Genomic DNA, 72,089 nt, shown 5'->3' with positions numbered 1-72,089 from the left:
TGGACATCAGAACAGCAAGCTCTCTGGGTGTTTTTAAAAGTAAACTTAAGACTTACCTTTTTAATCTAGCTTTTAATTTGGAGTAATTTATTTTAGCCCTGGACTGCATTATTATTATTATCATTATCATTATTATTATTATTATTATTATTATTATTATTATTATTATTATTATTTTATATTATTTTGTATTATTATTTTTATAATTTTTATCATTATTATCTGAAGCATTTTTTTAACATGTATTTATTTCTCTTATTTATTTATTGTGTTCATCTGATCTCGTTAACTCTACCTTATTTTTAACTTTTATTTCCACTCTTACTTATTTTATTAATTTTACTGTGTTGATTTTCTTTTCTTTTTTAAGTATTTCTTTTTTTTAAATCATGCCTTCTATAATTTTACCATTGCTGTTGTTTTCTTTCTGTCTGTTACTCTGTGAAGCACTTTGGGCTACATGTTATGATATATACATGTATGAAAGGTGCTATATAAATAAAGTTGAGTTGAGATGAGATGAGTACTGTAATGCACTACAGTATAATGTTCACCTTAATGAACTGAATGCAAAAAAAAAGTTTCTGGTGGGCCCACAAACATTTTTTTTTTTACCTGAGGCCTCTTTTGAACAGCTGAGAGGGGAACGAGACAGATTCGTCATTACCGTTGGTGTCATGCCTCAGACTGTTCAGTTCATGTAGTTTTGTTATTAGCACCTCCCAGTGGTGGCTTTGTTCTTACAGGAGGTAGTGCATGAAGCAGCCATTTTCTCCTCATGCAGAGCCAGGTGCAGACCTGTGTCTCGTATGCTGCCATCCTTCTGTTTAGGCTTGTGAAAGCATAATCTGTAAGTGTTTCTTTTATCTAATTTTAATATTCTAATGGTATTTGTTAATATTTGCGAGGAAAATGTTATGTAAAGATTGTTAAAGATATATTGTGATAATGTAATTGGATGCATCTTCCATCTTTGAAAAAATCCTCCTTCTATTTGAAGGTTTGTTAGAGGGTAAGTATTTGTCTTTGTCACTTTTTATCTTTCCTGATATAGTTTTTCAGACTATTAGATGCAACATACTGAATGCACCACGTTTTAATGAATGTTTTTGTCAGGTAAAATTTAAAAACATTTTAAATACATCTTATATGTTCATTGTTTTGTAAATTATCTTATGGTAGATAACAAAGAGTATTCCCCAGATGTTTTAATTTGCTTTATTGAAAGCTTGGAATCCTGAGAGGGAACAAAGGCAGGAGAGGGCAGAGCAGAACAATCAGGCAGTGGCAGGAGGAGAAGAGGAAGCAGAAGTATAAGACGTAGAAGAAGAGAATGAACAGGAAGAAAGAGAGCACAGGATGGAGCTGGAGATAGAGCCTGAAGTCCCTGGACAGGGAGAGGGAGGAGAAAGTGAGACAAGAAAGATGGAAGAAGTGGAGGCAGGGCAGGCATTCCAGGAAGCAATAGGTCAGATCGAGGGAGGTTTGGTGGACACTGAACAGAACATGGAGCAGAAGGCAAGAGAGTGCACAGAAGAAACTGAGGCAAAGATGGTTGTTGACAAAGAGAGAGGATGGGATGAAGTTGTGATGAACAAGTAAATGTGACAGTAGAGCAAGAAATAAGAAGCCACAAATAATGGTGTAGAGCATGAACAAGATAGTGGTAGGTGGAGGTGGACTGTTAAACACAAAAAGTTGAGTTTAGGTATGTAAATACAGACATTTTTCTTCAGGTTTTGGAGGAGCCCACCACTATGACTTGCATATTGAACTGATAGTACAGTGGTTTGCCAGAAATCACTACTAGTAAACAAACTACTAGTTAACTATTACATTAAAGGAAGTTTTTCCTTGCCGCTGTAACTAGCTAAATACTGCGATGTACGATGCTCATGGTGGATTAAGGTGGAGTCAGACTGAGTCTTAGCCTGTCTTGGTGTTGGGTCTCTGTTCATAATTTGACATAGAGTGGTCTAGACCTGCTCTGTTTGTAAAAGAGTTTTGAGATAATGTTTGTTGTGATTTGGCGCTATACAAATAAAGATTGATTGATTAAGATTGATATGCAGCCTTGTCTGGCTGGTCATTTTATCTGCGGACAAGATGAAGCTAACACTGAAGCTTAAGGAGGCTCTTGCTGCTGTCATGCAGTCATCTGAGGAGGATGAGAGGGATAGCACGAGTGTGGAGGATGTGTCTGATAACGAGGAGGGAGCAGAGACAGATTACCTGCCAGGTACAGAGGGTTCCTGCAGAATGGAGGAGGAGGAAGAGAGAATGGAGGCTGACAGCTCTCCATGGGTCTCTAAGAATTTAAAAGTTCTGTGGTCTCCAACCCATGAAACATGAAGTCATGTTCAAATCTAAGCACAAAAATTAATCTGGCCCTGCGATTTGATGACCGACTGTACTGGCCAGACCACAGCAGGATGGACAAGTTGGCCCTGATAAGGGATCTGTGGAGTAGATGGAGCGCCTACATCCTGAAGATGTTCAACCCACTGAGGGATATCTGCATTGACAAACAGCTGGTCTCCTTAAGGGGCAGCTGCTCATTCCGTCAGTACATCTCCTCAAAATCAGCAAAATACGGGCTAAAGATTTGGGCTCTTTGCGACGTGGAGCTGCATGGAGGCTCCAAGTCTACCCTGGGAGGTCTGCCTCAACCCCTCGGTAGGTGAACTAGGGGATGAGGGTCGCTCTCGCCCTCAGCAACTTTAATGACTGAATTTTCTGCCTGTTAAAGGAAGTTTTTCCTCGCAACTGTAACTAGCTAAATATTGCGATGTGCAATGCTCATGATGGATTAAGGTGGGGTAAGACTAGGGGTGGGAATTGATAAGATTTGATCAATGTCAATGCCATTGTCGATTCTACGTATCAATCCAATTCCTTATCAATTCTCCAAACGATTCCTGAGTATTTTTTTGAGGGGGAAAAGGTAGTTCTACACAGTCTTCTGCACCAAAAGGAACCATTTTATTTTTTTCTAAAATGATGTCTGCACAAGACTGAACATGAACATTTTCAACTTGAACACACTGAACAATAGGTCAGTGGCGGAGCCACACAGTTTTGACTTGGGTGGACAAACTGGGGCATTGAATTTTGAAGGGTTGGCCAGGCGTGGAAAACATGAGGGGCTTACTCCAAACCTAGGAGGGTTACTTCCAATAATCACATCTACTTTAACTTCTTTCTTAAAATAATTGAACAAATGTTACATTTTTGTAGATTTCTAACGTTAACATTAAAAATTAACATTTAGATCTGCTGAACTGAACTCTTTAAGGACTCAAAATGAAGATGATTGTCCAAAGTCAAAGCTTTAACAAAATTGAAATTCAAATCCACAGAAACTACTGTCTCTGCAGATTGCTGAAACGCAATAGCTGATTTGAATATAAGTAATGCCTCTGATATGGCAAATAGCCAATCATGTTTAAGAATTTCAGGGTGGCCACAGGGGTGGCCAATCAGTTTTTCAGAGGTGGCCAGGGCTAGCTCCGTCACTGCAATAGGTTCACCTCATTCTCGGCCTGGATGAAAAGACTTTGAATTTGGAGAGGAAAAACGCTTTTCCTCCTGGGGTCATCACAGAGGTATTTTACCTGCTCTCGATGCCTCATTTTCATCTGCGTGAGTCCGGACGTAGCCCCTGGATCCTGGAGGAAAATACTTTGAATATTTCCTCGTAGTTGAAGGAGTTCTGCGTCGCAGAGTGTGTAAAGTAATGCAACGTACCGGGACGTGACATGACGTCGTGCTGGGAAATGAATCGTTAAGAAGAATAGATAACATTTGAGACTTAGAACCGGTTCTAAGTCGGATCCGGTTTTCGATTCCCACCCCTAGGTAAGACTGAGTCTTACCCTGTCTTGAAGTTGGGTCTCTGTTCATAATTTGACATAGAGTGGTCTAGACCTATGTTTGTAAAAGCGTCTTGAGATAATGTTTGTTGTGATTTGGCGCTATACAAATAAAGATTGATTGATTGATTGATTGAATTTCCCCCTGGGATAAATAAAGTATTTCTGATACTGATAAATGTATTCATGTCATCTGATCATTTCTTTTTGCAGGTCTGTGGCAGCTACTCCTGCCATCGGCAGACACGCTGGTGGCCCATGTGCCTCTTCTATCACATGATGGACATATGTTTCAATGCGTATGTCCTGTTAACTGCAGTGGACCCCGGATGGAACAGTAGCAAATGCTACAGGCGGCGTCTCTTTTTGGAGAAGGTTGGGAGAGCTCCCATCGGCCCACTCATGGCAAGTAGGAGTTACCTGCCCCTTCATTTTTATGACATAAAGGGCATAAAAACCTAAAGAAAATACTAAAAATAATACAAACTTTTTTTTATTTTTTTAAAGTTGTACTTCTTTGGCTTTTCCACCTTTATTATAGAGGAGAGGAAAGTGGATAGTGTAGGAAACTAGGAGAGAGTGTGGGGAATGACATGCGGGAAAGAGGCCACAGGCTGGATTCAAACCCGGGCCAACTGCTTCATGGACACGCAACTTAACCATTAGGCAAAGTCTGCGCACAATAATACAAACTTTTATATCTATGTTTAGCTCTAAATTTGTAGAAAAGGTTTGATGCTTTGAAAGTAAAAACAATGTACATATATTACACTTTTATGACACTTTTACCACAGACCTGAGGTAAAATAATTTTAAGGATGCCTGTGACCTATAACATCAATCAATCAATCAATCAATCAATCTTTATTTGTATAGCGCCAAATCACAACAAACGTTATCTCAAGACGCTTTTACAAACATAGGAGGTCTAGACCACACTATGTCAAATTATGAACAGAGACCCAACACCAAGACAGGGTAAGACTCAGTCTGACCCCACCTTAATCCATCATGAGCATTGCACATCGCAGTATTTAGCTAGTTACAGTGGTGAGGAAAAACTTCCTTTTAACAGGCAGAAACCTCAGGCAGAACCAGACTCATGTTAGACAGCCATCATGCCTCGACTGAGTTGGGTCTGGAAAGACAGATAGAGGGGAGTAAGAGAGAGAGGTGATAGTGATGAGACGAGTCGTAGAAGCTGTTGCCGCTGGAGTCCAGCACGTCCGTATCAGCTGGAGTCCAGATCGTCCACAGCAGGAGGACGTCAACGGCAGCTCAGAGGAATCTACGAGACAATTGAGCTCAGGGACTCCAGAAAGGTCTATGGTTAGTAACTTTAATGGGACAGGCAGAGTTAAAGTAAGTGATGAAGGGGTTGGGGGGAAGAAGGTGAGCTAGGATCCCAGTGTGTCAGTGTGCCAGTTCCCCCGGCAGTCTAGGCCTATAGCAGCATGACAAAAGCTGGTCCAAGCCTGATCCAGCTTAACTATAAGCTTTATCAAAAAGGAAAGTTTTAAGTCTACTCTTAAAAGTGGAGAGGGTGTCTGCCTCCCGGACCCTGACTGGTAGATGATTCCAAAGGAGAGGTTCTACCTCCCATACTACTTTTAGAGATTTTAGGTACAACTAGCAAGCCTGCATGTTGGGAGCGTAGAGTTCTAGAGGGGTAATAGGGCACTATGAGCTCTTTAAGATACGAGGGTGCCTGATTTTTAAGGGCTTTGTAGGTTAAAAGAAGGATTTTAAATTCTATTCTACATTTTATTGGGAGCCAGTGTAGAGAAGCTAACACTGGAGAAATGTGTTCCCTCTTCCTAGTTTTAGTCAATACTCGAGCTGCAGCGTTTTAAACTAGCTGAAGAATCTTTAGAGACTTATTGGGGCAGCCTGATAAGAGGGAGTTACAGTAATCTAACCTGGAGGTAACAAATGCATGGACTAGTTTTTCTGCGTCGCTCTGAGATAGGAAGTGTCTAATTTTAGAAATATTGCGCAAGTGAAAATAGGCTGACCTTGAGATTTGCTGAATTTGGGACTTCAATTGAAAAAATTAAAATCTTTTAGGGGGAAAAATAAAAAGTAAAAAACTAAAATAACGTAGTTGCATAAGTATACACACCCTTTATCTAATAATTGTTTGAAGCACCTTTTGATTTTATTACAGCACTCCGTTTTTTTTGTAGGAGTCTATTAGCATGGCACATCATGATTTGGCAATAATTGCCCATTCTTCTTTGTAAAAAAAGCTCCAAATCCATCAGATAGTGAGGGCATCCTCTTCAGATCACAACTGGATTCAGGTCTGGACTCTGGCTGGGCCATTCCAAAACTGTAATCTTCTTCTGGTGAAGCCATGCTTTTGTTGATTTGGATGCTTTGGTTTGTTGTCGTGTTGAAAGGTGAAGTTCCTCTTCATCTTCACCTCTCTAATGGAGGCCTGGAGGTTTTGTGTTAAACTGACTGGTGTTTGTAACTGTTCATACTTCCCTCCACCTTGACTAAGGCCCTGGTTCCAGCTGAAGAAAAACAGGCCCAAAGCATGATGCTGCCCCCACCATGCTTCTCTGTGGGTCTGGTGTTCTTTATGTGATGTGCAGTGTTGTTTTTATGACAAACATACCTTTTGGAATTATGGCCAAAAAGTTCAACCTTGGTTTCATCAGACTGTAAAAAATTTGATGCTTTTGGGAGACTTCATGTATGTTTTTGAATCATTTGCCAGGCTTGGTGTTTTTCTTCATAAGAAAAGGCTTCCGTCTTGCCACCCTACCCATAGCAGAAACATCTGAAGAATAGGAGAGATGTTGTCACATGTAGTACACAGCCAGTACTAGTCAGAAATCCCTGCAGCTCCTTTAATGTTGCTGTAGGCCTCTTGGAAGCCTCCCTGACTAGTTTTCCTCTCATCTTTTCATCAGTTTTGGAGGGATGTCCAGTTCTTGGTAATGTCACTGTTGTTCCATATTTCCTCCACTTGATGATGACGGTCTTCACTGTGGTCCATGGTATATCTAATGCCTTGGAACATGTTTGTACCCTTCTCCTGACTGATACCTTTCAACAATGAGATCCCTCTGATGCTTTGGAAGCTCTCTGTGGAACATGGCTTTTCATGTAAGATGAAACTGAGGAAATGTCATGAAAATCCTCCTAGAACAGCTGATCTTTATTGGGATTAATCAAAGTCACTTTTGTAGCGAGGACAGCGCATGTGAGTTTTTCAAAATACCAGGAAAGACTTTCATCAAAATGAATCAGAATCAGCTTTATTGGCCAGGTATGCTTGAACACAAAATTTGACTTAGGTAAACTGTGCTCTCTTTGTACAAGGCATAAGAATAAGACCTACAAATAAAAATAAGATTATAATAACAATAACATCAGCTATAAATACAAAAGAACAACAAATAGGCTTGACTAATATGTACAGGCTAAAATAATATGATAAAGTGCAGTGGTGAGTAGCAGAGGTAGTTTTTACATTATAAAATAGAAGTTAAATAATACAATAAATAGAAATATGGAATTCTGCTTGGAGAATTGTTGCATTATATATTTACAGAGAGTATTTACAGAGAGTATTTATCTGACAGATATGACACTGTTATGGTTTAGTATTCATCAGAGTGACAGCCTGGGGGAAGAAACTGTTCTTATGGCGGGTTGTGGGAGGAGTTTGAAGAATTTGTGTCCAGGGTGTGAGGGGTCAGCGGTGATGCTACCTGCCCGTTTCCTGGCCCAGGACCGGTACAAGTCCTGGATGGGGGGCAGGTCGACACCGATGATTTTTTTCTGCAGTCCTTATAGTCTGTTGCAGTCTGTGTTTGTCTAGTTTGGTTGCAGATCCAAACCAGACAGTGATGGAGGTGCACAGAACAGACTGGATGATGGAGGTGTAGAACATGATCAGCAGCTCCTGGGGCAGGTTGAACTTCCTGAGCTGACGCAGGAAGTACATCCTCTGCTGGGCCTTTTTCCTGGTTGTGTCTATGTGGGAGGTCCACCTCAGGTCCCGGGAGATAGTGGATCCAAGGAACCTGAAAGAGTCCACAGTAGACACAGTTCTGTTCAGGATGGTGAGGGGGGGGGGGGGGGGGGGAGGAGTGGAGGGGGGCTTCTCCTGAAGTCCACTGTCATCTCCACAGTCTTGAGTGGGTTCAGCTCCAGATGGTTCTGACTACATACATATACATATATATATATATATATATATATATATATATATATATATATATATATATGTTTTTATATACTCAACTCAACTCAACTTTATTTATAAAGCACTTTAAAGCGACCACAGCACTGGCTCTAAAACCATGTGAGCAGGGGAAGCTCATTCCATAATTTTGGAGCAGCAACAGAAAAAGCTCTATCCCCTCTCAGCTTCCGTTTTGCCCTCGGTACCTCCAGGAGCAGCACACCAGCTGACCTGAGGCACCGAGCAGGAGCGTAGGGGTGAAGGAGCTCAGAGAGGTAAGGCGGGGCCAGACCATTTAAAGATTTAAATACAAATAACAGAATCTTAAAATGGACTCTGAAGTGCACAGGTAGCCAGTGGAGGGAGGCCAGGATCGGAGTAATGCGCTCCCTCTTACGTACTCCAGTTAAGAGGCGAGCAGCTGCATTTTGCACCAACTGGAGATGTGTGAGGGAGGACTGACTAACTCCAATATAAAGGGCGTTACAGTAATCCAGCCGAGAAGTAATAAAAGCATGGATTACTGTCTCAAAGTGCTGCTGTGCAAGAAAAGGCTTCACCTTTGCCAGCTGCCTAAACTGAAAAAAAGCTGGACTTCACTACAGAGCTAATTTGATGATCCAATTTAAAATCACTGTCCATCTTAAAACCCAAGTTGAGACTGTTGGGCTCAAATAATCTGCCATCTGCCATAATCTGACAGTATCTCACAAAAGTTATTCACAAAAGTTATTCCCGGTGGATTGCGCATGCGTCAGCGTTTTGGCGGTCTACACGCCAGTCAGAAGCTCTGAGGCCGTGTCAGGAATTAAGCACGTTTTTAATCGTTTTTAGGGTAGCTTTTAATACAGTTCTCTCAGGCACTGAATGTTTTTAACACAATGTTTTAACACAGCCGAAGACTGTAACGATCGACTCACAGATCTTCACTTTTAAGCCCTCTGGCCACTACACACCGGGCTGCCACTGCTTCCTGCCTCAGTGGCGACCATAACCGGGACTGATTTTAGCTCTACACCTGTTACAAGGACAACCTTACTTGCCGGATACCTAACCCCCGCAACAGGCCCAGACACTGGGCCTGTGCCGGTAAGTGCCGCTTCCAGCAGGACCTCTACCTGTCTTCCAAACAACTTTCCGCTGTGGGCTCCCGTTGTGGAGCCCTCGCGGGTAAGTCTCACTCTGTGATACTGCCTGTTACGGATCAGAATCCTAGCACTCTACCCTTCTACCGACCACTTTTACTGGCGATAGCTTGTGTTTCCCCCGCAGCTTCACACACCGGACCCAAGAAGTATGCCTCCACTCACCTCACCATCCGGATGCGATAGCTGTCTCCGCCTGACCCAGAAAGTGTCGGAGCTGGAAGGGAGAATATCCATCCTGTACCAGATCAAGGATGAAGAACGGTTCCTCGACTCCATGGTCACCCTAGGACGCGCTGCCAGCAGCTCACCTGCTGAAGAACTGGATTCGACAGTCCCGTGTGCGGACTTCGCTGCCCATCCGGCAGGCTACTGGTCCCAGCTAGGAGCTAAGCCTAAAGCCCCTGTTAGCTCCACTCCTAGCCAGAAGGTACCATGGACAACTATCCACAAAGGCAAATATGGTGGGCACCCCCCCGCCCCCCAACCGCCAGCTCTCCAGGTAACCAACAGGTTTTCCATCCTGGACGAGCAGGACTTCCCCCCACTTGCTGACAGCCGCATGGCGCGATCCTCCCCGGAGTCGGATGAGTCCGTGTCCTCGCAGCCATTATCCAAGGGGGTGTCCAAGTCGTTCGCCGCCACTGCTAAACTTCACACACGGACCCTGTCTTCACGGCCGGGCTGTGTGCAGTTCACTCCTCGCCCTGCACCCAGCGGCCCAGTACGGGGCCCTGAGTCCAGGGGTGCACGCACTCGGGGGCACGCTCGCGCTCCCTCTCCACAGCCTGGCACCACACAAACCTCTCAGGCAGCACACGCCCCGGTTCGGACCCCCGAGCCCCCTCACCCATCTTCACTTATCATCGGTGACTCCATAGTCAAACACATACGATCCAAAACGGCTTCCACGTATTGCTTCCCCGGCGCGAGAGTTCTGGACCTGGTCCGGCAGGTTCCGGCTCTCCTGCGCAAACATCCCGGCGCCAGAAATGTAGTCATCCACGTCGGCACCAACGATATCTCCAGCCATCAGTCCGAAGCTCTTAAGCGTGATTTTAACAGTCTTTTTAAATTACTTGAGGACTGCAAAAAATCCGTTTTTATCTCCGGACCTCTCCCCTCCTTCCATCGAGGCGTAGAGCGTTTCAGCCGGCTGCTCAGTCTCAACTCCTGGCTTCAGTCGGTGTGCACTTTGCACAAAGTAGCGCTGATTGACAATTTTAACTTGTTCTGGGAGCGTTCATCATTTTTTAACAGAGATGGTATTCACCCCAGTCCACTTGGCTCCCGTGCCCTTGCAGCAAACATTTTCCATGCCACCTCCACTCTCAAACACACCTGACTAATCACTCATACCGCACACCTGGACACTGCACCTTTTACAGAACGGACCCCTTCACTGCCACTTTCATCCAGCACTTTGCGCTACGGAGGTAAAGCCCCGCCCCCCACCAGTGCCGTCTCTCAAATCCCGGTGATCATAACGAACAGACCCACTACCAGCAGAAACACAGTCACATCACGCAGAAACCCGTATAATTTATTACAGACCATCGAAAATCCATCACCTCCAACTCCCAACACAGGCTCACTAAAAATGGCACTTTTTAATGTGAGATCCCTGTCAAACAAAAGTTTTATTTTGAATGATTTTATTTCTTCTAACAGCTTGGATTTTATGTTTTTAACTGAATCCTGGTTGCAGACCAATGATTTTAGCCACCTCGTCGAACTGTGTCCGCCTCACTATAGTTGTTTTAACCAGCCCAGGGCCACTGGTCGTGGTGGTGGTATAGTGTGCGTTTTTAGAAAAAGTTTTAAATGTCATCAAATCACCCTTGATGAATTGTCTTCCTTTGAAGCACTCACTTTTAAACTGTGTGGTCCCCATCCGGTTGTTTTTGTTTTAATTTACCGTCCTCCAAAACCTATTGGCAGCTTTTTAGCAGAACTCCCAGAATTTTTATCCACTCTTGTTTTAAATTATGACAGAGTTGTTTTATGTGGGGATTTTAATATTCATGTTGATGACCCGAACAATCATTATGCAGCAGATTTTTTAAACATCACTATGTCTTTTAACTTTGAACAGCATGTGAACGGACAAACACATAATCGTGGTCATACTCTCGACCTTGTTTTTACCCTGGGCATGACAATATCTTCCATATCATTACTTGATTTGACTATATCTGACCACAAATGTATCGTTTTTAACTGTGATTCACCAGCTGTAGACACTGTTCCACCCCACTCACTGTGCTCTCGCATCTTCAACGAACATAGTGCCGCAAAATTCTGCCAAGTATTTGAAAGCCAATGCCCTCACCCACCCGTAAATTCACCTACCAATGACTTAACTGACCTTTTTAACTCTACGTGTCTATCCTTTTTAAATACCATTGCACCTTTTAAAGTAAGGTCTAAGTCAGCCAAAAGGAAGCAGCCCTGGATTGATGAAAATATCCGTAACAATAAAAGGAACTGCAGAAGGGCAGAGCGCAAATGGAAGAAAACTGGCTTACAAGTACACTACAACATCATGAAAGACCTTTTATCTCAATACAACACCTTGGTTAAGAATGCGAGAGCACAGTATTTCTCTGAATTGATTTTAACTCATCAACACAACCCTCGGTTTTTATTTAAAACGGTCGATCAACTTGTAAATCCAGAACCCCCTCCTGCCCCAGTTTTTAGTAACACTGACTGTGAGAAGTTTTTATCATATTTTACTGAGAAAGTGGATTTTATCAGAGCCTCGATCACTCCTGATTTTAATTACTCTGACGTCCCTACTAAATACGACGGTTTTAATCCCTTTTATCAGTTTTATCCAGTTACTTTGGTTGAACTTTTAGAAATGGTATCACATATGAGAGTGTCCTCCAGCCCTCTTGATGTGATGCCTACAAGGTTTTTACTGAAAGTAATGGATTCTGTGGGGCCTTGGCTGCTTTCCATTTTTAATAGCTCCCTGTCCAATGGTTGTGTCCCTGATTATTTTAAAAATGCCTGTGTCCATCCTTTGTTAAAAAAACCTGGACTGGATCCTTCCCTTCCCCAGAATTACAGGCCCATTTCTAAGTTACCTTTTATTTCAAAGATTTTAGAAAGATTAGTGTCCAAACAACTCCTCTCTGTGCTGGAAAATAACAAGACTTTTGAAAAATTCCAGTCTGGCTTTCGCAAGCATCACAGCACGGAGACAGCACTACTTAAAGTCACTAATGACCTTTTAATGGCTGCAGATCAAGGCATGTGCTCAGTCCTTGTGCTCCTGGATCTGAGCGCAGCCTTTGACACTATAGACCACAACATTTTATTGGACAGATTAGAGCATTGGGTAGGGGTTTCTGGTACGGTTTTAGAATGGTTCAAATCTTATTTTAATAATAGAAGGTTCTGTGTGTCTGTAAATAATTATGTTTCTGGTTTTACTGAGGTGAAGTATGGTGTGCCTCAGGGGTCGGTTTTGGGTCCGATTTTATTTTCCTTGTATATGCTCCCCCTGGGGCACATCATAAGCAAGCATGGTGTTTTATTTCATTTTTATGCAGATGATTCACAGTTATACCTGCCCATCAGACACACAGACCCTGGCATGCTGAGTTCACTGAATAATTGCTTGTCAGAAATAAAGAGCTGGATGTCAAGAAACTTTTTACAATTAAACTCAAACAAGACAGAGATCATTTTAATCGGACCACCACACATGACCAAGCAGTTACTGCCATCTGCTGGTCAAATGGCGAACCACATAAAACCTGTTGCAAAGAATCTTGGCGTCTGGTTTGACAGCAATTTAACATTTGAGCATCATATCACAAAACTTGTACAGTCGTGTTTTTACCACCTCAGAAACATTTCTAAAATTCGGTCCGTTTTAACTTTTAAAGACACTGAGACGATTTTACATGCTTTTATCTCATCACGCCTGGACTATTGTAACAGTCTTTTTAGCAGCCTGCACAACAAATCACTTGATCGTCTCCAGACTGTACAGAACTCAGCTGCCAGGGTTTTAACCAGAACCAGAAAATTCGACCACATCTCTCCGGTTTTAGCTTCCTTGCACTGGCTCCCTGTATGTTTTAGAATTGATTTTAAGATTTTACTGATTACTTTTAAAGCCCTGCATGGGCTTGCTCCGAGCTATATAGCAGACCTTTTAACACCCTATGAGCCGACACGTACATTGAGATCCTCGGGCAGAGGTTTACTGTGCATTCCAAACACTAAAATGAAAACAAAAGGGGACAGAGCGTTTGCAGTAAGGGGTCCGACGCTCTGGAACCTTCTGCCCGAGGAGATCAGGTCTGCTGAGTCAGTGAGCTCTTTTAAATCCCTTCTTAAAACATACTTTTATCGCAGAGCCTTCCCGGATTTTATCTGAATTTTATTTTATTTTAACCGTCTTTAAGAAATATATTTTGAAAGAATTTTATTCCTTTAGAGTTCTTTTAAGGGAATTTTATGTCTTTTAAAATATGTTTTATTTCTTTATCTTGACTTGTGTGTTTTTATGATCTGCCTGTTTTATTTGCTACCCATGTAAAGCACTTTGTAACCTGGTTTTGAAAGGTGCTCTACAAATAAAAATTATTATTATTATTATTATTATTATTTCTGCAAATAAGCTTGCATAACAGTGTAAATTTACTGTCCCCTCAAAGTAACACAACACACAGTCATTAATGTCTAAACCCCAGGCAACAAAAGCGAGTACACCCCTAAGTGTAAATGTCCAAATTGGGCCCAAAGTGTCAATATTTTGTGTTGCCATCATTATTTTCCAGCAGTGCCTTAACCCTCTTGGGCATGGAGTTCACCAGAGCTTCACTGTTTGCCAATGAAATCCTCTTCCACTCCTCCATGACAACATCACGGAGCTGGTGGAATGCTAGAGACCTTGCGCTCCTCCACCTTCCGTTTGAGGATGCCCCACAGATGCTCAACAGTGTTTAGGTCTGGAGACATGCTTGGCCACTCCATCACCTTTACCCTCAGCTTCTTTAGCTAGTCAGTGGCCATCTTGTGGATGTGTTTGGGGTCGTTATCATGTTGGAGTACTGCTCTGTGGCCCAATTTTTTAAGGGAGGGGATCATGCTCTGTCACAGTACATGTTTAAATTCAAGGTTCCCCCAATGAGCTGTAGCTCCCCAGTGCCGGCAGCACTCATGCAGCCCCAGACCATGACACTCCCACCATATATATATATATATTAGGCGTGCAACAATACGTGTAGCTGTATCAAACCGCGACTGTGGTCATGTGTAACATATTTCTGTACTCTACTGAGCTTAACACTAAAAAATTTAACTAATTCCCACCAAGCCTTACTCGTGCAGACTTGCATTCCATAAAAATGACAGAGAAAAGCAGAATAAGCACAACAGAGATAATGCATTTTTGCTGTTGCTGGTGTCACCATCTGATAAGTGCTGTGCTAACAATGTGGCATCATGACACCCTTGTCCAGCCATCCTTATTAGGGAAGTGGTTATGAAGAGGTTCTTGGTGATAATAGGTGTTTTTGTCAGAATTGTTCAGGGTGATGGACCATAGCTTGTCCTTAAGCTCTGCACTGGGCAATGTTTAATTCATGATTTTGTAAAAGCTAGTTGCACTTAGTCAAAAGCCATCCTATTTTCTCTCCCCACTGTCATCATTCCATTTTCCTTTTAGTCATCTCCTCAGCAAAACATCACCTATTTTTATCCATAAATCCCTGCCCGTATTTGAAAATCATTTTAGACTGTCACTCCCCTCGCTGCTTCCTATGTTACATGTTCAACGACCCCCAACCACCATACACACACAAATCTGGTTCAACCATACAATGCGCACACATGCATTTCTCTTGCTAGAACTTTTCTATCATACTGAATTATTTAAACAAATTATTTATCTGCACTATGTCTTCTGACCTAGAGAAAAGTGCATTTATTTTTAACCTTGAGTAATAAAATGTTTATGGCTTTTTATAATCCCTGGCTTAGCCTTCTGCAAGCCTCAAGGGGACAGGGAGGCTGATGCCATGTCTTCTTTTTGTGGGGAGAAAAAACAATAAAGATAACAAATATCAAGGTTTCAAGGACAGCAATCCCCTGAAGCTCAACATCGCCAGGACCAAGGAACTGGTGGTGGACTACTGAAGGAACAGGAGGTCCCCAGGCTCAGTCCTCATCCAGGTGGAGGATGTGGAGAGGGTGGACTCATATATCAATCAATCAATCAATCAGACTTTATGTATAAAGCGCTTTTCATACAATGACATTGTAACACAAAGTGCTGTACAAGAAAAACAACTTAAAATAGAATAAATTAAGAAAAAGATCCCAGCCCCAGCCCCGACCCCAAACCCACCCCACAATCCTAAGGTTAACAACACAATATGAAACAATAGTAATAATAACAATAAAAAAATAAAATAAATAAATAAAAAATCTAAATAATTTGCTGAACAAACTGAGGAAACGCTCTCATGTTATCTTAATGAGGAAACACTGGAGGTAAAATGAGATGTTAAAACTCAAAACAGGAAATTAAAATCACCAAAGTAAAATACATTTCTAAGATAATAAAAGACTAAAATATTAAACCTTTAAAGGAAAATAAGATGTGAGACTTAAAATAAATAAATAAGTAAATACATAAATAAAGTAGAATAAAAGTGACTAAATTTGAAATAGATAATAAATAAATAAATAAATAAATAGATAAAACTGTTAAGAATAAAAATAAAACTTAGTTAAAAGCAAGACTAAAAAGGTTGGTCTTGAGTTTGCCTTTAAAAATATTTATGCTCTTGGCAGCCCTCAGATCCTCAGGCAGGGTGTTCCACAGGCGTGGGCTGTGATAATAAAAAGCTGCCTCACCGTGGGCCTTAGTTTTTACGTTTGCTACAATTAAAAGTCCGCTACCTGAAGACCTGAGGGCTCTCACTGGCTCATATGATAAAAGCAAATCTGATACGTAAGAAGGGCCAAGACCATTAAGAGATTTAAAAACCAATAAAATAATCTTAAAATCTATTCTAAAAGATACTGGAAGCCAATGCAGAGACTTTAAAATTGGTGTGATGTGGGCTCTCTTTCTGCTCTTTGTCAGCATTCTAGCTGCTGAGTTCTGGAGCAGCTGAAGCTGAGAAATGTTCTTTTTGGGGAGACCAGAAAGAAGAGCATTACAATAATCAATTCTACAGGTAATAAAAGCATGAACTAGTAGTGTCTCTGCATTGGCTTGAGAGAGAAACTGACACACTTTGGAAATGTTTTTTCGGTGATAAAAAGCCTTTTTTGTTGTTATTTCTCTAATGTGTGGCTCAAAACTGAGGTGTGAGTCAAAGATCACACCCAGGTTCTTTACCTGCTCACATGGTTTTAGAGCCAGTGCTTGGAGTTTGGTGTTCAGTTTCTCTCTCTGAGGTCCAGTACCAATGACTAAAACCTGATATAAGTACCTTAGGGTCCAAATCCAGCAGACTGTTTTTCCTGAGGAGACTCAGACCCTTCAGTGTCTGCAGCAAGCTTCTGAAGACCTTCTATCAGTGCTCTGTTCTTTGCTGTGGCGTGTTGGGGGGGAGCCGTCAAGACAGGTGAGGCAAGCAAGCTCAACAAACTGGTAGGAAGTCCAGCTCTGTGGTTGGACTAGAACTGGACAGTGTTGAGGAGGTTGATGGACAAACTGCGAGCCATCCCGGACAACCCCTCTCACCCTCTCTATGATGAGCTGTGGTTGATGTGGAGCTCGTTCAGTCAGCGCATAATTCCACCACGGTGCAAGACTGAGCACTTCAGGTTCTCCTTTGTGCCCACCGCCATCAGACTGTTCAACAGCAATGGAGGCCACAGACTGTCATCACGCTGACCAAAACCATAACCACACCATGTCAACCTGTCACTACTAAATAACATTTGCTTACTGCCTATTTTTACAACTATTTAAACCATGTGAAACATTTGTATATACCTTCCTTTTTTTTTTTTCTTAATTTTTTTTTTTTTTTTTTTTCTATTCAAATGTATTCTCTATTTGTGTTCTATTATTCTTGTACTACTCTTGCTACTATGTCTGTAACCAAATTTCCCCTCGGGATCAATAAAGTATTACCTTTTCTTATCATATCTTAATAATAAAAATGTACTGTTATTGTTGTTGTTGTTGTGTTATACTGATAACAATATCTGTCCATGGTTTTTGCATTTTTAATCCATCACACAAAATTTCTGGGGGATGTTTTAACAATTGAATTTTCCCGAATGAGGAATAAATAAAGTATATCTCATCTTATTACCCAGCTTTCTTATCAACCACCTGAGGGGTATACTATGAAGCCGGAGTTGTGGTTATTGCGGTAACTTCAGGGTTAACTCTGGATTTTCAGTACTACGAAGGTGGTTCACTCCTTACCAGGGTAGATCACCATGGTTACTGATGCTAAACTCCTAACCTGCTCCAGGGCAGGTTATGCTCAGGATCAGAGATCAGTTTGAAGAAAACTCCACCCACTGGCCAATCGGCTCGCTCGATCACGGAGCTCTGTGGGCTGATCGTGAGGGGAGGGGGGAGAACTGCGGTCAAGCCCGCAGTGGAGAAGAGACGGAGATTTTATATATAAAAGGCTGATGACAGTTAGGCTATTGAATATCTTTCCTGACATCATATATTAACAGAGTCTAAAATAAGCTATTCAGATGAAGTTGTTGTAGGACTACTGTATTAAATATGAAATTACGCATGCTTATCACTTTGAATCATGTTCACATTTGTATTGGTCCTTTAAGCACAGCGCTCAGTTTGATACCGTCAGGACTGCAGCTGAAATATTAAGTCTAAAACTGTCACACAAGACACAAGATTAAATCAGGGAGAGAGATCAATGTCAGGGAATAAACAGTTATTATAGTCAGATATATCTAATGATGAATAAACAGTTATTATAGTCAGATATATCTAATGATGAATAAACAGAGTTAATATAGTCAGATATATCTAATGATGAATAAACAGAGTTATTATAGTCAGATATATCTAATGATCAATAAACAGAGTTATTATAGTCAGATATATCTAATGATCAATAAACAGAGTTATTATAGTCAGATATATCTAATGATCAATAAACAGAGTTATTATAGTCAGATATATCTAATGATGAATAAACAGAGTTGTTATAGTCAGATATATCTAATGATGAATAAACAGTTATTATAGTCAGATATATCTAATGATCAATAAACAGTTATTATAGTCAGATATATCTAATGATGAATAAACAGAGATAATATAGTCAGATATATCTAATGATGAATAAACAGTTATTATAGTCAGATATATCTAATGATGAATAAACAGTTATTATAGTCAGATATATCTAATGATGAATAAACAGAGGTAATATAGTCAGATATATCTAAGGATGAATAAACAGAGTTATTATAGTCAGATATATCTAATGATGAATAAACAGAGTTGTTATAGTCAGATATATCTAATGATCAATAAACAGAGTTAATATAGTCAGATATATCTAATGATGAATAAACAGTTATTATAGTCAGATATATCTAATGATGAATAAACAGAGTTATTATAGTCAGATATATCTAATGATGAATAAACAGAGTTATTATAGTCAGATATATCTAATGATGAATAAATAGAGTTATTATTTTCAGATTTATCTGCACTAATGATGAGAAATTAGAAGTCATCTGCACATTCAAACAGTTTTGTCTAATCCCTCAGTTCTTTCTTCATGTTTCAATCACAGCTGTGTTGAATTTAATCTAGATTATGTGTTTAACTTCTTCATATTTTTCTAATATCAGTGCAGTGTTTAAAAAATGTGTCGATGTACTGACAGCAGACTGTCCGTGTCTGTGATTGGTCACATGTTGTCTTCTCTGCCTCATTCATGTGAACGTGCTCAGTGTAATTCTGGATTGACTCAACATGTTGATAACCAGCTTTGTGTGACAGTTTAACGTGATCTCCTTTGTCTGGTTCAGTGAAGCCGGATCAGGAGAAGATATCTGGGATATGCTGAACACACTTCGTAGTATACCCCTCTGGCTGTGTCAAATACCTTATTCTGATTGGTCAAAACCCAATTACAACGGTTATCAATTCTGAATAGCAAAGGTGACTCTAGGTTCCTGATCAAACATCACACGTGTCAGCTCAATCTGTTAAAAGAGGTTATTTTCCCCTCTACCGGTTGACAATTTGAGAAAAATGTAACTCTCTCAATAGCATCTACAACATGGAGCAATTTTTTTATATCACTCCCAGTTTAACAGACTTAACCATGAATTCAAATGTTAGGTGAATAAAAATGTTTAGTTTTAATGTGGTTATGTGAAACAGAATCGTTTCAAGGTGAACGAGACCCTTAGCGTGAAGTTGATGTAAAATAGAATATCCTCAGGGTGGACAAACCCCAGCACAAAGCTGACAGACATTGAACACAGGACATGGGATTTAAAATTCATCTAACAGGGTCTTCTTTGAAGACAACTCGAAGGGAATGCCTTTGCTTCATGGTTAAATATTATACTTGAAGTGTATCGATCAAGGACAACCTCCATTTCACTTCAGGGTCTGGTCTCACCCTGATGAGATTCTATTTCACATAGCCCATGGATACTTACACATTATCCCCTACTTATCTTGTCTTATTAGATGGCCTCTAAAGGCAAAGACAACAATGATTGTCAGTAGTCATTTTTGGTGGGTAAATTTAGAATAACCAGTTTGTTCCTTAAAATGAAGCAATTCACAGATGTAAGGAGAGGAATAGGCAAAATGTGACTGAGAGAACCTCTTCAGACAAACAAAAAAAATACAATTAAAATCTTTTAAATTAACATGTTAAAAAATATGCATTAGCATATGTCAATTCTGAGTGTTTCTTCAATACTTCTTTAACTGCTATGACATGGCACACAAAGAGAGAGTATTAAAGGACATAAAATAGAACCAAGTAGAAAAAACCCACGCTTCAAAAGAACAATGCACAGAGGATTACAACTCTGGCTTGGAGGTACAAGAAAAGCAAAGAGTAAGAGACATAATGCACAATAACTAGGACAAATGGCAGTTGTTAGAATAAAAGGGGAACGTATTACTGAGGGAACCAAAAAAGTTGCATGTATTTCATGAAAAGCCTTTTATTTGAACATGTAAAATAATACAGTTTCTGTGTGTAACCTGGTTCTACTACAAGTGAAATATGAAATGGCACATTTAGAAAATCACATAAGAGAATACTAAGACAATAAAATAAATACAGAAAAGGCAACCAAGAGGAGAATATCCAGAATCCAAAATATCCAAAATAAAAAGGAATACAAACTTAAACACGAGTGTGTGGTAGAGATGATTTCCAAAAGTGAAGCATTAACGAGGGCAGAGTAAGAGAGATGATACTTCAAAATATTCCAAAGTAAAATTACCTAGTGGTCTGTGTTTTCTGTTTATAAAGCAGAAATTTTGCCAATAAAAAGTACCAACCTGTACTGGTACCATTCGATGATGTCTTAAAATGCCATATATACAATTTTAAAGGCTTGTTTCTTCATTGCACTTCAGTATGTAAAGATTTGTGTCCCAGCAGCAGTAAGCCAAAACTTTACAAAGACAAGAAATGGCCTGGATTGGATCATACGCTTTATGGTTAGTGGATATTCCTTAGATTTGGAAAGTTTAACACTAGAAAGAAATTGAGTTCAACTGCCTTGTGCGATGTGTTATGGTAGGCATTGAGTTACCTGAGAATTCCAAATTCAGGTCAGAAATCATAAAACTTTTATCAAATTTGCCATGCCTTGGATGACTTTAGGTGCTGTGTCCACTGCCGCCATTTTTTTCGCTCTAAGCGCCCATGACCTCAATTTCAGACCACTTCTCATCAGCATTTACAGCTGAAAAAGTAGAGTCACATTGAGAGTCACAAAAAACGGCGGCAGTGGACACACCTAAAGCTTGTATTTGAGGTCTAGTCCATGAAAAATAGAAAGCATGCAGTAAGACAAAGCATTCCAGTATTATTTTTTATGTGTTCAATGCCCACCAATACTAAAACTATACTGTAGCTGGCTTTATTGACCAGGCTGGTTACAATTGCAAAGTTTCTGTAATTGAAATTAATTCGACTATTTTCATCTTCATCAGAGGTCCTAAAAGTCTCTGTACCTGTGTCAGCAAAACACAAATATAAATAGAAGTTAAAATATGATTCATCTTATACTTTAAAAAATTTTTTTTTAATAATTCTACCAGACTGAATCCCCAAACAAGAGCAAGAGCAGCTTCAAATTAAAAAACAAAAGTTCAAGCTGGGGTTGGTAGTCAGATTTAGATCCACTTTTTGTTATACTGGTTAAAATTATCTTTATGTCCAGATGGCAATCAATACATAATGTGTTCTTTAAAAAGAGCCAATCCCTGCCATCAGGAGCCAAATGATGAAACCAATCAAATCCCGCCCTGCCGTTCTGCCCGCCTCCTGCAAAGCGTACATTTCATGTTTGTTGGTGTTTTTTAACTTTCACTATGAGAATGTTTTGATGTTTTCCTACCGCTGAGTGAGACATGAGGTGAAGTAGTGCAAAACACAAACCATGTGCTGTGGACCAGTTTTGAATCAGTCACCATCATATGGTCGCGAATAAGTGGCACTTGTGCATGTGAGCGGGGGCGTCGTTTCTAATTCATGCTAGCTTTCGGTGACTACCAACCCTAGCTTTAAAGTCCAACTAGATAATTTCTCATTTATTTTGCAAGAAGCTCCAACAATCCAGAATCAAGTTACATTCAGTCAAGGTAGATTACACTTTGCTTTGTAACTAACATTTTCCACTGACAAACAAGGCTTTCATTTTGACTTGGCTATAAATGTATTTGTTTTTAGGCCCATCGTATGTTCATGTAAATTCTTGAATGAATGAATTCTTATGCAGCCAAGAATAAACATGCACTAATACACTGCCTGCAGGATATGATAAAGGTTTTGCAGCAAATGGTTTGACATGAGGATCCTTCAAAGAGCCATTATTCTTCAATTTGAATTTCATTTCAGGGAATGCATAACACTCACTCTGTGTCGTCAGCAGCAGGTGTGTTATAGCTCTGGAACAGGGGCTGCAAGAAGAGCCCCAGAGTTCCCACCACAGAGACCAGGATGAAGATCCACAGGAACAGGCGGTCAATCACCATAGCAACAAACTTCCAGTCTTCTATAATCTGAAAGTAAACCAGCAAGTTTAGGCTATTACAGGTTGTTAGCACAATTAAAACCATGACAACAAATGTGTGTAGGATCACATCTACGAAATACTTATAGAAATAGAAGTAATACATGAAAAACATGATTTGTAAACATGACCAGTGCATTCACATTAAAAAGTGAAAAGCAGTACAAGGTGATTTAACCCTTATGAGTATAGTGCTATGTTTTCTCGCATTAAAAGTTTATAAACTACGTTTTGTATTAAAGTGATACTCATTATTTTAAAAGTAAAACATCTGTTTTGCCATATCCTACAGCTGTTTTCTTGAAATATGAGTGGTTCAAAGTAAAACATGGCATTATGTAAGACAAGCGGCTAAACAGCTTATTGATCTCTAACACCTTTTCATCATGATAGTTGTATTTGAACCACATACCAATTAACCATACACTGCAACCCTGCTACTTTTAGTATTTCTGCTACAAAAATCAACTACTATTGAGGATGTTCAGATATATAACCTCAACTACAGTCTTTTAGGCTATTTTCACACCTAAGGCTAGTTTGCTTTGTTCCCATTCAGATGTCAAAAATGATGCATTGTGCAAAGCAGGCTACAGTACCCCCCATCTTGGGGCAGTTCTTACATCATTATGTGCCACTGCATAAGTAATAGGGTTGCAAAATTCGGGGAATTTTCAAAGTTGGAAACAATGTATGGGAATAAACAGGAATAAACCAGGAATTTACTAAATTGAAGGTTGGCTCTTAATAGGGAACTTAAATATAGTTGGGGAAAATCTATTTTAGCATAATCCTGAATAAAACAACCATATTTGATGCAAGTGCAGTTAAACATATAACTTTGTATTTGGAGCCTGTCATGACTTTTAATGACTCATTTACTGGCCATAGACACCAAACTGGTTACGTTTGCATTGTTCTTTTTGCTATTTTTGTTCCTGTGTGTGTCTGGAGATCCTGCGAGTATCCATGGTAACATTGTTTACATACGAGATTAGCTGTTAGCAGCCCGTAGTGTGTTGATGCTAGACGATGCTAAACGATGCTAGGCCCAATGTTCCCTGCAAGCTGAGAAGAAGGAGGCCGGGACGACGTGCTGGTTTTGAGGTGCAAGCTAGAAGGGATGGCGTCGACCTGTCCTTCCCCCCACCGTTATGGGGACTGTGGGATCTGTCTACGATGAGGTGGACGAGCTAACCCAGCACCAGATTAGCATCATGCTAACAGGGCTAACACCGGTCACAAACGCCACATTAGAAGGATTTCACCTGCTGTGGGTGGACAGGATACAGGAGAGCGAGACTGAACTAACTGGCGAAGAACGCCAGCTCATTCCTAGACCCTGTGGAGGTGGTGGCTGACAGGAGAATTATGGCCAATCTGTCGTCTGTGATGAACATTTCTTTTCTATATATATTCTTGTTGAAATTCTTGTTCTGTACACCTTTTTGTTTGCTGCTGTCCCGTTGTGGGACGAATAAAGGAGTATCTCATCTTATCTCTTACCTTATATCTATGCTTGTCCTCAATTACATGCACACATAGCACACTGCTTACTGCAGTGCTATTGAGACCACGCCCCCTGCATGCATAGATGATTTCTAGAATCCTGCAGAGGCTTGGGAAGCTTGAGGGAAGATGCTTTTTTATTCGCATTTTGAATGGGACTTTGTTGGAGGGAGAGCGACTCTTTTCATTTAAAATTTTGAATGGGACTTTGTTGGGATTGCATTGTTGTTAATTTTTGAATGGGTTGGGTCAGTGGGATGAGTAATATTTAACTCAACATTCATGTTTTTGTTCTTCAATGAAAGAATTGATTGTTCAATAAAAAATGTAACACTCGATAAAGTTCTACTTACAAATAAATCTGTTTTAATTGTATTATTTTGGATGGATGTCTGCTTATAACAAAACAAATATTTATGCTTGGATATGATAACTTTCCATTAAATTACCCTCAATTCACAGTTAATTCACATAAATTCCCAGAATTTCCATGGAAAGTTTCCAATTTAGAATATTTCCAAAATTCCCCAGCTTAACTTCCCAGGGAAATTTACCGGAAGCGTTCTAGAAAGTTTCCACCCCTTTGTAACCATAATAGGTAAACAAATCCCTTGTGTACTCTACCTAACTCCAGGAGAGGGTGAGTAACATTAGCTTATTACTATTATCATGCATTCTCGTCCCAAAGAGGCTTTGATTTGTTCTGCTTCAGAATACTGTGTTCACATATGTCCTAACAATCTGACCCAAGGGTTAACTTTGGAACATCTCCTAACGATCCTGGTGTGAAAACAACCTTAGTCTTCACAACAAGTATATGGCTAACACTTGTAAGCCATATACTTGGTGTGAGATGTGAAACCTCTACTGGTTTTAGAGATAATAACTTGCCTTTAAAAATGTATGCAAATTACCAAACAAGCTGTAGCTAGTTGCCTCAACAACTGTAAGCTTCTTAGAGCAACCTTTACTGTTGCCCACAGACAATAAGCTTCCTCTTTTTGTAAATATGCTATTGTTTTGATTTTAGCTAAAGTAGAGGAGTTGACTATCACTGTCTAAAGCTGGTTCCTCTTGATCTGGGAATATACTGTATCTCATCTACTTTTCAAGTCACAATTACCATAGTGAAGGTAGCATCAGTTTGCAAGCCCAAAGCTTAGCCAATAGCAGCTACTATTTTGAGGTGTTGTTTGGTCTACTGTATTGTAGTTTACTTTCAAAACTTTGCAATGTGTATCACCATAAATGTTACATCATCAACCTTTCCTTGTGGTCAGTTCACCTTTAAAAATATACTTTTGTTAAAGTTAAATTAACTGGGGCTACGTCTTTTTTTTGCATGAGAGTTTTGGGCATATCTGACATTTTAAGAGCAAATCTAGGATGATTGACATTTTGAAATAGGGGCATCAGCAAATACTAAGCATAATGAGACATGGGATGTTCCACTTGTTATGTTGTCTTAATTACCAGCTAATTTCTTTTGCAAGTTTCATTATTCCTACCTGTTTATTTTTTGTTATTATCAATGTACATAATCTGGTTTTGTAAGGCATCATTCATCGTTTGAACCCTTCTCATCCAGACCATCATGATTTGTCATTTATCTAGCCATGGCTAGATAACTCCTCACCCCTTCATTATCTTCCTCTGTCTTCATGTGTTTGGCAATGTATCTGACTCCATCCACAGCTTCCTCCAGATCTGCATCCCCCTGGACTGCCGTATGCTTCTGGGAGTCTGGTTTGGTGTCACCAACCTTCCGGCAATAACTGTGTGCCACGTCTTCATTCACATAGAAAGAGTTGGTGTCTGTTGGGATCCCACTGAGTCTGATGTTGGGGTGCTGCTTCTTCTCTGTGCCACTCCGGGGATTGTTTCTCTTGGCAGACCTCTGGTCATCTTTACAGTGGGCATTGAGAGAGCCTGGACGCCTCATGAGGAGACATGCGGGCAGGCGGACTAAGAAAAGCTGTTTAACCCAGTTTGGCATGTGATGGGTGGATGGGGAGCGATGGTACACATTGAGGACACAGACTGCGGTCACAATCGAGAAAGTAACCAGCACCATGGTGAACATCAAGTATTTACCTTAAACAATGTAAAAGAAAGAGAGAAAAATAATGTGCCATGATGGTTTACAATGTATGATTATTTTCATTTTTACACATCTCCTACTCCATCAGTAAAAGCAGAGTTGTCTATCAGTAGCCAACTTGCTCCACTGAGGTTCTCATTAAATCAAAAGCTAAATATATATTTATTATTCTGGTTGTTACACAGCTACTTACTTTAAATTAATATTTTGAAACCAAAAAGTGAAGTTGAAATTATTCTATTGATTGAGGTCTAACCTTAACGCGCAAACAGAATCGCATCATCTGCAAACAGCCGGGATGAGAATTTGAGGCCCCAAACCCTTCCAACCCTGGCTGGGCGATAATTTGATAACGACAATTATTGTGATATAAGTTTTCTCAATAAAGATATAATAAATGTTGGATAAAGATTCAATATATTTAAGCCTGTAATTACACGTCCCAACCACTTGAAAGGGAGGGGGCGCTAACGTGCCTTAAATGCCAGTTGCCACCAAACATTGAACAGAATAAGGCATTGGATGTGGGTAAAGGAAGAGCACAGAGACAACTTCTGCTGTGAACAGGTTTGATGTCCACCACGATCCATAGTAGAACTTATCACTGAATAACCGTGATGCATTCACTGCACTGTAGGAAACTCTTATAAATCTTACAAGGTGAGTGAACTACTCAAAACATACACAGTTTACTGTTTGATATTTCTTTGTTGGAAATTTAAATCAAATTACCTCAACCTGAGAAAATTAATTATCTAAAAACTTGAACAAACATCTCATCTTACACAAAAGACCTGCTTCCTATTAGCACCGTTTTTTTAAACTTTAAAAAATCTGACTTTGAATTTAAATGAAATAATAATTTCATATTTAACGTGATAATTATCGACATCGACTGAAATTAGAAATGTTATCATGATAACATCTTTTTCAATATTGCCCAGCTCTACCCTAGAATAAACTTTTCCTCTGATGCTGAGGAGTATGATACCCTGACAATTAATGCACACCCTAGAATCCCCTTTACAAAAATGGAAACCACCATCCAAGAGCGCCGCTACACATTAACGAGGAGTGCCAACCAAGACCAGGGTTTTTCCTGTATGTCACTCTATAAGGTGGCCAGTCCTCTGTGAATCTGTCGTTTCTAACTTCAAATACTGCAATATGCCATTGTGGTGTGCTGTATCAGAGTGAGTGCTGTGCACCAGAAAAGGTACTGTCACAGCTGTCAAAAAGGAAGAAAAGAAACAAGTTGTCCATGGAGACTGTGGACGTTGTAGTCAAGGGCATGCCTACAGGGAATTTATGTCCAAACATAAGAAAAAAAAGTTGACATATCTCTGGGTTCACGTTAAATCAGCAGATTCATTGTTCATTTGAGGCAATATATATAATAGCTAGTCTTGCATTATTAAAAGTATTATACATTCATTATTTAACTATTTAAGTGCCCTTGTGTCCTGGTTGCAGTGTTGTTAAAAAGCTCCTTGCTGAAGTGTTATACATGAATACATATTGATGATAGATGGATTTAACCAAGGTAAAAACTCACTATTGCCACAAATACTAGTCACTAAGGCAGAGAGAGAATGTAATAAAAAAGAAGTATGAGTGTAGGAGTGGTTCCACAAATAATGTGAACAGCTTGACATTAAAAATCTTTTTCCAGGCCATGGATTGGTATTAGAAAAAACGAATGTAGAAACTGGATAGACATACAAAAAATATATTATACAACTACAATAATACAATAGAAAGTGTATGCCCATACTCCTAAAATGAAGAGTTAACAATAGAAGAAAGTAGAAAGATGGGAAGGAAGAGACTGGTTCACGTGGGGAACTCAGGCTTCCTCTGAGTTCAAGTTTCTTTTTTTGTCTTATTGGGTTAAATTTAAAAGAAAAAGGCTGATTCTCCAAAGTTCATGGGTATCAATTGGCTATTGAGTGTCATCGTTTGTTATCCATTTGGGGTCCTCATCTCATCACAGCTCTGTCTGTCTGTCTGTCTGTCTGTCAGTCAGTCAGTCAGTCAGTCTTTCCATCCGCCCATCTTATCCTATTAATTAATTGCATCATTTAAAAAAAACGAAGTTAATGGTGCATTATTACCCGATATGAAGAATAAACATGAAAAAATACAGATAATTTTCCCCACTTTTTGGTTTGGAACCCCAATCATACCTATTTAGAATAACATTCATAGAAAGAGAAAATTACAATTAAACAAATCAACATCTAAAGAAAACATGTAGGCACATACCTATTAGTGGTACTGCAAAGGAGGTAGGTGGCACTATCTTCGATATCAGCAGCAAGAACACAGTTAGTGCAAGCAGCACTGATACACACAGCGTCATCCTCTCCCTGCAATCTGATGGCAGGTAGAACACAAGGATAGCCAGGGAAGTGATGAGCACACATGGTATGATCATGTTAAGGGTGTAGAATAGCGGTTTCCTCTGGATTACAAAATCATAGGTTATGTCCAGGTAGGTGATGTCACTTGGGTCTTCATTTTTGCGTGCTGGGAGTGAGACAATGTCCCACTCGCCACTTGGAGTGAAGTCATCACGGCTGGCAAAGTCACTTGTGAGAACTAGATCCACTTCTGTGTGGTCATAGGTCCAAGAGCGGAACTTGAGAGTGCAATTCTGTTCGTCAAATGGGAAGTACTGCACCTCAATGGCACAGGCTGACTTGTAGATGGCTGGTGGAAGCCAGAAGATGTCTCCAGTGTTGGAGACCACAGCATTGCAATAGAAGGAAACCTCATATACGCCATCAGCACTGCAAATGTTTGTTGGTGAGATGTAGATGTAAGTACAAGATTAAAGTCTACAATTAAAATCACTATTTTAAAGGTGACATATCATGCAAAATTGACTTTTTAATGGTTCTTTACCTGAAATATGTGTCCCTGGCATGTCTACAAACCCCCCGAGAATGAAAAAAATCCATTCTGCCCCTGTTTTGATTTCTCCACCTTTCTGTAAATGTGTGTGAAACCAGCCGTTTCAGACTTCCGTGTTTTTGTTACGTAACAACAATATCCGGTCTGTCACGGAGTCAGAGCTCAGAGCTTGTTCAGCCCATAGACTGTATAAAATAATACTGAATCCCTCCTCCGTTTTTCATTACCTGCACAAATGTGTGCTAACAAGGAGCTTAAGAGGGAGGCATGCTAGTTGTAGGCTGTCTTAATAAACACAAAGGTCGGTTTTACTCCCCACGTCTGCAGATTTGAAGATCTAGTGGATGATTTTTATTTGTCATGCATAAGTGCTAGCGCTAGTTAGCATAGCCACATAGCTATATGTTCATAGCTGTAGCTGTAGCTGTAGCTGTAGCTGTGTACCAAGACACACGTCGACATACTGACAAATAAAACAACAAGAAACACTAAATCTGTGACCAATCCTTCATAAAAGGTCCTGCTGCCTTTCTGGCAGAGGTCGGTTTTACTCCCCACGTCTGCAGATTTGAAGATCTAGTGGATGATTTTTATTTATCATGGATAAGTGCTAGCGCTAGTTAGCATAGCCACATAGCTACATGTTCGTAGCTGTGAACCAAGACACACGTCTACATACTGATAAATAAAACAACAAGAAACACTAAATCTATGACCAATCATTCAGAAAGGTCCTGCTACAGGCGCCTCTCCGTCAGGATCAGATTCAGAGGGTTGAAGTAACGCGATCTCTGAGCAGCCGTGTATATTCAGTCAACATGTAAACATTAGATCAACGTGCTGGAGAGCCGAGGCACATCCACTTCCGGAGGGGGCGTGGTCAGAGGGAAAACAGAGTGTTCTGATGAGGAATGAAGAAGAGGACTTTTCGGGCATGCCAAAATCTGATTTCAAAGTGTTTTTTTGAGCATAAACTTTAAAGACATGTTTTGGGGACCTCTTAGACCAATATATATTGATGAAAAAAGCGTGATATGTCCCCATTAAAAAGACACGCTGTATTCAGGCACAGTAGACATTTTTTCCTTAATAGCAAATGAAAATGACATGATAAACCCAAGCTCTTCCTTGTGATTACCTGGGATAATATTAAAAGATTCCCAAGATGTCAAAATATAAACATTTTCTCACAGCCCTCCCTTTCATATTAAAAATGTGGTACAAGCTATATGAACTGCAAGAGACAAACTAAGTTTTCAGCTAACTTCAATCAAAACTAGTCCTGATCCCAATCTCAACTATTGGATATAAGCTGATCTGGACGTTTTTTTTATTGATCAGTGATCTGCATTTGAGCCGCTCATCTCTTAGAAAATCAGATCGGGGGCCAAAAGAGCTGATCGGGACCTCTCTAATTAAAACCATTTGCAGCAGCAGCAGCTAACAAGAAACTTCTTCCAATTTTAAGCTGGATGGTCAGTCAACGTCTGTCGGGGTCGGCACTTGGAGTTAACTGACGGGCTATACAACACAGGTCCATCAACCACGAGGCCAACTTTAAATCCTGAGTTAAACAGAACTCTTACTGAGTTACTGTTTTATTCTATTCCCCAATTCTTTTCAAGTTTCTCAACGGTAAAGAAAGGGAAAACCTTGAAAAAAATAATTGCATATTAAATCGCAAACGCAATATTAAGGAAAATAATCGTAGTTAGATTATTTTCCTTAATATTTTGTTTGCGATTTAAAGGTGACATATTACGCTCTTTTCATCAAAATATATTGGTCTAAGACAGGGGTGTCCAAACTATTTTCAAAGAGGGCCACATTTGATCTTGTAAGAACACCTCAGGGCCATTGGCTCCTACTGAGACTTAGGAATCCTAAAAGTTATCTATGAAATATTTAATAACAATTATTTTAATTTTTTTCTCAATAAATCAGTAACTTGGTAGTCCTCAGTTCTCAATCTTCTTCTGGAGGAAAATGTTTTTCAGTAGGGTCAGGCAATGTGGGAAAAATATTGTATCATTATTTTTCTATGGCAGGATCACGATCTGGATTCCATCACACTTTGTTTTCATGTTGTTTTTAAGACTTTTCTGACCAGCAGACAAGATTTTATAGCAAAATAATTACTTTCCTGCATTCTGAACAATCAAATTTTTGCCTTTTCTGTACGATTTCATAATTTCGATTTTGTCTTGTGTCCTCTTTTGTGTCTTCTGAACTTTTAGTGTTCATCAAGAACATTTTCACTTCATGATAAAAGCATTAATTTGAAAACCGTTTCTGGATTGACTTTAGTTTTGTTTGTGCACTTGAAAGAAACTGCAAATGTACAGATGATTCAGAATGTGATTAATTTCTGTGCTATAAAATAACACAATTTTAAGATGGAAGCTTGGGCCCATAAATAAATGGACCATGGGCCGCTATTGGTACTTTGGACATGCCTGGTCTAAGAGGTCCCCAAAACATGTCTTTAGAGTTTAGAGTCTTTTTCAGCCCTGCTCAGAACAGTCTGTTTTCCCTCTGACCACGCCCCCTCAGGAAGTGGGTGTGGCCTCGGCTGTCCAGCACGTTAATCTAATGTTTACATGTTGGCTGAATATACACGGCTGCTCACAGACCCGTGTTACTTCAACCCTCTGAATCTGATCCAGAATCTGATCCTGACGGAGAGGGGCCTGCAGCAGGACCTTTCTGAACCGTTGGTCACAGATTTAGTGTTTCTTGCAAGCGGCAACCTCCAGACTAAAAATATGAGTCCAATGCGGAAGTGTTAAAAGCTGCAGTTCATCGAGGAGCCGCTTGAGACTGGCTCCGGAAGTACTGGAAGTCACATACACATGAATGGGAAAAAGCTGATCTTTACAGCAGAAATAAACATGTTTACAGCCTGGTACAAAAGATGAGTGTAGTCTGAATAGCTCATTTCTCGATGTGCTCTCACTGTGAGGGGGGTGAATTTTTTTCTAACGCAGCAATTTTGAAGATATTGAGATTACGAGTCTTCCAATGAGAGGCACAGCTGCCTGCAGGAACACTGTAGCTGTTGACTAGGAGGCTCAAACTCCGCCTCTTTGCGTCACACTGGCTCGACAGAAGCAATATGGCTGCCGCCGCCGATTGGCCTCAAAATAGCGCTTCAGAAACAGATGGGTGACGTCACGGATACTACGTCAATATTTAAGTCTATGGTTTCTTGTTGTTTTATTTGTCAGTATGTCAACGTGCGTCTTGGTACACAGCTACGAACATGTAGCTATGTAGCTATGCTAACTAGCGCTAGCACTTTTCCATGAAAAATAAAAATCATCCACTAGATCTTCAAATCTGCAGACGTGGGGAGTAAAACCGACCTTTCTGTTTATTAAGACAGCCTACAACTAGCATGCCTCCCTCCTAAGCTCCTTGTTAGCACAGGTGTGCAGGGAATGAAAAACAGAGGAGGGGTTAAGTTGTATTTTATTCAGTCTATGGGCTGAACAAGATCCGAGCTCTGACTCCGTTACAGACCGGATATTGTTGTGACGTAACAAAAACACTGAAAACTGAAACGGCTCGTTTCACACACATTCACAGAAAGGTGGAGAAATCAGAACAGGGGCAGAATGGATTCTTTTTATTTTATTTTATTTTTTTAGACATGCCAGGGAAACATATTTCAGGTAGAGAACCATTAAAAAGTCGATTTAGCATATGTCACCTTTAATATGCAATTATTTTTTCAAGGTCCTCTCCTCATGTATTTTTCAACAAACACAAGCAATGAATCAACCTGTATTATAATAAACAATCTCAGATTTAATTGATCTATCTTATAGGCTAGACTTGTGTTAAGATAAGCTCTGCTCCGCTCTGCTCGCAAGTCACGTTGAGCATTTCACCGCAGTCTTTGCGGTTAGATTATTTCGTTTTATCATATCACAATTGTACCGCAAATGCAATGAATCGTTCAGCCCTACAAGGCACTGGTATTTCACGACCTTGGGGGAGATTGTGTTGTCACATGTACAGAAAGCAGGCTTGAAAGAGAACAGAGTGAATATGATTTTGAGACTTGAGTAATACTTTTGTAAGCAGGAGCTTCTTTTTTTTTTTACTGTAGAATTATTAAAAGATCCAAACACTCCACCTTGGTATCACATTAATACCAACCTGTATCCACAGAAATCTAAGGCCACCATAAATGTATGCACAGATACACTTCAAGGAGTTTGATGGAACCTGTATGTATATCATACTGACAGATAACTGATCTTTGAAATGGTATGAAATACAAGTACTTACTTGTTGTAGAGCACTATATCAGGTAGCCAGATGTGTTTGGATGGTATTCTTAGCTTCTTGATACCACCATACTTGTCAGGGTCCCATCTCAACCTGTAGTCATTCCACTCCTGCGGAGTGAGCTTTTATACCGCCTTTGTTCTCAAACACCTACAAACTGTATATCAAACACTGTGAACACTAAGCAGTAACGTGTATCTTTACCTGACACAGCCATACGTTGGTCGTCATTATCTGTTCTCTTTCATTCTGCAAGTAAACAATAGTCAAAAAACATAATGAGGAACCTTTCAAATTAGTTTATTTATTTGATATATGGGGGAAAGAAAGAAAGAAAGAAGGAAAGAAAGAAAGAAAGAAAGAAAGAAAGAAAGAAAGAAAGAAAGAAAGAAGTTTATTTTAAAGGGAGAAAAGGGCTGAACTTAAAGTGATATTTCATTTTTTTTTAAGTTGGGTTGTATGAGTTTTATGTCACTAGTAATTGTACTAGCCACAACGGATTGCGCTCAGCTCTGCCCCTGCACCACCAGGTAACTCTGGATCTCTCCAGTTCTCCAGTTTATCACAGAAGTTCCTCTGCTTATTCCTCTGGTGCATTGAATCGCCTTCTCCCTTGTAAACTCCGGCTCATAAAGGTGTCCATGTGTGTCCACAAAACGGCATGTCATCAGCGCTATCAGAGAGGTTTTCCTGGTTAAATAAAATTAAAATTAAATAAATGAATAAATAAAGAATCACTCATTATTAAGTTTAGTTGTATTTTTGTCTCTTTGAAGCTGCAGCCCTGAACAGCTGATCAGTGTGCTGCAGGCGGAGGAGCGCGTCTCTGTTGCATCCGCAAATAATGCAAAAACAAGCATGCTCTCTGGTGTCAAAGTGAAGTGCTAAATAAAATCACAAGTAGAGCCTACACCTAAACCGAGATGAGTGCTCGGGTCGGTAGAACCAGCCCCGTCTGCTGAAAACTGTAGCCTAGCTTGCGGGCTGTTTCTCCCTGCAGTTTCTCAGGGCCCAGCTGAGCCACATCAATTGTGGGTAGTACAATTACGAGTGACATAAAACTTATACAACCCCACTTCAAAAAAACTGAAATATCACTTTGAGGTATGGAGGAAAAGACTCAGGCCAGAAGCATCATCACCCCATCATTACCAGACAGATCACTCAATTTCACAATAGAGACTCAGCTGAATTGTCACAAACCCTGAATTAAATTTGACATTCGGCATGACAATAATCACATATTCACTGAGTTTTGCTACCCACCACAATTTATATTCAGTAACTCACCATAAACCAGGAAGTTATGACAAAGGGCAACACATGCATTTGAAAGAGATGTGGAGACTTAAACAACTGGCAAAGGGGTCATAATGATATTAATGTAAAGTGCCCAACATCATAGTGTGAAGAACCCAATACATATACACTTGCACACATACACCCAGGCGTGTATTAATAAATTAAACAGTATATATTAATACAACAGCACACACGCTTGCCTGGACACACATGTTCACACACATACACATGGGCACACAAATATAATTATAATATCCAATTATACTACTTATGTACATATTGAAGTATTCCTAAAATTGAAAAATGATGTATGTATGTTTGTTTGTATGTATGTATGTATGTATGTATGTATGTATGTATGTATGTATGTATGTATGTATGTATGTATGTATGTATGTATGTATGTATGTATGTATGTATGCCTGTCTGTCTGTGTGTATGTATGCGTATATGTGTGCATGTGTATGTATGTGTGCATGTTTGTATGTCTGTCTGTCTGTATATATGTCTGTATGTATGTGTGTATGTATGTGTGCATGTGTGTATGTCTGTATGTCTGTTTGTATTTATCTATTAATATATATATATATATTTATATATTTTTTTTTTTTTTTTTTTTTTTTTTTTTTTTTACAATCCTTATAATTTAAGTGTTGTTTTTTTGTATTCAATGCTGCTCATACGTGCCTTAAATTGCCCCCCAGGGACAAATAGTCTTTTGAACTGAATTGAATATGTCTGTATGTCTGTGTGTATGTATGTGTGCATGTGTATGTATGTGTGTATGTCTGTGTGTGTATGTATGTATGTATGTATGTATGTATGTATGTATGTATGTATGTATTTATGTGTATGTATGTTTGTGGGTATATTTGTGCATGTATGTTTAACAATCAATCTTTATTTGTATAGCGCCAAATCACAACAGTTATCTCAAGACACTTTTGAAAACAGAGCAGGTCTAGACCATTCTATATGTTAAATAATAGTATATGTATTTATGTACAATGCACCAACTTGGCTCCTGCCCTTAATCACTGACATTTACTTAACTACATGAATTACAATATTCTTCCTTAGAATTATAGACAGGTATTAAGTGTAAAGGCCAAGAAAATCTGAGAACTAAGAAACACACATATAACTCTACAACCTGTCAGCTGAACATCTGGTAAAAGGATCCAGCTTTAACACACCAATACACAGAGAAAATACCCTAAAATAAAATGGCTAAGGAAAGTGAAACACTGAACAAACAGAAACTTAAGTGAACAATTACTTATTTTAAAAAAAGTACACCTTTCTACAACCATACCAGCCTGTTGGGGTCTATCATGATTGTTCATAAAGCTCCTTCAAATGTTTTTAAGAGATGGCTTCATAAGTACAGCTCACTACATTGGATTATCAGATGCAAAAGTCATGCTGTAGCGGAAGTCAAGTTTAAGTCACCCGACAGCCATTCATCTACAATGCACCGAGCAGCATAGAAATTGATGGGTGGAAACCCCTAGGATATCATTCAAATATGCACCCTGTAAATCGCCAAAATCAGACATTCAACGGAAATTTCTAGAAGACCTGTTGACTTCGGTGACACTGAGACTTCTGTGTAGATCTTGGCATGATAAATATGCCCAAAAATGTCCATGCATGTAGGTTAAACTAGCTAGATGGGCATTTTTAACGCTTTAGGGGGCCCTACGGAGCAGGTTTCTGCATGAAGTTTTAAGGGAAGTTGAGGCCTCCAAATTTGGGATTTATGAGGCAGGAGAAAGAAAGAATGCAAGCAGGAAAGAAAGACAGACAGAGAGACGGACAGAGAATCAATCCATCCATCCATCCATCCATCCATCCATCCATCCATCCATCCATCCATCTATCCATCTATCTATCTATCTTTTCCAATAGAGCTCTCACACTGCATTGCATGCTAGGGGCCCTTTAAATAACATTAAATTCCATACATTAGACATTTTGTGATATAAGCTTATATAGATCATGCAATTTTTTATTTTCAACCTAAATTAAATATTGATAGAAACAACATCAAAAGGGGATCATATACATGCATACACGACGCAGACTGCCCTTGTTATTCTATTGATAATGCACAGCTTGTTTATGTGTTGAAAAGCTTTAACTTGTAATCTGTATTTGTGAATGTGTATAAAAGTGTTTTATTGTGCATGATAATACTTACCACACTGATGAGCTGAGAAAGAGACACCTGTATGGAGATGGTGACCTGCTGGGTCTTATTGACTGCAGGTCTGATCAGTTTGTTGTAGCGTTCTGGACCCAATAGGTAGTTCACCAGCCGCTCTTCTGCATTCTCTGCCCAGCTGCCTACAAACAAAGCACAAAACACAGAGTAAGAAAAACATTTTGTGTTCATACAACTTGTCTATGTATGGAATTTCAATATAAAAACAATTGGAAATGTAGCATATACATTTATTTTGAAATTCCAAATCAGATATAGCTGGGATTGGCAGGAACCCATTTTGAGGTGATCAGTCTGAATCAAAATATTTTAGTTGAAACAGGGTTTTTAATGTCAAATATATATTAATTCCCCGGCTGTTGCACATTTTCATATTACAGACGTCTTTTCTTTTGAAAATCATTGGTACAATTCTTTTTCATCAAAATCTGCTGTTTGTGAATTTGTTTCGGGACTGGTAAAAATATCCCGTCGCTTGTAAAATTGTCTCACCACTTGTAAAAGTGTTTCTGATCTTGTCATTTGTTTTTGTATTATTTGCGGACACAACACAGACATGCTCCTCCACCTGCAGTGCACTGATCAGCTGTTCAGGTCTTCAGCTTCAATGTGACACAAATACAACTACACTTAATACTGAGTGATTCTGACCATGCCGATGTCATGCTGTTTACCGCAGACACATGTGGACAACTTTATGAGCCAGAGATCACAGGGGATAAGGAGATAAGGATAAGCAGAGCTAAACTGGTGAGCAGGAGAGATCCAGAGTTACCTGGTGGAGCAGGTGTGTAAACTGCGAGCTAATGCCAACGAACCGAGAAAACTAGAACCGAGAAAACTACTTGCTGCCACGAGAAAGACTTGGTAACAACAGTACTTCTGGACATTTGGGTATTAAGATATACCAGCAGATCAAACAGGGTTGCAGTCTGCGACGCTCACCAACCAGAGTCCGCTGCCAAACTGAATGCAGAAGTTTGTTTCTGACTTTCTTCAATGTTCAGGAGATGTTTTTTTTTTTGCACAGTGACTCGACCCACGATTTGCACCACATGTTTACGTGATCAAAATAAACTCTGTTAGCTGCTGAAGGGGAAGACTGAGTTGAGATATGCACTGCAGGCGGAGGAGCACGTCTGTGTTGCAGCCGTAAATAGTGCAAAAATGAACGGGTTTTTCTGGCTGCAAATGAAGGTTCTGAAAAAAAATAAAGTAGATCCTACACCTAAACAGAAGTGAGTGCTCGGGTCGAAATCTTTCAAAATTCGTTAAATCACGTGGCAGAAATGACAGTCTGCAGAAACAGTAGCCTAGCTTGCGTTACATTTCTCCCTGCAGTTTCTCATTGGCTGATTGGCTGTTACCCGTGTTGTGGGTGGGACAATGCTAGAGACAGAGAAGTGACAGCAGACAGAGAGGCACGGCTGCATCAGAGCTAAAGAACCCAGTTTTAAATTTATCCCTTATCGGCCGTTGAAATTTTAAAAAAGGATGATGCAGCAGAGTGAGGAGATGCATGCTTCGCTGCTGCAATGGATGGAGAGGGTGGAGGCCGAGTCTCAGACCTTCCTTATTTTTTCACTTTTTCAATAAAAATAGAAAAAAGAGATCTGTGTGAAATGTTCTTTTTTAAGAACACTTCAATAGAGAAATGGGTAATAAGTTTGCCAGGCTGTGCAGTTTTGAGAAAGAAAAATTGTTATTCTTCCCTTCTGTTGGAGTATGTCAACATTACGCTTTTAATAAGACAGTTAATAATAGAATTAGACTATACCGGTCGCTGTTTGTGGTTGATTTGTATAGAAATGAGAGTAATCAGAATCAGAATCAGAATCAGAATCAGAATCAGCTTTATTCGCCAAGTATGCTTGAACACACAAGGAATTTGACTTTAGTAAACTGTGCTCTCTTTGTACAAGGCATAGGAATAAGAATAAGAATAAGAACTACAATAAAAAATAAAATAAAAATATAATTACAATAACCTTAGCTATAAATACAAAGAAACAACAAATAGGCTTGACTAATATGTACAGGCTAAAATAATATAATAAAGTGCAGTGGTGAGTTGCAGAGGTAGTTTTACATTATAAAATAGAAGTTAAATAATACAAAAAATAGAAATATGGAATTCTGCTTGGAGAATTGTTGCATTGTATATCTACATGTATATTTACAGAGAGTGTTTATCTGACAGGTATGACACTGTTATGGTTTAGTGTTCATCAGAGTGACAGCCTGGGGGAAGAAACTGTTCTTATGACGGGTTGTTTTGGCGCACAGTGATCTGTAGCGCCTGCCGGAGGGGAGGAGTTTGAAGAATTTGTGTCCAGGGTGTGAGGGGTCAGCGGTGATGCTACCTGCCCGTTTCCTGGCCCAGGACCAGTACGAGTCCTGGATGGGGGGCAGGTCGACACCGATGATTTTTTCTGCAGTCCTTATAGTCCGCTGCAGTCTGTGTTTGTCTAGTTTGGTTGCAGAGCCAAACCAGACAGTGATGGAGGTGCACAGAACAGACTGGATGATGGAGGTGTAGAACATGATCAGCAGCTCCTGGGGCAGGTTGAACTTCCTGAGCTGACGCAGGAAGTACATCCTCTGCTGGGCCTTTTTTCTGTTAGTGTCTATGTGGGAGGTCCACCTCAGGTCCCGGGAAATAGTGGATCCCAGGAACCTGAAAGAGTCCACAGTAGACACAGTGCTGTTCAGGATGGTGAGGGGGGGGAGTGGGGGGGGGGGGCTTCTCCTGAAGTCCACTGTCATCTCTACCGTCTTGAGCAGGTTCAGCTCCAGATGGTTCTGACTACACCAGAGTGCCAGCTGTTCCACCTCCTGTCTGTAAGCAGACTAGTCTCCGTCCTGGATGAGACCGATGACGGTGGTGTCGTCTGCAAACTTCAGGAGTTTCACCGAGGGGTCCCCTGAGGTGCAGTCATTGGTGTAGAGGGAGAAGAGCAGTGGGGAGAGAACACATCCCTGTGGGGCGCCAGTGCTGATGGTCCGGGTGCTGGATTTGATGCTCCCCAGCCTTCCTGTCCGTCAGGAAGTTGGTGATCCACTGACAGATGGAGGCCGGCACTGTGAGCTGGGTGAGTTTCTGGTGCAGGATGTCTGATGTATGATGGTGTTGAACGCTGAGCTGAAGTCCACAAACAGGATCCTAGCGTAGGCCCTTGGGGAGTCCAGGTGATGCAGGATGTAGTTCAGACCCATGTTGACTGCATCCTCCACCGACCTGTTTGCCCGTTAGGCAAACTGCAGGGGGTCCAGCAGGGTGCCTGTGATGTCCTTCAGGTGGCTCAACACCAGTCTCTCGAAGGACTTCATGACCACAGACGTCAGGGCGACGGGCCTGTAGTCATTGATTCCTGTGATGGTGGGTTTCTTTGGGACTGGGATGATGGTGGAGCTTTTGAAGCATGAGGGCACTTCACACAGCTCCAGCGATGTGTTGAAGATCTTTGTGAAGATGGGGGCCAGCTGCTCAGCACAGACTCTCAGGCAGGAGGGGGACACGCCGTCTGGTCCTGGAGCCTTCTTGGTCTTTTGTCTCTGGAAGAGCTGGATTACCTCATCTTCACAGATCGTCAGCGCAGGTGGGGGGTCAGAGGAGGGTGGGGAGGGGGTTGTGGGGGGGCCAGGTTAATCAGAGTGTTCGGGTGTGGGGTGTGAAAACCTGCAGTAGAAGCTGTTCAGACTCGTCAGCTAGTCTTTTGTTACCTTCAGGGTGGGGGGAGGGTCTCCTGTAGCTTGTAACTTCACGCAGGCCTCTCCAAACTTCTGAGGGGTCGTTGGCAGAGAAGCTCTGTTTTAACTTCTCAGTGTAGCTCCTCTTAGCTACCTTGATCCCCCTCGTCAGTTTGTTTCTGGCCTGCTTGAACAGGTCCCGGTCCCCACTCCTGTAGGCCTCTTCTTTGGCCTGACGCAGCTTCCTCAGTTGAGGTGTGAACCAGGGCTTGTTGTTGTTGTATGTGCGGAAGGTCCTGGTCTGCACACACATGTCCTCACAGAAGTTGATGTATGAAGTCACAGTGTCAGTGAGTTCATTGAGGTTTTCTGATGCAGCTTCAAGAACACTCCAATCAGTGCAATCAAAGCAGGCTTGTAACTCCTGCTTTGACTCCTCCGTCCACTTCTTCACAGTCCGAACTACAGGCTTAGCCGTTTTTAACTTCTGCCTGTAGGTCGGGATGAGATGAATCAGACAGTGATCAGATAGTCCTAAAGCTGCACGGGGGACAGAGCGATATGAGTCCTTTATTACTGTGTAGCAGTGGTCCAGAGTGTTAGACTCCCTGGTGGGACACTTAATATGCTGTCTGTATTTAGGTAGTTCGTGGGTTAAATTTTCTCTGTTAAAATCCCCGAGAATGATGAGCAGAGAGTCAGGATGTTTTTTCTCCACGTCTGTAATCTGGTCAGCCAGGTGCTGTAACGCCTCCGTTACGCAGGCCTGAGGTGGGATGTAGACGCCGACCAGAATAAAGGAGGAGAACTCCCGGGGCGAATAGAAGGGTTTGCAGTTTATGAAAAGAGTCTCCAGATTTGGACTGCATGACTTCTTTAACACTGTGGTATCTGTACACCAACCTTTGTTTATGTAGAAACAGATTCTGCCTCCTCTCGCCTTCCCAGAGAGTTCCTTTACGCGGTCCGCTCTGTGGAGCTGAAAGTCCGGTAAGTGCAGCGAGCTGTCTGGGATGTGTTCACTGAGCCAGGTTTCAGTGAAAAACAGGGCGGCGGATCTGCAAAAGTCCGTGTTTCTTGAGTTGAGGAGCAGCAGTTCATCCATCTTGTTTGCCAGGGAGCGGACATTCGCCAGGTGAATGGACGGGAGCGCACTGCGTAACCCCCGCTGTCTCAGTCTGACGAGCGCGCCTGCTCGCTTGCCCCGGCGCCGGCGTCTCCGGCAAAGACCATAGAGAGCTGCGGCTCCACCAGCAAGAATCTCTGTGTAACTTCCAGGTTCAATGAAAACCGGTGTAAAAAGTTCGGCAGAGGACTGTCCAATGTTAATAAGTTCTTCTCTGGTAAAAGAAACCAGAGAAGCGGAGCATAAAGATACAAAAAAAGAGAAAAACGCAACAAGTACGAGAGAGCGCAGTACCAGGGCGACCGTCCGTGGCGCCATCTTGGATCGAAGACTAAATATAATGAAAATATAATGTAAAATATAATGAATCTAAGATGAATTGTTCAATGGTTTAAAATATTACTAGGCAGCCCAACATTATCACAGTTAACATCAATGCAGTATAAAGCTTGTACATGTGTATAGGTTTTTTTTTAACAAATGAAACAAGAGGTCTGTGTGTGATTCATTGCATTTTTATTCAAAACAGGAACATTGACAAAACTAGGAACATTGACAAAACTAGGAACATTGACAAACTTGCTTCAAGGAACGTGATCGTGGATGTGCCCAGACAACAGGAGACCTCCGCCTCGCCATCATCGTGAAAACTATGTATAAATACAGAAATTGAAATACTGATTACTGATTTATTCAATAGACACCAGTTTAGTCTATGCTAAATAACAAGCTAAATTGGGCTAGCCGGCTAGCAGATAGGCTAACAACAGTTTACGTTCAGACTTACAGAGAATAAAAACCAGGCCCTCATCTGATTTTGAAAAGCCAGGAGCAACACCAGCAATCATGTTAGACTGATGCTAAATTGTCTGCCATCATTGGAGACTACGCAGTCTCCGGGCCAGAACCAGCAGACTGAGGGACAGTTTTATCCACCAGACAGTCAGGATGCTGAAATATCTCCGTGTTTTGTCCCCTCTTCCCATAGTGCCCCCTTCACAGACTTAACCTGGTCACTGATCCCCCCCCCCCCCCGATTTTAAATTGCACTATAGCAAAGTTTTTGCACTGTTTTAAACTGTATTTTTATTATTTTTATTAGCTTACTCTTTAGAAAGAGATAAGTGAAAATTAAAGCTATTTCCTATGTTTATCTGTTGTTGTCATTGCTAGGGTCTGAGAGAGAAACATAATATCAAATCCTGTATATGTCTGGTGCATACTGCAGTTTTTGACAATCCAATCCAATCCATTTTATTTATATAGCACATTTTAAAAACAAAAAGGTTCACAAAGTGCTGCACAACAAAATACAAACAGTGGAAATAAACAATAGTAAAATTTAAAATACAGTACTGTATGAGCCATTTTTACCTATGTTGTTTTTCTTTTTTGTTTTGTTACTCGCACAATCACCACAAGGGGCACTTCAGGTAAACGGGCAGGTAAATGCTACAAAAGGGGCACAGGTGAAGTAGTAATCTTGGGAACGGGAAGAGCACAGGGTTTTTACCGCTCGTCTTTGACCACACAGTTGTTTTTCATCACGCATATCACCATCAAAGTAAGTTGTTTTACCTGTATCTTTTGGAACAATAAACGGCAAGAAATAACGCAACAATAACCTCAGATTGGACATTGGATTCTTTTAGAAGCGCGTCAAAAACACCTCACTCCCGCACCCAGACAGTGACTAAAATCAGGTCAGGATAGTCACGACAAGTACATTAAAAGACAAACAGAGACCAACATAAACTCTCATGCTGTATTAAAAGCCAGTGAGTAAAAGTTAGTTTTAAGATGTGATTTAAAAGTTTCCAGGGTGGGGGCCATTTGAACTTGGGTGGGTAGCCCGTTCCACAATTTAGGAGCTACCACTGAAAAAGCTTGGTCACCCCTTGTCTTTTGTTGGCTTTTTGGCACGACAAGACACATCTGGTCAGCAGACCTCAGTACTCTGGAGGGGGCGTAGATTTTTATAAGATCAGAGATATACTGAGGTGCCAGACCATGCAGTGACTTAAAAACAAACATTAAAATCTTAAAATGAATTCTAAAATGGACAGGGAGCCAGTGGAGGGAGGAGAGAACGAGGCTGATATGCTCACGTTTGTGGGTTCCTGTTAAAAGGCGAGCAGCCACGTTTTGGACTAACTGTAAGCGAGCGAGGGAGGCCTGGTTAATGCTAGTGTAAAGTGCATTACAGTAGTCCAAACGGGTCAGGATAAAAGAATGGATCAAGCAATCAAAATCATTTAAAGATACAACAGATTTAATTTTGGATAAAAGCCTCAGATGATAAAAACTGGTTTTAACCATAGACTGTAAATAAAAATGGACAGCGTTGCTCCACCTCTTCCCGTTGTACGGTTCTGAAGCAAAAAAAATCCCTCTCCTGGGCGCTGCCATTGTGCAGCCAGAGCCTGTGAAGCCACTGTAATAAGCTCCGCCCCACAGCGTAGCGTCACAAGATGCTGTGTGTCCTTTGAAGTTTCCCTCTATGGCGGAAACCCGGAAGTAAAACCCCCTTTTTTAAACTCTAATAACGAACGAAAAAGAAACTTTTCAGGAAAAAGAGGCCTTGAACACAAAACAGTCAAATACTAACTACATATCACCACAGCATACGGATGTGAGAAACATTCCTACCACGTGTATTTATTTTTTAAAGTTTGACTGCGCCCCCATTCAAATGAATGGGGGAGACGGATTTTTTGACCTATACTGCAGCCAGCCACCAGGGGGCAGGCACACTGCTGAAAGCTTTACCACCAGGGCAGGATCCGGCTCGCTTGGTTTTAACTACTGAGTTTATTTGTTTATCAAGTTTAAAATTGCTGTCCATTTTGATGCCAAGGTTTGTGACTGTGGGTTTTACATAAGTCTGCAGGGAACCCAGGTCTATAGGAGAGACACCACTGGCTCGACTGGGTCCAAACACCATGACCTCAGTTTAATCTTCATTTAAGTTTAAAAAGTTAAAAGCCATCCATGCCTTGATATCCTTCAGGCAATCTACTAGGGGTATCAGGGAGCTCTTATCATTTCTCTTTAGCGGCAGGTAGATTTGGGAGTCGTCCGCATAAAAATGGTAGGAGCCATGATTTTTAAAAATTAAACCAAGGGGGAGCATGTAAAGAGAGAAGAGAATGGGCCCCAGAATTGAGCCTTGGGGAACTCCACATGACAGGGGGGCAGAAGACGATGCAGAGTCACCAAGCCTCACTGAAAAGCATCTCTCCGACAGATAAGACCGGAACCACTATAAAGCAGCATCCCTGATACCCACACAGTGCTCGAGACGGGAAATTAGAATGGAGTGGTCGACTGTGTCGAAGGCAGCAGTAAGGTCTAAAAGCATAAGAATGGCAGAATCGCCAGAGTCAGTAGTTAATAAAAGGTCATTAAAAACCCTTAAAAGTGCAGACTCAGTGCTATGTAAAGCTTTAAAACCAGACTGAAAAATCTCAAGAACACTGTGTATTTCTAAAAAGGACTGCAGTTGTACAAGTACAGTTTTCTCTAAGATTTTTGAGATAAATGGAAGCTTTGATATTGGCCTATAGTTACAGAAAGCTGTCCAGATTTGGTTTCTTCAACAGGGGTTCCACAACGGCTTTTTTAAAATATGTTGGGACAACACCTGAAGCAAGGCTGCTATTTATGATTTCTTGGACCTTGGGTCCAATTGTCTCCCAGACTTCTTTAAAGAGTCTGTGGGACAGGAGGAGGGTTTAAGTTGAGTGACAATTTTTGTGAGAGATGAAAGCAACACAGGCTCAAACTGGTTTAAGACAGTTAAGCAAGTGAAGGATGTGGAAGGTTCAAAAGAGGGGGGTGAGATGTTAGTTCTAATGGTAGCAACCTTATCAATAAAATAGCAGAGAATTTTTTCACAGACTTGGGGTGAGTTGTTTCTGTAGAAAGATAGTTCATTAAATGTGAACATTTTCCGAATGTTTTTTGCACTTTTTTTGCACTAAAACAAAGGGAAAAATGTAGAGTTGTCATTATTTATAGGTTATTATGTTATCATTTTACTGGTCCGGCCCACTTCAGGTCAACTTGGGCTGTATGTGGCCCCTGAACTGAAATGAGTTTGACACCCCTGGTCTAACATGTGCCCATGTTCTTGAGTCGGTCCAGAAACATGTTGTAAAAGGTTAAAAGCATCAGTCAAATCTAGAAAGTCTTTAGCCAGTGGCTTAGAAGGACAGCAGACATGCATTTTAAAATCCCCAACACATAAAATCCTGTCATAGTTTGTCATAACATCAGCCAAAACATCTGAGAGCTCTTTTATGAAGTCTCTGTTATATTTAGGTGGCCAGTAAATCACTGCACATAGTACCGGGGTCCGACCGGCCCACTTCAAACAAGCTCAGTTCAAAGAGGAAGAAGAAAAAGACACTTGTGGTAATGGCTTGCAATACAACCTGTTTTGAAGAACAGTCGCTATTCCACCTCCTCGACCGGAGGTCCTCAGTGAATTAATAAAAGTACAATCAGGAGGCAAAAGTTCCGTGAAGGCAGCAGACTCACCCACATTTTCCAGGTTTCGGTCAGAAAAAGTACATCCAAAGCGTGTGAGGTGAAGAAATCTTGCACCAGCGCACATCCAGTCGTGGCAGGGAAGACAGCCGGAATATCGGTCACCAGTGCGTCGGAGACGAGGCAGGTGAGGGCGCAGGGCATGCAGCTCCTCATAAGGGCCAACAACAGGTACCAGCCAGGTTGCCGGCCTGAACGAGGGCACGCCAGGAGAAAAATCGGAGAAGACAGGCTCTATCTTCCTGTGTAAGGATCCAGGGAAATCGAGCAACCTCAGACGAGGAGGCCAACCAGGCTTTGATCCTGACTAGCCGGCCACTGCGCGTTCCTCTGCGTCTATGCCTCCGAGGAAGTTGAGCTCCAGCACGGAACAGGTGTGTGGGGACATCCGCTAGGAGCAGAGGAGGAAGAGTTTTTTGATCACTCCGGCCATAACTCGCCAGAAAGTTAACGGAGGTTTTGATCTTCAATAACTCCTGGCGATCATAAACCAGCAGAGAGTTTATGGTCCTCGTGACAGTCGCCAAAAACAAAACAAACGCAAAAGTTGCAAGCGGCTGACGGCTTGCCAGACACACCGGCGCCATCTTGCCAACCCAGCGGACAATAAAGAAGACTTTGACTTTTGTCTGATGATACAGAGATGTATCATTGTTCAACATGACAAAGAAGAAGACCACCTTAGGTGACACTGACACAGAGCAAAATGTGTGCCCACATTTGATTTTACAATGTTTTGTACTTGGTTTAATGAATAGACCTGTCATACAAAGGATGCTTGTGTCCAGATCACGCTTTTTTTCACGCAAAGGCAGGGCCGGCCCGCGGAATAGGCAGTATAGGCAAATGCTAGGGTTGCCTGTGTTGTACCGAGAGAAGGCCTGCCCGCCGAGAATTGCATGCACCTCACGGGAACGAGCACCACTCATAGTAGAGCGGTCTACAACAATGTACAGTTTAAAACCGATACATTTCTTAATTGTGGGGCTGAACAGGGATGAGTAATAATCCAGAAGTAAAGTTGATATCTTTTTGTCATTTATGTTGAATAGACCTTATAGAATAAGCGTTTTATTAGCCTAAACATTTGACTGAATTGTGAGTTCATTTCAATACAGAAAATGCTTCATAGACCATTAAAACTCATATATTTGTAAATATCAATATTATGTAAATAAATGCATCCTACCATGGAGTTACCTTTCTGACTTGTTAGAGTCATAAACTGTTGCCTGCTCATATTTTGCTCATGGTCTATGAAGCTCAATATCAGGGGGGTACATATTTCGTCAGACAGAAAAATAGCTGTTGCCGAAATTGCATCCACCTGTTGTGCTTTCCTGACTCTTTAGAGTCCCAAACTGTGGCTAGCTCATGTTTTGGACTTACTGTATAATATTTTTCAATCATATAACATGTCGTAACCAATTTCGCTTTATGTGAATGTCTTCCAAGCTGAATAATGGGTGCAACATTTGGCAGATTAGAATTTAAGTTTTCCAAAAATGCATGCAAATTTAATAATACTTAAATTATTTTTTATAGCAAAGAATGCATCCAGAGAATACTGTGGACTTTTTGTAGGCTACTTACCACTGATAAAATCAGCATTAAAACGTGATGTAAAAGAGGTGTTTGTGGAGGTTATCATTACACGTCTGCCGAACGTCTACACTACAACCTTTTAATGAAACCCTGTGATTTCACTTGCTTGTTTACTTCTCGGTGTTGCTATGTGCTAAAGACACAGTGGGCTCGATTACCACTGAACACTCTAGTACAAGTAAATTCAATTGATCGATCAAAGTTTTGCGTTTTCCGCATTGAAAATGAAATCACACTTCAGTCAAACATTTAGGCTGATAAATCGCTTATTCTCAGACCTGCCAACACTCCCCATTACGGCAGGAGTCTACCACTTTTTAACCCCTTCATCCTCTGTACTCCTGATTTGTTATTTCTCCCGATAATCTCCCTATTTCACGTTGATCTGTGACACCGGTAGCTGAAGTGTTTATAAGAGTATCAACCCTTTTTAAAAAATGTGTTTACATAAGTTGTTATGAGTTTAACAAACATCTGCTCTGTTTAAAGATTTGATCCATCCCTCATTATAGTGGGTTAGCCCTGTTCTTGCTAGCTAACTTAAGTTGTGGCGTGCAATAACGCAGCATCCTCTTTAAAGTTCATCAGGAGAGTTTAGAGCTGTGTGAATCTGATGACAGAGTGAAGTGAAATCACTAACTCTACCTGATAACCTCAGGTGGAGATGCAGAGGAAATCTCTTCCTTCTTTAAATAAAGAGCAGAAAGCAGCCGAGACTGAGGATGCAGAGGTTACTGTAGGTCAGATAACATTCAGCTGTAGGTTATAAATAGGATTTAAAGGACTCCGATAAATGACTTTAAAAAGCGCATAGAGATGTAGATTCATGTTACAGAGACTCATATATTAAAACATTATTGAAATAATACTATAACTATATGGTATTAACATGAAAATATGATGTAAACACAACTTCTCCCTACTATGGAAATAATTCACAACAGAATCATTTGTATTATAACATTGTATTATAAAACTGTTTGCTCTAGTGTGTTTAACACTGCTGTGTTACAGTTGTTAAGGATGGAGGGGACATCAGTAATTTAAACTGTATAGCCTGTGAATTACTCCACATTGGATATCAATGAATGAATGAATCCACCCAGCAACATGCAGGATCAGATCTGTGTAGTTTAAAGGACAATATTTCCCTCTGAGATGTAGAGAAGAAGAGGCATATAGCAAACATTTAACAACACAAAATTATGTGTTTCTCAAAACTGTCCTTACATACCATTTAAATTAACTTTTTTAATTTTAAAGGTGACATATCATGCAAAATTGACTTTTTAATGGTTCTTTACCTGAAATATGTGTCCCTGGCATGTCTACAAACCCCCCCGAGAATGAAAAAAATCCATTCTGCCCCTGTTTTGATTTCTACACCTTTCTGTAAATGTGTGTGAAACGAGCCGTTTCAGACTTCTGTGTTTTTGTTACGTAACAACAATATCTGGTGTGTCACGGAGTCAGAGCTCGGAGCTTGTTCAGCCCATAGACTGTATAAAATAATACTGAATCCCTCCCCCGTTTTTCATTACCTGCACAAATGTGTGCTAACAAGGAGCTTAGGAAGGAGGCATGCTAGTTGTAGTCTGTCTTAATAAACACAAAGGTCGGTTTTACTCCCCGCGTCTGCAGATTTGAAGATCTAGTGGATGATTTTTATTTGTCATGGATAAGTGCTAGCGCTAATTAGCATAGCCACATAGCTATATGTTCGTAGCTGTAGCTGTAGCTGTAGCTGTAGCTGTGTACCAAGACACACGTCGACATACTGACAAATAAAACAACAAGAAACACAGAATCTGTGACCAATCCTTCATAAAAGGTCCTGCTGCCTTTCTGGCAGAGGTCGGTTTTACTCCCCACGTCTGCAGATTTGAAGATCTAGTGGATGATTTTTATTTATCATGGATAAGTGCTAGAGCTAGTTAGCATAGCCACATAGCTACATGTTCGTAGCTGTGTACCAAGACACACGTCTACATACTGATAAATAAAACAACAAGAAACACTAAATCTATGACCAATCGTTCAGAAAGGTCCTGCTACAGGCGCCTCTCCGTCAGGATCAGATTCAGAGGGTTGAAGTAATGTGATCTCTGAGCAGCCGTGTATATTCAGCCAACATGTAAACATTAGATCAACGTGCTGGAGAGCCGAGGCACATCCACTTCCGGAGGGGGCGTGGTCAGAGGGAAAACAGAGTGTTCTGATGAGGAATGAAGAAGAGGACTTTTCAGGCAGACCAAAATCTGATTTCAAAGTGTTTTTTTGAGCATAAACTTTAAAGACATGTTTTGGGGACCTCTTAGACCAATATATATTGATGAAAAAAGCGTGATATGTCCCCTTTAATCTCTGGTCATTTTGTTAAAGCTTGGTTTTGTTTTTTAATGACCATCTCAGAGCTGTCAGGGAGGAGTGATGGAGATAATAACCAGGGGTACAAGGTGCTGAGCAGGCAGGTAAACATTAAAGCCTAGTGATGATCACAACAAGATGATGATCATAAAGAGTTAATATCAGCAGTAGTTTTAATAATATGTCAGGGTACTATGACAGATTTAGCCTTGGTTGTAAAATGGAACATAATATGATGTGGTACATAAAAGAAACAACAAATATTTTACTATATGAAGAATGTAATGAAGATTTTTTGACTGAGAAAAAAGTTATATCTCTTATGTCTTTTCATATCGATGTATAAAAGTACTGAAAATTACATTATTCTTTCACATTCCCCACTCTCACTGTGACCCCCAAGATTTGGGGCTGGCATCTGTCATACCAACCCAACTAGGCACCAACAGGCATCTTGTGTGTTACTTCTCACTGCAGCGGCTCACTCTGCTTCTGTCTGCCACTCACTCTCTCATTTTCCTTCAAATATTTGTGGATTTAGTCATATTTGTAAGACATGAATATTTCTTTCACTTTGTATATTTCCATTACTTTATTATACTCAGACTTGAAATTAAGATACGTTTAAAGTAACTTGACTTAAATAGCCGTTTATCATATGTATTAATCTGCAGTATAGGGTTATATGGACAGGGTTGCTGAGTATAGGCCCATTTTACGATAAACCAGAAAATATCCCAATTTTTCACAGTCCAATGTTGGCAGGTTTGTATTCTACAAGGTCTATTCAACATGAATGACACAAAAAGATACAGGCTACTCTCTCTGATCATTACTTATTAGCCCCACGAAGAAGAAGTGTATCGGTTTTAAATTGTACACTGCTGTAGACTGTGCTATAAGAGCGGTGCGCGTTCCCGCGAGGTGCATGCAATTCTCATGCACAACACCGGCTCTGCACAAAGGCTATGCTTTATATGATGATAACCGTGTTTTACTGATTGGCTTTATTTAGCCTGCAATTTTTTTTTCAATTCTTCAAATGTGCTGTACAATTTGAGAAGCACACCAATTCAACATATAGTGGTATGTTATTTTCTGCAGCGAGATTTAACATAAAATGAACAATCCGACTCTGGAAACGTCCTGGCACATTCTGAATTGAACAGCCTCTATCAATGTACATTTGAGGGCTGGCTACCCCTCTCGGTGTTTTTGGATATTACCTTCAAGAGAAAGTTCAAGTAAAAAAAAATAACTCACTTGTCTGCGCGAGAAGGGAAAGGAGGAGAACCGCGATGGTCATCATCTTCCTGGCCCAGCTTCTTCCTCTCTGTAAATCCTGTGAATGAAGTGTTATCTGAAATAACGGTTCAAGCCTTTGAAACTCGTTTTTTCCCCGTTTATGCCCCACGCGCGTCCCGGCGTCCCGCTGCTCGAATAAAGAGCAGGTAAAATTACATTTCAGGAGAAACTACCACAATACCAAGTGGCAGGTTGTGGTTAAACTGACACAGTCACCATGCAAGTCTCCCTTTGTCTTCTGTGAAAAAGCTGAAATGTGTTTGCGCACCCGCCTTAACCCGATCATATGTTATTCGTGCGTTCTTGAGCCATCTGCAGAAATCAAGGTGAGTGCAGGTTTGTCAGGGTCCAGAGAAAATACTTTGCCTCCAAAAATTCCAACCAGCAGCCTTCTCCTGTATCAACGTTCCCGACGAATTACTGATGAAATATATATCTCTGCAGGGGGAAGAAGTTCGTGTAGTTGCTGCCTGGAAGTGCCAGGCAGGGGCGGGTCCGGGTCTGAGGGGGGCTATGCCCCTCACTCTCCTCCCTTGAAATGTGATTAGCCCATGATTATGATGGGCAAATCAGAAGTGGGATTTTTGTTAACATCAACATTTTGTGCACACATTTGGTGAATGCTATTATAATGAGGCACTGCAGACTAATCAGTTTTATTTGACTCACTCTTATTGCAGCGTTTACATTATTGCTTCTTTGTATTATATATGGTGTAGTCCTCTGTTGTTTTTGTGTAGACATTGATGTCTCACAGTCAGTGAATCTTTATGTTGACCGTTGTTTGAGTTTGAATCAGTGATCTATTGGGGATGCCTTGGGGATCCATTAAGGGGATTCCATACAGACAAGTGAAGGCAAGAGCAACATGTATGCAGTTTTTATTGTTATTATATTACCACTATTCCCCTATTTAAGGTTACTGTGCACAAAAACATTGTCAACTTATGGACAGGTTACACCGAAAAAAATGTTATGTTGAAACTACTCAATTTTATTATGTCAAGTTGTTGCACGAAATATATTTCTCTAAATCCAGATATATTTATTAAGTTAATTGTACTTGTTATTTTTAAGTAATTTCAGATGAATTATTTATGTATTTAAAGCTCAAGTAGTTTGAGTGGTATTTACTCAAATTTCCTTTGCAATTCCAACTAAACCTATGTTGAGTATACTAAAATGCATTATGCTACCTGGACTACTGTTAACCTATTTTTTTATGGTACATTCAAATCAATTCCATAGTTTGATTTATACATAATATAATTGAGGTGAATCTAATTAAACATTTAATGTATGCTCAATGTCTTAACTTTCATTTAATTTAATACCCACAGAAATATAACAAATACTTATCAAACATGCCTGACTTTATTAAAAAATGAAAGTACAAGTACTAGGATTTAAAAAAAAAATACCTGTACCAGCATTTTACAACCAATGAGGCACTACTGTAATAACGACAGAAACCATCAGGACTCATCAAGACAGCAGGCACTGATGACCTGATTGAGATTGGAATTCAATCAACAGTCAGTGAATTCTCAAACATACACCTACAATACAAGGATGTACAAGGAACACATTATCTATATACAAAACAACAATGTACCCGTACTAATCAGGATGAACTGACTTCAACTATCCTTATCTGACAGACAGCAGACACTTAGGTCCTGATACTGACAACAGAATACCATACAATGTAAAAGCAAAGATGCATTTTAACTCAGAAACATTCACCAACAGTATAAGGGCTACCAGTACCATTAATAATGAACTGACTGAAACCATTCATAACTGGAGGACAGCAAACATATTGAGATCTCATCACATCCCCAAATTGCTAACTGAAAGAGCATGAGTGATTATAACACCCAAGATGAAAAGGTTTTTCAAAAGTAGTTAGCCAAATTCAATTGGACATATGTTGTACAAATAGCTGGATGAACATAGCAAAAATGAGAGAGCAACGAACCAAAAATGTTGCTATGCTTATCTAAATAGACCGTAATTAAAACATATCAAAAGTAAGAAAACAAAAAAAAGCATCAAATGAAATTTTGGGATCATTATGCGGACTTAGAGCATGTGCATGGCCATGAAAAACATCATTCATTGTTTTTCCTTCCTATGAGCTTGACAGTAGTTTTTTGCATCACCTCATCCTGCTTTTCTTTTATCCTGCAACAGTTAACATATCACCTCACAGCAGATTGATCACTACCGGGACTCACATTATCTTCTTCCCAATATCTATGTTTGGTTTAGACCTCCTTACATTACCTGTACATTATGTACAATACGAGATAACAATTCCGCTTTAACAAAGTCCAGGAGAACGACTGAAGAAGTCCTACAGTCCAGCAAATAGTTTGTTCTTCAGCCCAAGGACCCTGGTGGAAAGCCTTTCACCATCCATTTGCATCAGCACCTTCTGAATGAACTCATAGTAGTTCCTTAGCTCTTTTGGGTATGCCATGTTCAGCGCATAAATGAGTCCCAGCATCATTGCGCAGGCTTGAGCCTCAGAGCCAATGTTCTGCAGAACAATCACGCCTTCAACATGAATGCCAATGTCATCGAAATGTCTTGTCTCTCCACCCTCCTTGTTGAGTCTATACACGCCCATGGCAGATGTCTGCATGTCTTTCAGGATGTCATCACCTCTGATGTCCTGTATGTTTTCAGAAAATAAAAAATAAAACATAAATTGTTAAGTATATTTAGTTTATTGAAATATGCATGAAATTATAAAATAATCTATTGTATACTTATATATCTCTCAAGATTTGTCTGATGTTTTACTTGTTGGCATATCCCCCTTTACCATGACCACACACTGTATTTTATTTTGATTAACTATACATTCAACATCTTGCTGCCCAGATTAGTCACTAGCGCACATGGGTTACAAGATAATGATAAGCTCTATCTCTCAAGAGCAACACTGATAGTTTTCAACATTTAAGCATATTTATGAAAATCACAGCATATAGCAAAATTTCCATTATCCTTAGAAAACATGTTTTTTTTTGTTTTTTTATTTCCTCCACACAAGCCTGTAAAAGCTATAGTGTTACGCAATCATCTATTAATTGCTGCTTGTCACAGCTTTCTTGAATGCACTTCAAGGGAGTCTTTAGAAATACATTACCTGCTTCTGAAATATACATATTTCCAACATTATAACAATTTTAAAAGTAAATACGAAGCTTCCAAAAAGATTCTGATAAGCTAGGAAATGGTCAATAAAAAAGTGATTTAAAAGAACATAAATTAGGTATTGTCTTTCTTTGTAAAATACTGAAATGTGATTATTTAGGGTAATTTAAGAGCCAAATAAAGTTAAAAAAAAAAATAACAGCCTGGGAAACTATTCAAAAATAAGAGCATTGTGTACAAACCAGGGGAGTCGGAATTCCATATCTGGCTTTTACTTTAAAAAAGCATACCGGAAGTGTTGACCTACTTTACTCTCAATGCCTGTGACTTTTACTACAAGAGGAGATGCTAATATTGCTGTCAGAGAGCAATAGGACACATCACAATTCATTTTCACTATGTATTTTGAGCGAGAAACGCAAGCGGTAAAAATAGGTGAGCCTCCTATTCCTTACATTTTTGGCGCGTGTCTTGCCAGCATTGTGAAGACTCATCAGTTTTCATTCAATTCAGATGAAAATGCATATGTCCTGCAGCTGTCACGCACACACCACGCTTCCAGTGTTGCCCACAAAAGCGCACATTGACCTGATGCAGTCAGCCACATACTAAGTTTTGACCTGGTCTTGTTTGTCTCTATACTAATTCGTTAAGGCTTAATGATCCACAGAACCAACATCAAAAGTTCAATATTAAATGTTTTAAAAATATATATTTTTTTCACTTTAGGGAACACAGGTACATCGTAGTATCCTGACTACTGTTTTCTTATTTCATTGCAAAGTTGATGTTATGGATGTTCTGAGCAACTTATTTCCTAGTTGAATAAATGTAAAATTAAATTCAGACTGAAGTCTGCTTAGATGACTATCCAACATGGCAGGTGTGTTTGACCATTAAAACACTAAACTAGATCGCAGCTACTGTTATACTGTGCCCTCACTGTTTTTTTTTTTATTAAGCTAAGAGTGGGGTTGGATCTGGATTGCTAATGGGCAAGTGACATAAAATCTTGAAACACTTAATACAAGACACACATGCAATTAAAATTCTCACCATATACTCCTGAATGAGATGTGTATCATCTTCTCCAAGGTAGACACAAAGTGCCTTGAGGACTGCTGCCCTTTTAAGATTCACGTCAGCTGTCACCTGTGTGAAAAGATTAAAATTGTTTAAATTTCCCACATAACATCTCTTACAACAACTAGTTACTTACAGCAACTTCAAATAATGTACACATTGTACATATTTCCAGCCTGTGGTTGCTGAACAATTACATATGACTTCAATATTGTATTTGCACTGCCCTTTTTAACAGAAAACATCAGCAAATTGTGCCTTTATTCCCCTCAATGTTAGAATTATAATGTTTGGAACGATAGCACTTTCTTAACATTTATCTTATCCAAGCAAGTTTTACTGAAACCAATGCCCCCCTTTTCAGAATTAGCAGCTGGAAGCTGATAGTACTACTAAAGACAGTTTATTCAAAAGGAGACTTTTAAGGTGTCACTGATACTGCCTTAATGCCTAAAATATTTACCTCTTGCAACATCCCAAGATGTTTGGCTAGTTTTTGGCTGTCAGCTTAGGTGAGTGCTTATCCAACTGCGCCATAAATGTTGCTTCAAGAGGTACAGTTGTTATCCGCTGGAATTCAGCATTTACCTGTTATACATAAAATTGCAAGAGAAGACAAACAGCACTGTCATCCGCAATCTGTGTGATGGTATTTTAAAGACCTGTCATTAAAAGATGGATTCTTATTTTGATCTCCTAATTAACCCACTGTACACTATGTGCCCCTCACCAAACAGCAGACAGACAAGATAAGAGACAGGCTCTTCCAAAATAAATGACATTGTTGCTCTGTATCAACAGAAAGGGTACAGTAAATAGCTAACTGTCTGCAAAAGCAAATTTGTGTGTCAGTTTTCTGTTCTCAGCCTGCTGAGCAGTTATTCTGCCCCCAGGTGGCCAAAATTAACTACTGCAGCAAGGCCAGCGATGTGCGCAATTGCCTACCTCATTAATGTGGGGGACGGCTGTGGCTCAGTGGGTAGAGTCGGTCGTCTATCAATCGGAAGGTTGGTGGTTCGATCCCAGCTCCGGCTGCCACATGCCGAAGTGTCCTTGAGCAAGACACTGAACCCCGATTTGCTCCCTCTGTTGTTCAGAGGTGTGTGAATGTGAACAAATGAGATCAGCTAACACTGATGGTCCCTTACTGTAGCAGCCTCTACCATCAGTGAGTGAATGGGTATGAATGGGTGAATGTGATGAGTAGTGTAAAAGCGCTTTGAGTGGTCAGAAAGACTAGAAAAGCGCTATATAAGTACAAGTCCATTTACCATTAATGTGGAAAAGAGCGGGCCACCTGGCTTTAAACTCTCAGGCAGCTGGATTTCCCTGCACCACTTCTTTTCTTCTGTAGGAGAATGTTTTTGACATCTTCTCTCTTACACGTGGTGCACTATTTCGTTGTCTGACATCATTCAACAGCTCTCGTCTCACATTTTCTAGGCTGTCATCTGTTTCGCCAGTAGGGTGTGAAGGACAGAAGTTGACTTCGGCCTTTTTGGGTTTCTTTACATTTTTGGCTGGAAGGCATTCATCACTCGACTTGTTTTTCAAAGCGTTCACAGTCACTTCAGGACAGCCAATATTTCGCATCTTTGTCCTGTAATTAGCCATTTTGTATTTGAGGCTAATCATCCATGCATAGTAACCAGTGGCAGACTGTTCTTTCAAGCAAGGAAATTTTTTGATGAGTGCCGCTGCTACCTCATCTATTTGGTGATTTTGTGGATATGCTGTATACTGGAAAATCTCCTCTGCTAGTTTCTCTAAGATGTCTGACTTCAGCCCTGGAGTGGTAGTCAGAAGATTTCCAGTTTCTCTGAAGCTCTCATTTCCACGCTGAAGCTGGACCTCTACATTGTATGAAAAGCGAGGAATAGGGAATTCCTGTGGCCATGCACGTGCTCTAAGTTCAATGTCTGATTGTTGCAGAATTATGGTGCTATCCGAGTCTGCTGATGATGACTGCATTGAGGACAGACTAGAAGATCTTTGGAGGCTCACTGATGTTTCAGGTGACGATGAAGTGCTGGGAGCACTCAGCAGTGAGGAAGGAGTCACATTCACATCATTTGGCTTATACACCAGCTTGATTGTACCCCTGTCCCGAATGTCCTGCAGTGTTGTAATGTTCATGAATTCATTGTTGAATTCGGGATCCATGAACTGAATGTGAAAGTCTCTTTCAATTACAAATGCTTCACGAATTGTTTTGTGTAACTCGTTAAGAGTTTCTGGCAATCCAGGGAGATCAAGTCTTCTGAAGTCATCGTCTTCCACAATGACTCTCAATTTCAGGTGCGCTTCCATTCTTCAATCTATATATTGAGACAAAACAAAACAAAATCAAAATCAAACTTTGGTAGTGTTGTTACTTCAGTACTGTACACATACTTTCCATTATGAACCAAGAAGTAGGTAGATACTGCCACTCAATTCCTTATCTGTAGTTAATCATTATTATAATGCCAATACCTACTTTGTGTGGAATAACAAGATACACTGAAATTGTTCAAATTGTTTTGTTAATGTTATTGTGGTTTGTGTGGTAGTTCTTCCCATGAACATCATATATAGTTTAACTGAAAGATTTGCACATTCATTTGCTGTATAGTAGTCATTATGTTGTCCATAACATGAACATTTGTATAACTAATGGCAACATGAGGGAAATCTCCCAATGATACTTCCCATCTCGAAAATAGATCCCTCCTGTTACCATTATTTAGTTTATTAGTTGAACAGTCCATGCAACATACAGTATGAACAACACCCAAATTACCATGATCTAACCTTGTATGAGTATGAATCTTTTTAGTGTCACCATTCGTCTGCCTCCAATCCTGTAATCTGCCAAGGGGTACTGGTGGACTAAAGCACCAACTAGCGGACCAAAAAACCTGATCATCTGTGGGTAATGCTCCACAAAATGATGTTTCGGCAACAGCTTCCTGTCTGGATGCACCTCTTACAGCCTGTATCTGTGTTCACAAATCGTGGCTTCAAGAAAGGCAATGGATTGTGCTGTGTGCACTGGTGCAACAGCTAGCTCAATAATATCTTTTAGGTCCAAAATGACCTTATTTTTTTCGTATCATCATTGGCCAATGGCAGAGGGAAACACTGTTTGAGGAAATATTAATCTGATCCCACAAAGTTAAAGAGCATTTTTACTAAGTGATATCACTGATATAATCACAGGTCAAGCTGTTATGAGTTTGACTGTAAAATGGACTTACCTTGATATGAGGTCCCCAAATTGGAAGGCTCAGCTTCACATCACACAAACATCTAATGGATCAGATGAAAAAAACCTGCAATAAAATAAATGTAAAAAATTGATACAATCCTTTAAATTATTTTTTTCCTTCATTGTGAGCCAATGACAGAGGGAAACACTATTCAACTAAATATTAATCTGATCCCCCCCAAAAAATTACAGAACATTTTGACTTAGTAATATCACTGATATGATCACTCAAGCTGTCAAGAATTTGACTGTAAAATTAACTTACCTTGATATGAGGTCCCTTAATTTGAAGGCTCAGCTCCACATGACACAAACATCTACTGGATCAGATGAGAAACACCTGCAATAAAATAAAATGAAATGGGAAAAAAATATATGAAAAATTAGAAAATTGTATGAATTAAGGGTGGAGAATTTTGTAGTAGACAGATTTTGTTTCTTAAATTTAAAATAATTATATATCAATCAATCAATCAATCAATCTTTATTTGTATAGCGCCAAATCACAACAAACGTTATCTCAAGACGCTTTTACAAACATAGGAGGTCTAGACCACACTATGTCAAATTATGAACAGAGACCCAACACCAAGACAGGGTAAGACTCAGTCTGACCCCACCTTAATCCATCATGAGCATTGCACATCGCAGTATTTAGCTAGTTACAGTGGTGAGGAAAAACTTCCTTTTAACAGGCAGAAACCTCAGGCAGAACCAGACTCATGTTAGACAGCCATCATGCCTCGACTGAGTTGGGTCTGGAAAGACAGATAGAGGGGAGTAAGAGAGAGAGGTGTTAGTGATGAGACGAGTCGTAGAAGCTGTTGCCGCTGGAGTCCAGCAACATCCGTATCAGCTGGAGTCCAGATCGTCCACAGCAGGAGGACGTCTACGGCAGCTCAGAGGAATCTACGAGACAATGGAGCTCTGGGACTCCAGAAAGGTCTATGGTTAGTAACTTTAATGGGACAGGCAGAGTTAAAGTAAGTGATGAAGGGGTTTGGGGGGAAGAAGGTGAGCTAGGATCCCAGTGTGTCAGTGTGCCAGTTCCCCCGGCAGTCTAGGCCTATAGCAGCATGACAAAAGCTGGTCCAAGCCTGATCCAGCTTAACTATAAGCTTTATCAAAAAGGAAAGTTTTAAGTCTACTCTTAAAAGTGGAGAGGGTGTCTGCCTCCCGGACCCTGACTGGTAGATGATTCCAAAGGAGAGGGGCCTGATAACTGAAGGTTCTACCTCCCACACTACTTTTAGAGATTTTAGGTACAACTAGCAAGCCCATTTACACTGCCAGTGCATAGGAATAATATGTATGCATTTTTTTTTACTATTAATTACATTGTGCCATATGATTTTGTAAGCCGTTTTCAGATGCTTTTTCGGAATAACACATTATTTTCTCAGTGCTTTCCAAGGTCCGCAAACTGCTACAATAAAGCGAAAATATAGGTCCCCTCCACAGAACCGGTAAAAGAGTCGGTGGAGCAGCGGTGTTCCCTGGGCCAGCCCGTGCAGAGCTGCGCGTGACACAATTTCTTCTTAATATAGCATCAACGTTACTAAACGTGACTAAAACATTCAAGTCCCTTCATGCAAGTCCCCTCATGCAAGACCCTTCATATATATATATTACAACTGCCGTGACTGCACTTACGTTTTGAATGACCGTTAACTCTGGCAGCAGCTTTTTGCAGCAACTGGCAGGGATCGTTTTCATACGCGCTAGAAACCTGTAGCAGGCTTCTAACCGTAAATTAACCCTTTGTGCGGGAGAGCGCAAATACACATCGTTTTGAAGTGTGGGAAAGTTGATTGGGAGACTTATATTGTTCAGCGTCAAGTAACGAATACAAAACTATAACAAGATGAACACTGAATCAACTGACCATTTAACTTGACACTCATATTAACCTAGTTTATAAGTTTCATCCACAGTTAGACTTATGTTAGCTTAAAATCGCAAACGTAAACGTGACATTGAACAGCTTACGATAGCTGCTGTAATGTTAACACAGTTAATACTTAAACACAAACAAGTGGTAGTGTTAGCTTATTACTTAGTTAAGATATGTGAGTAACTTGGAGCAAGAACCCATTGTTATAAATTGCTTACTTACCAAAAATTGAGACAACATTGAAGAGCTGCTAACGCAAATCCGCAGAGGTGAAAAATCCTCACCGGAAGACGATAAAATGGCGGACTCTTTCTGCACATGCGCAGACTGGGCAGGATGTGAAAAGTTGATTGTACATAATTTTTTTACATTACCTTCACGTAATTTCAATTCACTGCTTTGAAACAGGGGTAATTCATTTAGAAATTAATCAAAAAAGATAAGAATGGTTTAATAACACATTTAAATCAATCAAATAAGATAGATTAAAATATGTAACAAATACTAGGGGTCAAAATCAGTTTTTTCAGTGTATGAATAATTTTCTGTTACTATGATTTTGTATGGAAGAGATAAATGTACATGTTTTAAATCAATTTACTGGTGAAAGCGTTTTGGCTAATTCAGATGTCTGTAAGGTAGCACAAGGAGACACAACATTTTTAACTGTTCAGCAATTGATGCAGCGGCTTATAAAACTAGTCATGGTTAGGTAAGTGTACGTGCCTGTTATGTAAGATGAATGTTTATTATGCCCTTGCAAGGCTCACAGGTCAATAATAATGAAAAAGTGACACTCATTGGAGAGCAATGCTCAGCCCTGTGCAGCATTAAGAGCTTTGGGATGCTCATTGACATGGGAGCAGGGGCAATGCTACTTTTGGTTTAACTGAGGAAATATTATTTTAGAGCTTTGCGATGCAGGGCAAGTGTGTTCAAATGTCATGTTGCGTTAAAAACAAATTCAAATTAAAAGATGCTAACTGTTATTTCTCTTGTGAAGTCACCACAGCAGAAGCAACCTCTGTGACTGCTCCACAGCCCAACACTTACCACGACCCAACACGCACCACACCTCCACAGGTGCAAAGGTGCTAGGGCCCACTCAATGTAGAAAAAACAGCAGCAGATTGCAAAAATCTGAGGTAAAAAAACATTAGATCATTGCAAACAATCTGAGGTAGAAAAACATTAGATCATTGCAAACAATCTGAGGTAGAAAAACAGCAGATCATTGCAAACAATCTGAGGTGGAAAAACAGTAGATCATTGCAAACAATCTGAGGTAGAAAAACAGTAGATCATTGCAAACAATCTGAGGTAGAAAAAAAAAATGTGAAACAGAACAATAAACAGAAAAATAAAAAGACAAATAAATCTTTATTGTAGACAGCAGCATCAAACGCTTTGTGCAGCAGTGTTCATCTGACTTTGACAATGTAAACAGAATAAATAGACAAGAAAAAGCTAAACAGTCAACATATCAAAAAATAAGCAAAGCCATTTTTCTACAATTTGTGGTCTGGAAAGACAATTCTGTCTACAATCTCAGGTTTTAAAGGGGTCTGGTCTTGGCTTGCCAGGGTTCGGGTGGTGCGATGCTCCTCCTGGTTGTCTCACTTTGGAAACAGTGGGTCCCCAAAGTCTCAGCCAGGCCAGCGTTGCATGTCCCTCCTCCTTCCCATAGGGATGAAAAGAGGAAGGTATAAACACACAAAAAAGGGGGGTAAATATACACACAGTGTCGCTCACCAGTGGTCTGACTTCCTCCACATGGCCTGGAAGTGGATCACAGATGGTCAGAGTGAAAAGGTGGTCTCCCTATGGCTTGCTCCTACACCTTGCCAATGAAGGATGTAAGATCTAAAGTGGATCTAATAAGGGATTGCCTGGATGGTAATACCCCTCATGTGAACTGCAGGGTTCTGGCTGTGCTGGGAAACGGGACCTTGGGGGGAGTGGAGCAATCATTTGGTCCTCTGGTTGTCTGGTGTGGCCCCCACACCCATTGTTATGGTATTCATGGTGGTCAGCCCGACTGTGCACAATAATGTACTAGGGGAGATCACCTTCACCGTTACATGTTTGATGCCCTGAAATCTCACATGTAAATCATTGCATATAATTGTACGTATTCATTTATTACTATTTTGTTATTATTACTATTACTATTTATATTATTTTTCATCATAGGTATTATAAATATTAACATTAGATTTTGTGATTGTTGCAGCCCAAAAAGCCTGAATTTGCGACAGCTTTTTGAAAAAATTGCGGTGAAAGTTGTGATTTTTTTTTTTTTTTGCTTTTTTCCTCCAATAACATCTCAGGGGCAAGTAAATGCACTAAATTACAGTTGTTTTTTTGATTGTCTTGATTCACAGAAAAATGCCATGAAAGAACTATATTGCACATTTACGACGGTCCCTGAATGCACCTCACAGCGACTGAGGCACAGACAGTCAGTTCACGGCACTCTGAAATTAATCTGCATCTTTGATGACTAGGAGTTGATCAAAACTTACTAAATGTGTCTGATGTTTCACCAAACTGGAATAAATCAAGCTGTAGACGCGGAGCTTTTTACGGTAATGGCTGCAACAACGTCAAACGTCAAATAGTAAACAGATGTCCCCGGTTGTGTCTTTGTCACTAACGCACACCGGGGGTAAAAAATCATCAATGAAGACGAGACAGATGCATGGAGGTGAGGAGAGCTGGTTCATAAAGCACACCTGCTGCAGGTAGGTGACCAAGCTAACACTGAGCCCCTCAATCTAGAAAGAACAACGTTGTCAACGTCACTTGTCCTGCCTGCTGTCCCCTCTTTTCACCCGTTCTCTGTGCGTGTTTTGCTGTTGAAAAGTGCCGATCAAGTGAGGACTTATGTTTATGTTCCAAGGAAGTCAAATTGATGACAAAACCGATGACGTACAGGGGCTGAGATTGAGGTAATTGGTCAAATTTGCGGGAAAGTTGTGGTGATTGTATAAAATTGCAAGGCCGCGAAAAAATCGCGCTGATTGGTTGAATTTGCGTTGATAGATGCTAACACGAAATGGCAACTTCCTGGAGGGACTGATTGTTGAAGCCTGTAAAGTGGATGGGCCTCCTTGGTCTCCCTCCAAAAACTCAGACAGCACTCTCTTCTTGATGAACTCAATCTTGTCCGGTTTTATAGACTGTTTTGAAGCATGGATTAAAGGTGGGGTTGGTAGTCAGATTTAGATACACTTTTTGTTATACTGGTTAAAATGATCTTTATGTCCTGATGGCAAACAATACATAATGTGTTTTTTAAAAAAGAGGTAAAAAAAGAAGCTGTTATCTACAGCCAGAGTAAACCTGGGAAAACCCTGTCCCCTGCTTCTGCTTCCCCTGACTCTACCTCGACCTCGGGCCTGTCCCCTCTGACACAATGAGGTGCTTTGCTCAGTACTGGAGTCCGAATCAGAGTCTAAAAAGCTCTCACCACGGGGGCTCTGACAAGCAAAAGAAGCGTCCGTCCTAACAGTAGCCATGTTTGTTTGTGTTTTGTTTTTGTTTTTTTTAAATCTCTTTATTGGGTTTTTTCTTTTTTCACATACAAATTACAAAAGTCTGAGACATCTTTATCCAATGCCTCAAACTAGCATACAAAAAAAAAAAAAAAATGTATAAATGAAAACCAAAAGGACATACACAAAACACAAGTAAAATAAAATACCAAAACAATAACATAAAAAAAGATTTAAATAGAAATAATACTACAACAATACAACTTGGAGGATGTCAAGTGCCCTAGATTTTGCTAAGTTATTATTTTTTCATGGGGTTGTTTTTGTTATAGTGGTCCATAAACGGCTGCCATATTGAGTAAAACATGTTTATTTTTCCTCTTGGTGAATTTTATTTTCTCTAACTGCAAATGTTTCATTACATCATTCATTCGAGCTAGATAAATTGGAGTTTTTTTTTGTTTCCAGTTCAGCAGAATTACTCTTTTTGCTAACAGCGTCACAAAGCATATCACATTCTTATGGTTGTTTGATAAAGAGAGCTCCATAGCATCCGTCCCAACCCCAAACATTGCAAGAACTGGGTCTGGATTGATATGTTTCTGGAAAATCTCTGATAAACTTTGGAATATTTTGGTCCAGTAGGTGGCGATGCTTGGACAAGTCCAGAACATATGTGCAAGTGAGGCCGGTGTCTGTCCACACCGATCACAGAGTGGGTTCACAGCAGGGAACATTTTTGAAAGTTTCAACTTTGAAAGATGAAGCCTGTGTAAAATTTTGAATTGTACCAGTCCATGTCTGGTACATGCAGATGAAGAATGCACACGATCCTGAGCCTTTGTCCATTGGTGTCCTGAGATTTCCACTGCAAGGTCCTCCTGCCAAGCCTCTTTTAAATGATCAAGTGTGGCTGTACAGTCCATTTGTGACAGATTGTAATAAATTTTAGATATAGACCCTCTTTTTAATGGATCAGACAAGAGCACTGAGTTCATGATACATTCGGGGGGCTGATTAGGGAAGGACGGGAACCTTTTCTTAACATAACTTCGGATTTGTAAATATTTGAAGAAGTCTCTATTATGAATGTTAAATTTTTCCTGTAACTGGCGAAAAGTTGAAAAGATCCTGTCAGTAAACATTTCTTGTATGGATTGTATTCCTTTCAGATGCCAATGGTTAAATGTAAAATCTGAAAGTGAAGGAGTAAATGTATGATTGTTACTGAGTGGAGTGTGTACTGAACATTCTTTCCATTTAAAGTGTTTCCTTATCTGGGTCCAGATTTTCACTGAGTGGGAAACAACTGGATTTTTAAGCTTAATTTTAAGAGTAGGTAATTCCGAATACATCAGAACTTTAAGTGAAGTGGGGGAGCAACTTTGATTCTCCATCTCTACCCAGCCAACCCCCCGCGGATGACACCAAAAAGGAAAGGGAACGTACATTACAAGACCAATAATAGAGCTGGAAACAAGGCAATCCCATACTTCCTGTTGATTTTGGTCTCTGTAAAAAGGCTTTCTTAATTCTTGGAGTCTTTTTATTCCATATAAAGTTAGAAATTAAAGAATCCAACTTCTTGAAGAAAGCTTGGAATGCACTGGAAAAGGAATAAAAACTTGGGTAGAATCTTCATTTTGATGATGTTGATACGTCTTGCTAATGAAATTGGAAAATTAGCCCATCTATCTAGGTCCTGTATTATTTGATCATATAGTTTTGAAAAATTATGTTTAAAAAGACTGGGGTGTTCTTGGGTTATATTAATTCCTAAGTATTTGAATTTATCTGAGGTTGCAAATGGGTAGGACATGTAAGTATTAGTACTTTCGCGTGCTTTTAAGTTTATTGGGAATGTTTATTGGGAATAGTATGCTCTTTGATAAATTGAGTTTGTATCCTGAGACAGCTCCAAAATCTGATAGAATGGACATAATGATTGGTAATGATATTGCAGGTTTGGAGATATATAGTAATAAATCATCTGCATATAGCGACACTTTGTGTTCAGTCCCTTCTCTTTTTATCCCTATATATTCTTTTGCTGTGCGTAGATAGATAGCAAGAGGTTCGATAACTAATGCAAATAATAGTGGTGATAAAGGACATCTCTGTCTTGTAGAGCGGCTCAGGGGAAAGTAACTGGACCTAATATTGTTTGTCTGTACGGAGGCCTGGGGTTTGGCATATAATAATCTAATTAGGGAAATGAATCTGGTGCGAATCCAAACCTCGACAAGGCCGAGAAGAGGTAGTCCCACTCGACCCTGTCGAAGGCCTTCTCCGCATCCGAAGAAAACAGTATCTCAGGAAGCTTGTTATTTGTTTCCTGGGTGTAAATTATATCAAATAATCTTCTGATATTAAAACACAGCTGTCTATCATTTTACAAATCCAGTTTGGTCGTGAGAGATTATTGTTGGAAGTATATCTTCCAATCGTGTAGCTAAAATTTTAGCAAGAATCTTATTATCAACGTCCAATAAGCTCACTGGCCTGTATGAACCTGGTTCTAGCGGATCTTTATCTTTCTTATAGATTAAAGAGATACTGGCATGATAGAAAGTAGGTGGTAGACAGCCTTTGATCAGTGCTTCATTAAAAACTTCTAAAAGTATGGGTGATAATTGTTTTTTAAATGTTTTTTAAAATTCTGTAGTGTAGCCGTCTGGGCCTGGGGCTTTGGAGCTTTGCATGTTTTGAATTGCTTTTTCTATTTCCTCTTTTGTTATAGGTTTTTCTAACTGTTGTTCATTTTCAGAACGTATTGTTGGGATGTCAAGTTTATCAAAGAAATTACTGATTAATGTTGGATCTGCTTTAGAATCTGAGGAGTATAATTTTATATAAAATTATTTAAAGGTATTATTATTAATCTGTATTGGATCTATTGTAATTTGTCCTGACTTTGTTCTTATTTCTGTAATTAACCTTGTTGCTGCTTGTTCTCTTATTTGGTGTGCTAATATCTTTCCAGCCTTTTCTCTGTATTCATAATGTTTATGTCTTACTTGGGTAAGGAGTTTTGTTGTTTCTGTTGTATACAATAAGTTGAGTTCTCTTTGAAGATATAATTTCCGTTTATGCAGGTCTGGTGAAGGGGAGACTGAGTATTTTTTATCTATTTCTGCTATTTCCTTTGTAAGTTTGTTTTCCTTGTCTCTACGTTGTCTATTAATTAAGCTGCTCCATGAAATTATCTGTCCTCTCATGTATGCTTTTAGAGCCTCCCATAGTGTGGATCTTGATATTTCTGGTGTATCATTGGTAGATAAATACAGATCAATTTGTTTTTTTTAATTCCTCTACTGATTTTTTATCTGACAACAAACAATTATCAAATCTCCATACTCTAGATGAATGTTTGTGTCCAAGAGTTAATTGGAGGACTACAGGACTATGATCGGAGAGTACTATTGTTTCACATTCACAGCCTTTAACTGACGATAATAGTTTAGAGTCTATCAAGAAGAAGTCTATTCTGGAATATGAATGGTGGACTGGAGAGAAATAAGAGTACTTGTGTGTATTGGAAAACAAAGCTCTCCATGGGTCTGTCAATTTGTATGTCTGCATGAAATTATGAACAAATTTTGCTGATTTTGACAAAGCTATTGGCCTATGCGAAGACCTGTCCAGAGATGGGTCTAATACTAGGTTGAAATCTCCCCCAACAATGAGCTGATGTGATTCCATATTTGGTAATTTTGAAAAGAAGGATTGTATAAACTGTTCATCATCTACATTGGGAGCATATATGTTTGCCAGTGTAACTGGATAATTATACAGGTTCCCTGTTACTATGATATATCTTCCTTGAGGGTCTGATATGATTGTGGATGCCATGAAGGGGACAGATCTTTTAATTATTATTGCTGTGCCTCTACTCTTAACATTAAATTTGGAGTGGAATATTTGTCCTACCCATTTGCAATGGAGTCTGTTACGATGTTGGTTTTTTAAATGTGTTTCTTGTAAAAACCCAATTTCTGTTCCAAGTTTTTCCAGATGAGCTAGGATATTGCCTCGCTTCACTGCCCCATTGAGTCCCTTACAGTTCCATGAGATGAATTTAACCATGCTCTGCTACACTGTTTTGCTAAGCTCAGTGTTGGTAGCCATCATTATAACACAACATAGTAAATACTCCCATGTTTATGGTTCTTGTTGACATCCTTCAAAGTAAAACAAAAAACACAGATAAAGATAGACAACAGAAAAGTACACCCTTTGAACTTAACTTGAACCCCTCTCTGTCTTTCCCCAATCGAAAGACATACCCGACAAAAAGAAAGTACTTAACACACAAAACGTTGTCCGGTTTTAACTTCAACAGGTACATGGACATATGACTTACCACTTAGCTCCATTAAGTGTTTATCTTTTGTTACTAGACCAGCTTATGACTACAAATAATACTTTTTAAGGACATTTTCCTTCTCTTCTTAAATTCTCTGCATGAAATGTATTCATGAGTGAGTAAAAATTTAATTAAATTCCTTTTCCACATCTTGTTATTTTTGATCCTGACTAAAAGTAAAACTGGTAAATCAATTTCACCTTATTTCTATAATATATGTAAAATGATCAAAAAGATAAATAATAATATAGCATATTTGAATTTTCTTCCTTATTGAGATGATAGGATCAGTGGGAAAAGGAAAGTAATAACGATTGTGAAAACAAAAACAGAAACCAAAGAACAAAGGTTTTTTTTTTGTTTGTTTGTTTTGTTTTTTTGTCAACTAACCTGACCTTTTTTGGGGACATCCGTCAAAAACTCACAGGTCTGCGAGGAAATCAAACCTCTTTGATGTTCATATATTCAGTCTGATAATTGACAGTTTGGCTGATCTCCTCTTGTTCCGGTGCATTATGCAGTTTTTATTCCGTTCCCTCACTAGGTGTAGTAGAGATGCTTTCGATGAATTTTTCTGCTACTTGTGGGTCGTCGAATGTGTGCCTGGAGCCATCCACTGTTGTTATCAGTCTCGCTGGATAGTACAGGCTGTATGGGACTCCAGTGGTCCGCAGCTTGGCTTTTACCTGGTTGAAGGATGCTCGCAGCCGGCCGACCTCCGGGCTCATATCGGGGAAGATGTGGACGGGGGAACCTTTATAATGGAGACGTCCTTTATTCCGGGAAAGCTTCAGGATCTTTTCCTTGTCGGAGTAATAATGTAGACGGATAATCATGGCTGGTGGGCGTTCCTCTCTCCATGGCTTCGGCGCAAGGGTCAGGTGAGCCCGGTCTATGATGATGGGTGAAGCAAAGTTTTCCTCACCGAGCACTACGGAGAGAAACTCCGCCACGAATCGTCTCGGATTGCCAACCTCTGCGCCCTCTGCAATGCCGATGATGCATAGATTTTGTCTGCGGCTTCTGTTCTCCAGAACTGTGCATTTATCCTGCAGTTTCTTTACCTCCTTCGTCAGCGTTTTGTGCGAATGTTCCAGAGTTACAAGTCTATCAGAGGCGCCGTTAAGTGATGTCTCCAATTCCTTTTGCGTGTTTGCAGTCTCGGTGTGTGTGTTGTACAGCGTTTGTATTTTCTGTGCGAGTTCACCACGGAGCGCGTTGACATCTGCTTTAGCTTCTGTAATGAGGACCGGTTTTGAATCAGTCACCATGGTTTGTCAGTCACCAGAATCAGCGGCGCTCGTGCATGTGAGTGTGTTTGTGTGTGTGTGTGAGGTTGTTTTGGAGGAGCTCCGATGGGGGGGGGGGGGGGGGGGGGGGGGTGTTAGATGAAGTCCTGAGGAAATGCTACATTCAAATTCATACTAGTTTTCCATGACTACCAACCCTAGCTTTAAGCAAAGATGCTACAAGCGGGTAATCTGTTTCCTCGTCATTATACATGTCAATCAGGTATTCCATGACCATTGTCTTTATGGTTTTTGTGAGCTATGTTTCATCATCAGAGGACTTCAGGACATTTGTTACCCCAACACACTGCTGCAAGCACGAGATGAGGAGTTACATCAAGCTGCCTGGCGCAGCTCAGTGAGTACTACAGTCGGGACATCGCCCCCAGCTTTCAACTGCTTTCTTTTAGAACCTCTTTCAGGGACCAGATACCAAAGCAAAAGTCTGTTAGGGAACTGGCAAAAATGCTCATTGTCAACCACCCAGCAGTGAGGTTTTGCACCCTCCTGTTATTTTTTACTCTTCCCGTCACTTCTGCACAACTTCTGAGTGCTCATTCTCCAAGTTAAAACTAATTAAAAACCCCTTGAGGAGCATGATGGGACAGGAGAGACTGAATGGACATGTCATGTTATCTATTGAGAATGACAGATCAAAGAAAATGGACATACAGCGCATCGTGGACAAGTCCGCGGAGCTTAAGGCTAGTCCAAATAGTGGTGAGTAGGCCGAGTACTTCATATTGATTTTTTGTTGTATGTGAACATGTGGGCCGCTGTGCCAATTTGACTAAACTTTATAGCTGTTGATACAGTGGTGTACTGTGCTCTCATTAGTTGGAACAGTTAAAGTGGGTGTCAGAATGATGCGGTCGCTATCCGTGGTACTGAACTCCTTTGAATTTGATTTGTTTTATTGTTTTTTTATGACAAGAAAATGCAGCGTTGCAAGGAGTTTCTCCATAGGGGATATGACATTGCTCCTTTTTGTGACAGCCATGCGTGCGTAACGCTGTGCCAGTTTGCACCTGCCTGTCAAATGTGCTAAATATAGATGCAAAAACACTGCACGCTATCTGCTTCAGGTTTGATAAATCACATTGCGTGTGCTAAATGATTACATTTCCATCCTACTACGCATGTCAGGTGAGAGTGTTGCATCATTTCCGTTTTGCACCATTTCCGTTTTCCTCTTCCACTCTGTCGCACGTAGCTGCAGTTAGCTCTCAGCTCTCACTCTAAATCTCTTGTAATTCACATTTTCTTACTCTTCCACTACCATAAGTTAGTCCTCACCAAGCACTCCCTCTCTCTTTTATTTGACTAGTAAAGCTATTTAGTGGTGATTTGTGTTGTCGTAGCCTAGCTCGTAGCTTAACGTAGCCATTAGCTCATAGCTTAGCGTAGCCATTAGCCTGGTAGCACGGTGCACTATGGCCACTCAGTCTGTCTCCTCTCCTGCATGGTGCTGCACGATGTGCCAGATTTTCAGTTATACCTCGTCCTCCTTTACTGATAATGGTAAATGTTGGAAGTGTAGCAGATTCATGGCCCTGGAGGCGAGGGTTAGTGAGTTAGAGTCGCGGCTCCGCACCAAGGCAGAGGCAGTTAACCAGCCCCCTGTAGCCAGTGCGGGGCAACCTAGCCTACCTAGCTCAGTTAGCTTAGCTTCCCCCCCGGCTTATCCCGAGCAGCCGGGCTGCAGTGGCTGGGTTACGGTGCGAGGGGGAAAGCGTAGCCGTAAGCTAAAGAATCCCATGTCAGACTACCAACCGGTTCAAGTTCCTAACAGATTTGCCCCACTTAGCAACACACCTGCTAAGACTGTAAAGCCTCAGAAGGCTAACACTCTGGTCATTGGAGACTCCATAGTCAGAAACGTGAACTTAGCAAGGCCAGCAGTGTTAGTCAAATGTCTTCCTGGGGCCAGAGCGGGTGACATCGAGGCAAATTTAAAACTGCTGGCAAAGGCTAAACATAGATTCAGAAAGATCGTAATTCATGTTGGCGTTAACAACTCCCGGCGACGCAAGTCAGAAACAACGAAGCTTAATGTGGGATCG

At 40.2% G+C, this 72,089-nt stretch overlaps 2 protein-coding genes across 3 annotated transcripts; both read right to left on the bottom strand.

Annotated features, from left to right (window-relative positions):
* Positions 1-20,402: 20,402 nt before the first annotated feature.
* Positions 20,403-51,501, bottom strand: LOC117813788 (neuronal acetylcholine receptor subunit beta-2-like). The gene is made up of 8 exons (XM_034684822.1): positions 51,438-51,501; positions 36,812-36,957; positions 33,511-33,555; positions 33,307-33,416; positions 28,360-28,886; positions 25,630-26,087; positions 22,328-22,473; positions 20,403-21,423 (listed from the first exon to the last, which is right to left on the bottom strand). The coding sequence occupies exons 1-8, from the start codon at positions 51,481-51,483 to the stop codon at positions 21,408-21,410; spliced, it is 1,494 nt and encodes a 497-aa protein (XP_034540713.1). The 5' UTR covers positions 51,484-51,501; the 3' UTR covers positions 20,403-21,407.
* Positions 51,502-56,233: 4,732 nt separating this feature from the next.
* Positions 56,234-59,318, bottom strand: LOC117814719. 2 transcript variants are annotated; one of them, XM_034686197.1, is made up of 4 exons: positions 59,246-59,318; positions 58,970-59,044; positions 57,002-58,048; positions 56,234-56,320 (listed from the first exon to the last, which is right to left on the bottom strand). In XM_034686197.1, the coding sequence occupies exon 3, from the start codon at positions 58,038-58,040 to the stop codon at positions 57,042-57,044; it is 999 nt and encodes a 332-aa protein (XP_034542088.1). In that variant the 5' UTR covers positions 58,041-58,048; positions 58,970-59,044; positions 59,246-59,318; the 3' UTR covers positions 56,234-56,320; positions 57,002-57,041. The 2 variants fall into 2 exon arrangements, with proteins under 2 accessions (XP_034542088.1, XP_034542087.1); XM_034686196.1 differs by lacking the exons at positions 58,970-59,044; positions 59,246-59,318 and adding an exon at positions 58,524-58,867.
* Between the last annotated feature and the right edge of the window lie 12,771 nt (positions 59,319-72,089).

Source organism: Notolabrus celidotus, chromosome 6 (assembly GCF_009762535.1).
Source record: "Notolabrus celidotus isolate fNotCel1 chromosome 6, fNotCel1.pri, whole genome shotgun sequence".
Taxonomy (NCBI): domain Eukaryota; kingdom Metazoa; phylum Chordata; class Actinopteri; order Labriformes; family Labridae; genus Notolabrus; species Notolabrus celidotus.
This window is presented reverse-complemented; position numbering and strand designations above follow the sequence as displayed.

What these genes read in the sequence shown, in the direction of transcription:
- LOC117814719 (XM_034686197.1), bottom strand. Translation starts at nt 58,040, where the DNA reads ATGGAAGCGCACCTGAAATTGAGAGTCATTGTGGAAGACGATGACTTC.
- LOC117813788 (XM_034684822.1), bottom strand. Translation starts at nt 51,483, where the DNA reads ATGATGACCATCGCGGTTCTCCTCCTTTCCCTTCTCGCGCAGACAA. An exon ending in TTCCCTTCTCGCGCAGACAA is followed by an intron (nt 36,958 to 51,437) that starts GTGAGTTATTTT and finishes CTTTGTTTGTAG; the next exon opens with GCAGCTGGGCAGAGAATGCA. An exon ending in TTTCTCAGCTCATCAGTGTG is followed by an intron (nt 33,556 to 36,811) that starts GTAAGTATTATC and finishes GTTTACTTGCAG; the next exon opens with AATGAAAGAGAACAGATAAT.